The sequence below is a fragment of the Aegilops tauschii genome, chromosome 4 (assembly GCF_002575655.3).
Source record: "Aegilops tauschii subsp. strangulata cultivar AL8/78 chromosome 4, Aet v6.0, whole genome shotgun sequence".
Lineage (NCBI taxonomy): Eukaryota > Viridiplantae > Streptophyta > Magnoliopsida > Poales > Poaceae > Aegilops > Aegilops tauschii.
The window spans coordinates 123,006,376-123,078,125 of NC_053038.3; the positions used below are offsets into that span (position 1 = coordinate 123,006,376).

Consider the following 71,750-nt stretch of genomic DNA (forward strand, 5'->3'; position numbering starts at 1 on the left):
CGGCTTGGTCCTTGAGCTGGAAAGAAGCGAACTTGACATAGTCCTCAGGCCTGACATTGCTACATTCAAAATGCTTGTTGATGTCCACGAGCCAATCATCGGCATCCGTGGCCTCGGCACAGTAGCTGAAAGACTTGGGCTGATTTGCGAGAAACTGGTTGAGGGTACCGAAGTGAAACTGATTGTTGCCTTGACCTTGATTGCCTTGATTGCCTTGCCCTTGGGTGCGTTCTTGCAAGAGTTGCATAATCATCTAAGCATTGGCGTTGGTGGCTGCCATGATAGCTTGCCATGCCTCCGGAGGCGGAGGTGGTGGCGGAGGGTTCGCTTGACTCCCTTCATTGTGATCCGGATTCTGACGCGTTGGCGGAGCCATCCTGAAGAGGGTGACATCCGTTAGCATCTTGATAGACAAATAGACAAGTAGAATCAACGGATAGAAATTGCAACATATAGTCTTCACAATAAACATTCGAACGAGGATGAACGAATGAATTCCGTAGTAAATCATCACACTTCCATAAGTTGAGAAGCCACTTGAAAAAGATATGGAATCAACATATGATTTCGAAGCAACTCGAATACCACAATACAAAACAAAACAAATTATTGGCTTGCAGAGTAAGCCGGAACAAACATATGATAGATATTTCGTCCGAAGTTTTCGTGGTGGGGCCCACACGGGCTCAATCGTACAGCACCATCATGTACAAGGCTGTGCACATGACATACGAAGCGTCCCCGAGTCGGCATAGCCAAGGACTCTTTAAGACACCACGAGACCACTGTAAAACCAACCGTGTACAGGCGGACCACTAGACGTCGAACCCCAATCTCATATCATGCGTCTGTCGGAAAGATATCCTAAGGCTACTTGAATTCCCACTTATAAACTCCCGAAACTTTCTGGTTATGCTATCTGGTGTTGGGGATACAGGGGACACAAAATATATCACCCAAACTAACAATACCTAGATCCAGCTGTATCCATCCGTCAACACATAACCAAGAAACCTTCGGAAATCGTTTACCTCAACCTTCGAAAAACATCCGTTATACGAGTTATGGCAATACTCCCGAACTCCCGCCCCAGTACTGGGTGGCGTCGAGGTGATCTCACCAACAACTGCATAAAAGAGATTTCGATGTCAGCGAAACTCAGGTATTCCAGAACTGCAACGATAAAATTGTGACGACAACACCTCGGAGCTCAACTCCCCGGGACACTGCCACAACCCCTAAATGTCAGGAGGCACCAAGAACAATGTTCTCGTCACAAAACCATCGGAACGATTCCAAGATACCCGCGTGATCCTAAAAATGTTTTAGTGAAATTGAGGAGAGAATAGTCAAAACTTCTACGTCAGGAGACCTCACCAGAGCGACGAAGGGACTGAGGAGTAAAAAGAATCCTACTCTCCGATATATATAATCCTAAGACTCAAAACATTTTTGTTCTAGACTCAACAACGCCAGCGATTCGATCAAGCAGGGGCCCCTAAGTCGGGGATGGCTCTGATTACCAACTTGTAACGCCCACGATGCGGCTATATCTCCCACGTGTCGAGGCACGACTTAGAGGCATAACCGCATAGTGGTTTTGTCGCAAGAAGGGTCATCTTCACACAATCCCATGTAATGAACAAGAATGGGATAAAGAGTTGGCTTACAATCGCCACTTCACACAATACATAAATGTAATTCATACATCATCCAAAATACACACATAGACCGACTACGGTCAAGATCCAAATGAAAATAAGATAACCCCAAATGCTAGATCCCCGATCGTCCCAACTGGGCTCCACTACTGATCATCAGGAAAAGACACATAGTAACGACCACGTTCCGCATCGAACTCCCACTTGAGATCGATCCCATCATCTGCACTAGCATCGTCGGCACCTGCAACTGTTTTGGTAGAATCTGTGAGTCACGAGGACTCAGCAATCTCACACCCGCGAGATCAAGACTATTTAAGCTTATAGGTAAGGATGGTGTAATGAGGTGGAGTTGCAGCAGGCAATAAGCATATATGGTGGCTAACATACGCAAAAGAGAGTGAGAAGAGAAGCAACGGAACGGTCGTCATCTAGCAATGACCAAGAAGTGATCCTGAACTCCTACTTCCCGGACTCCGCCGAGAAGTGATCATTCATAACTCAAAGCGTGTTCACTTCCCGGACTCCGCCGAGAAGAGACCATCACGGCTACACACAGGGTTGATGTATTTTAATTGGGTCAAATGACAAGTTCTCTACAACCGGACATTAAAAATTTCCATCTGCCTCATAACCGCGGGCACCGCTTTCGAAAGATAAAACCCTGCAGGGGTGTCCCAACTTAGCCCATCATAAGCTCTCACGGTCAACGAAGGATAAACCTTCTCCCGGAAAGACCCGATCAGTCTCGGAATCCTGGTTTACAAGACATTTCGACAATGGTAAAACAAGACCAGCAAAGCCCCCGAATGTGCCGACAAATCCCGATAGGAGCTGCACATATCTCGTTCTCAGGGCACAACGGATGAGCCAGACGTCAGGTTGGCATAGACCCTGGTTGTCCAGGGGGCGCCGGATATCGCTCGGTTTGGGCCAGCACTCGAAGGAGCACTGGTCCGGGGGTTTAAAATAAAGATGACCCTCGGGCTCGCGAAAACCCGGGGGAAAAAGGCTTAGGTGGCAAATGGTAAAACCAAGGTTGGGCCTTGCTGGAGGAGTTTTATTCAAGGCGAACTGTCAAGGCGGTCCCATAAATCACCCAACCGCGTAAGGAACGCAAACTCAAGGAACATAATACCGGTAAGACAGAAACTAGGGGCGGCAAGAGTGGAACAAAACACCAGGCATAAGGCCGAGCCTTCCACCCTTTACCAAATATATATAGATGCATTAATTAAATAATAGATATTGTGATATCCCAACATATCCATGTTCCGACATGGAACAAACTTCAACTTCACCTGCAACTAGCAACGCTATAAGAAGGGCTGAGCAAAAGCGGTAACTTAGCCAAACAACGGTTTGCTAGGAAAGGATGGTTAGAGGCTGACATGGCAATATGGGAGGCATGATATATCAAGTGATAGGTAGCGCAGCATGGCAATAGAGCGAACAACTAGCAAAGCAAAGATAGAAGTGATTTCGAGGGGTGGTCATCTTGCCTGCAAGGTTCTCAGAGTTGTCGAAAGCTTGATCCTCGTAAGCGTACTCAACAGGTTCCTCGTTCACAAACTCCTCTCCCGGCTCTACCCAAGACAAGAACACAAGCAACGGAACCACAATCAATCACGAGAAATGCACAAGCAACATGATGCAAAACATGTATGATATGCGAGATATGATATGCGATGCATATGCGTGCTCCGGAAGGAAAAAGATGAACAACGCAGCAACTTGGCAAACCAAGCATGCCACTGGAAAGATGAGATGATTTCGGTCGAAATCGATATAAAGATCACCGGAAACGGATGCACGGTTTGCAAATGGCAAGCAAAACAAGAATGACACGAATCTGCGATTAACAGCATGATAGCACTTAGAATGCAACAAGAAACTATGCTACAGCACTCCAACATAGCAACAAAGCATATGGAAGTAATCTACAGGAGATGCTTGACAAAAGATGAACACTGAGCTACGGCTAGATCACAACATAACAAGCTCAAACAAGCATGGCAAGAGTGCAAAAGATAACAGGTTCACAGACTTGGTGAAATTACTGGACATGGCAGAAAACAGCATCAGGTAGCAATGTTCAGAGCACGAAATCAACATGCTATAGGAACTTAACATGGTAAAACAAGGCATGGCAGTATTCTACTAAATTCATATGACAAAAGTCCCTTACTGACCATAATCCAAAAAGGACCAGAAGATATGATGGCAACCTTGTAAACATAGCAAGTTTCGTTATCAGGTTCCAGACTTAGCAGAAAACAGAGCATGGCAGAAATAATAATATGAGGGCATCTTGGTGAGCTTGATGCACTCACCACAAAGAAATGCATGACAAAACAATCATACCTACAGCAAGATGGCAAGTTTATGAAGCTATCTATGGCAAGAACAAAAGCATAGCATGTATGGAATAACTACAACAAGCTTGGCAAAAATGAATATCATGTTAAGAATCTGCCAGAAATATTTTATAGCAAAAGTAGAGCACGATTGAGTCATTCTATGGCACTCCATAATTGCAAACAAGGGCAGGAATGGATCAATTACAGCTATATCTACAAATCATCCTTACTGAACATCTCCAAAATATGCATGGATCTCTGTGTAGCATCAAGTTTACATGGCAACAAAATAACAGCAGACAGACTTGGAGAAATTACTCTCTGAAATCAGAAACATTACGGGGCCTAGTTTGCATGCTTGTGCTAGTCACCACAGAGATCACAAAAATACATAGCATACACCCTTGGAAAGATGGCATGGCATACAGCAAAACACATGTAGAGTTCATGCCCATAAGATGCACAGATTAAATGATACAAAAATAACAATTCTCCAAGTTCTGCTAGGAACCAGCAGATAACAGCAACTAGCACTCTTGCAACAGGGATTTGGGCATCAAGATGGCCTCTAATGAACATGGTGCAATTGAACAAAATGTAGAGCATCACGAGGCGAACAATTTGACATATTACACGCGCGAAACGGAGCTATATGCAGAGAGTTATGCAATGTTGATTAGGGGCACATGCTGTAAGATGATGAAGACTTGGAGAAAAATCGGGGGTCGAGGAGAGAGTCAACGCACGCAGTTGACCCGATCCAGATCGAGGCCGGGGTTGTTGCCGGCGACGGGAGAGGAGGAGGAGACGCCGGGGGAGGACGGCGGCCGGAGGGGGCGACGGCGCTCGCCGGCGACGAGGCACGGGCGCGCGGCGGCGACGGTCCTCGGGAGGCGCGGGGCGGCGGAGGCGGGCTCGCGCGGGCACGCTGGCGACGGGCGAGGCGGCGGGGATGGCAGCGCCGGCGGCGGCGGGGCACGGCGGAGGCCGGGCGGCGGCTCGGGGCCCGGTCGCGCGCGGGCGGGCCGGCCTCGGGCCCGGCGGGCCGCGGCGGCGCGGGGCGCGGTGCCGTGCCACGTGGCACGCGCTGATAGGCTGCGGGCGGCGGCGGCGATATGTCTGGCGGGGTACGGACGCGTCCGGCGGCGCGGAGGGAAGTGGGTTAGGGTTTGCCTGCGAACGTTTTTCGGGAGGGCTCACATATAAATAGGTAGAGGGAGCTAGGAGGCTCCAAATGAGGTGCGGTTTTTGCCCACACAATCGTGATCGAACGACCTACAGCATGGAAGAGAGTTTGGTGGGTTTTGGGCTGGTTTTGAGGGGGTTTTTTCTGCAACACACAAATGGACATTGCGGATGCCCGGTTAACCGTTGGAGTACGAAACGACCTCCAAATGGAACGAAACTTGACCGGTGGCCTACCGGTGGTATACTAAGGCCACTTGACAAGCCTCGGTCCATTCCGAGAATGTTTGACACCCGCTCACGAAAGAAAACAAGAGGGGTGCGCCGGATTGCAAAACGGACAACGGGGAAAATGCTCGGATGCATGAGACGAACACGTATGCAAATGCAATGCACATGATGACATGATATGAAATGCATGACATGAACAAAATGCAAAACGAAAGACAAAACCCGACCACGAGGAGAATATCATAGCACATAGCCGAAAATGGCAAGAGTTGGAGTTACAAATATGGAAAGTTACATGCGAGGTGTTACACCAGGCATAGCAATTAAGCTCCCTGGTCATCGAAACCCTAAGTAATACCACCCCAACTGGACGTAGGCTTTTACCTTCACCGTAAGGGGCCGAACCAGTATAATCCTCATGTTCCTTGTCCCGCTTAACCCCTTTAAGCTTCCTAGCTGCGAGGGCTCCACGACTAAGTCCTTGCACGTGGGCATCTGCCGTGACAATTCCACGGTAGTTGGCGCCCACCGTGGGGCCAGCGCACGATGGATTTGAGTTCTTGAAGGACAGCTTCGAAGGGCTCAAGGGATACGCTGTGGGCCGGATGACCAAGAGTCGCCGTGGCAAGCTCTACATCGACGATGCAAACTGGGGCCCCGACGACGGCTCAATCGAGTACGGGTACCGGGTCCCCTTCGGCGGAATCCATGTCTTCATTGGCAAGATTGGTGAGCCGGGCCCTGAGCCGGACCTCTGCGCCGATCTCATCGAGACGGCTCAGCGTGCACGACCCGCCCGGGCTCTGCCTGCCTTGAAGCGTGCTTTTGTGGGATGCGTCCATGGAGGACCCTCTGAAGGATCTGGATCTGGCGATGAGACGGCCGCCCGCTCTGACGGTGAGTCGTCCACGGATGAGTCAAACTCGTTATATCAACTTCAAGATGGCAGGCTCAGGGGTTGTTCCGATGGCGACAGTATTCCGGACCCCTTTGAGCCGCCGAGCCGGGTTGGAATCTTCATGGCCGGCGCACAACCTGTTCAAAACTCCGCCACTGGGGCAGGAGGCCCTGTGCACTCGCCGGCTCAGGTGCTGATGGATCTCACAGACAAGATGACGGCCCTGTTAACCGCCACGGTCGCCCCAGCAGATCAAGCTCAGCATGATGCGGAGGTGGCACAGTTAAAGCTGGAGCTAGCAAAAGCCAAGGAGGATCTGGCGGCGGAAGGGATCAGGATGGCTGCAGAGAGGGCGGCTCTCGACGCCCAGACTCAGCTGATTCAGGCGCAGTCTTTCCGGCTCACAATGGATCAGAACGCGTACAATGAGATCATGAGGAGGAGGCATCAAAAGGCTCAATCTCGACTCCCTCCGGTTTACGATCCTCGAAACCTCTTCAACACGCCTGGTGCAGGGCCCAGTAACCCGCCAGAGATCACGGCGCCCGGGGCTGGAACGCCAATTCAGCCCCAAGTGATTGGGCCTCCCCGGGTGAACACTGCCCCGCCTCAGTACGTGCCAATACCACCGGGTCATTATGCCAACCCGTTGGAAAACATGGTCGCCGCGGCGGCGCGACTGGCGGCTCTCCCAATCGATGGCGACTCTCCAACGGCGGTCGAAACCCGCCGGGTCAGAGAACTCCTTCAGACGGCTCTGACGCAACAGGAGGCATATTCTTATAGCCGGGACATGATTCATTCAACCCCACGTCCAGGCCGGAGCCCGAGTTATAGCAGACACATGGTCTCAGCGACCGGCTCAAGCAATGTCCGACGTCGTGACTTGCCTCCTGGCCACGGCCCGGCTCATGATGGAGCCTTTCACGCGGTAGACCAAGACAGAGCACGGCAAGAGGCGGAGCAGGCGCCTCAGTTGACGGCTTACCAGCCACTCCCGGCTTATCCGACGGCTTCTGTCGATGCGGGTATACCTACGAGGACTGGAGGTGTTCCTTGTCTGGTGCCGGCTCTCCGTAATGAACGTCTGCCCAAGGATTTCAAAGGGCCTAGGAAGGTGCCTAATTACACGGCTGATTTACAACCCGGAGCATGGATCGAGAGTTACGAGATGGCTATGGAGTTGCTGGAGGTCAGTGAAGCGGCAATGGCCAAGTACTTCACCATGATGTTAGATGGGACTGCCCGCACTTGGTTGAAAGGACTGCCGCCTAACTCTATCGGGTCTTGGGCTGAGCTAAAAGCCCGGTTCATCCAAAACTTCAAAGATACATGTAGGCAATCTATGTCAATTGTGGATTTGACTAACTGCAAGCAGCAGGAGGGTGAGTCTACAACCCATTGGGTTCGCTGGGTCAAAGAGATAATACATTCATCTGATAAGATGGATGCCGGCTCTGCAGTCTTAATGTTAGAGCAGAATTGTCATTTTGCGCCCCTGAAGATGAAGCTCGGGCGGCTCAAGCGCGATTGCAATGATATGGGTACGCTGATGGCGGCTCTGGTCAAGTACGCCGACTCTGATAGTACCAAGGATCCCGCGTCGGATGATGAAAGGACAGGGAAGGGAAAATGGAATGGCAATGGCAAGGGCCCCCAGCATAACCCGGCGAACCAGGGAGGTAACAAGCGTAAGGCTGATGGCAGTATGGAGTTTGTGGCCAACGCCAATTCATAGGGTAACAACCACCGGCATAAGGGGAGACCACCTCCCCGTGCCGGCGGGTCAGGCCCGACGCTTGAGCAGTTGTTGAATGAGCCTTGTCCAAGGCATGGCTCTAGGGAAAAGCCGGCCACTCATCTATGGAAGGACTGTGCAATCATGAAGGCCTTTAAAAATTCCAATGCTTTCAATGGCAACAGTGGCCCGGGCGGCGGCTCAGGCGCCGGCGGCTTTCATGGCCCGGGCGGCGGTTCAAATTCTAATTCTCAGAATGTTCAAGGGGGCTTTAATCAGCAGTCCGGCCAGGGTCATCAGCAATAGCAGCAGGGGGATACCATACCAATCCAAAGCAGCTCAATGGCGGGCAATATCATGTGTTTACTACCAGTCTGTGCAAGCGAGAGCAGAAGCTCCATAAAAGGGCTGTGAATGCTGTTGAGCCGGCAGTTCCATGCTATTTAAGATGGTCTGAGCAGCCTATTGTGTGGAGTAGGGAAGATCATCCTCCCCGGGTTGATAATCTGGGTCACCTGGCCTTGGTGGTGGCTCCTCAGGTTGGGGGATATAAATTCACTAAAGTGCTCATGGACGGAGGCAGCAGCATCAACATCCTCTATTATGAGACCTTCCGTTGTATGGGTTTAACTGATAAAAACCTCAGCCAGTCCAATACTGTTTTCCACGGCGTGGTGCCCGGCAAGTCGGCATATCCAGTCGGTAAGATCGAGCTGGAAGTGGCCTTTGGAGATGAGTACAACTACAGGGCGGAAAAACTAACCTTTGAGGTGGTTAAGATAAGAAGTCCGTATCATGCTTTATTTGGGCGGCCGGCTTACGCCAAGTTCATGGCACGGCCGTGTTACGTGTATTTGCAGCTCAAGATGCCGGGTCACAATGGGACCATTATGGTTCATGGTAGCCGAAGGATAGCTTGGAGTGTGAGGAAGGTGACGCGGCTTACGCTGAATCTATTTGTGCAACAAAGGAGTTGAAGTTTTACAAGGACAATGTTGACCCGACAGATATGACGTCTTTGAAAAAGCCAACCACGGAGCATGAGCCGGTAATGAAATTTAAGTCAGCTGATGAGACTAAACTTGTTGACTTTGTTACAGGTGATTCATCTCAGCAGTTCAGCATCAGTGCCAATCTGGATCCGAAATAGGAAGGCGCGCTCATCGAGTTCATCCGTGAGAACAGGGACATCTTTGCATGGAAACCTTCTGACATGCCGGGTGTACCTAGAGAACTCACTGAGCATACTCTCAATATTGATCCAAAATTTAAGCCGGTCAGGCAATTCCTCCGGTGGTTTAATGAGGAGAGGCGGAAAGCCATTGGTGAGGAGGTAGCCCGGCTCTTGGCGGCCGGGTTTATTGTTGAAGTTTTTCATCCAGAATGGTTAGCTAACCCGGTGCTTGTGCTCAAGAAGAATGGCACCTGGCGGATGTGTGTGGACTACACGGATTTAAACAAAGCTTGTCCGGCTGATCCTTTTGCTCTCCCCCGTATTGATCAAATTATTGATGCTACGGCGGGTTGTGAGCGCTTAAGCTTTTTGGATGCTTATTCTGGATACCATCAGATTAAAATGGCAGTTAAGGACCAGGAGAAGACGGCGTTCATCACTCCCTTTGGAGCCTTCTGTTATGTGTCTATGCCCTTTGGGCTCAAGAGTGCACAGGCGACTTACCAGCGTTGCGTGCAGAATTGCCTTCATAACCAGATTGGGCGCAATGTTCATGCCTATGTGGATGATATCATGGTTAAATCCAGGGAGAAGGAGACCTTGATAGATGATCTAAAAGAGACCTTTGATAATCTCCGGGTCTATAAAATGATGCTTAACCCGGCCAAGTGTGTTTTTGGCGTTCCTGCAGGCAAGCTCTTGGGTTTTCTGGTTTCTCACAGAGGCATTGAAGCTAACCCGGAAAAGATCAAAGCAATCACCTCTCAGGCTAAGCCGGCGTGCATAAACGATGTCCAGCGTCTGGCGGGTCGCATCGCTGCTTTGAGCCGGTTTATAAGCCGCTTGGGTGAAAAGGCCATGCCACTGTACCAGATGATGAAGAAAACAGATGACTTTATCTAGAATGATGCTGCTAATACTGCTTTTGAGGATTTGAAAAGACAGCTAGTTGAGCCACCAGTCCTTGCTGCTCCCGTTGACAAGGAGCCTTTATTGCTGTATGTGGCCGCTAACACACGAGCCGTCAGTGTGGCTGTGGTGGTGGAGCGTAAGGAAGCGGGTAAGGAGTATCCGGTTCAACGGCCGGTTTACTATGTCAGCGAAGTACTCATTGAGTCCAAACAGCGGTATCCACATTGGCAGAAGCTTGTTTATGGTGTATTCATGGCAAGCCGGAAGCTTAAGCATTATTTCCAGGGTCACCCTATCACTGTGGTTAGTTCTGCTCCCTTAGGAGATATCATCCAAAACAGAGAAGCCACAGGAAGAGTTGCTAAGTGGGCTATAGAACTTGGGCCTCATGGTCTAAAATATGTGCCGCGCACTGCTATCAAATCTCAAGCATTGGTGGATTTCATCAACGATTGGACAGAGCTGCAGGTGCCTGAAGAGAAACCGGATAATACATACTGGACTATTCACTTCGACGGGTCTAGGCAATTGGAGGGCTCGGGGGCTGGAGTTGTATTAACTTCCCCTCGAGGTGACAAGTTTTGTTATGTGCTGCGGTTGATGTTTCCCTGTACTAACAATGCGGCTGAGTACGAGGCCTTGCTCCATGGTCTTCGGATGGCTAAGGAGATGAGCTTGAGCCGGGTAAGGTGCTTTGGCGACTCAGATTTAGTGGCCCAACAAGTGTCAGGCAAGTGGGATTCCAAGGACCCCCTCATGGCAGCTTATCGCCGCGAAGTTGATGCCATTGCTGGACATTTTCAGGGTTACCAAGTAGAGCACATCGATCGCAGGAAGAACGAGGCGGCTGATGCATTAAGCCGGCTGGGCTCTCAGCGAAAGCCGGTGCCGCCTAACACTTTCTTGGACATTCTGCATAACCCTTCTGTTAAGTTGCCTACAGAGGAAGACTTGAATGTTCCTGACCCGGAAGCGCAGTTGGTGGCGGCTCTCGACATTATCCCAGATTGGACTGTACCATACTTGGCTTACATGACCCGGGGAGAATTGCCTAAGGATGAAACTTTGGCCAGACAAATAACCCGGCGGTCTAAGTCAATGATAATTATCAATGGCGAGCTGCATCGTCGCAGTGTCACTGGAACTTTCCAGTGTTGTGTTTCCCCTGAGGAAGGTCAAGAAATTTTATGTGAGATTCACGAGGGGGATTGTGGCCATCATGCCGACTCAAAATCCCTTGTGGCCAAGGCTTTTCGTCATGGTTTTTATTGGCTGACGGCTCATGCTGATGCAGCGGACTTGGTCAGTAAATGTGACGGTTGCCAGAGGTTCTCGCGACGGGCTCATGTACCGGCTCAAGAATTGAGGATGATTCCAATCACTTGGCCATTTGCAGTCTGGGGACTTGATATGGTTGGGCCTTTTAAAAGGTCCAAGGATAAGAAGACCCACCTCTTGGTGGCAGTCGACAAGTTCATAAAGTGGGTTGAGGCAGAGCCAGTTAGTAAGTGTGACGCAGCCACAGCGGTTCAGTTCATGAAAAGGGTGATATTTCGCTTTGGTTTTCCACACAGCATTATAACTGACAATGGTACCAATCTGTCTAAAGGCGCCATGGAGGAGTTTTGTCAACGAGAGCATATTCGGCTTGATGTTTCATCAGTGGCTCACCCTCAATCCAATGGTCAAGCTGAGAGAGCCAATCAGGAAATCTTGAAGGGCATCAAGCCCCGGCTTTTGGTCCCTTTGCAACGGACGCCGGGTTGTTGGGTGGAGGAGTTACCCTCCGTGTTATGAAGCATCAATACTACTCCTAACAGGTCTACGGGTTACACGCCTTTCTTCATGGTTTATGGAGCGGAGGCGGTCCTCCCTAGCGACATCCGTCATGACTCGCCTCGAGTGGCGGCTTATGTTGAGGCGGATAATGAGCGGGCGCGCCAAGATGCTCTTGACTTGTTGGACGAACAGGGTGATGTGGCAGCAGCTCGCTCGGCGATTTATCAACAAGACCTGCGCCGCTATCACAACCGCCGGGTTAAGTCCAGGGTCTTCCAGGAAGGTGATCTGGTGCTCCGGCTCATCCAAGATCAAACAGATGCACACAAGTTATCCCCGCCTTGGGAAGGGCCCTTTGTGGTCAGCAAGAACTTGCACAACGGGTCATACTACCTTATCGATGTTCGGGAGCACAAAGATTCACGTAAGTCGGAGGAAGAGACCCGTCGGCCGTGGAACATAGCTCAGCTTCGGCCTTATTACACTTGAGCCACCAGCTCCCATAATGTACATATTTCTATAGCCATGTATATATTATGATAAATAATAAAGCAGGACCTCTGTCCTTTTCTCCTCCAAAGGTAAATGTGTTATTGTTATTTCCATTACAACATTACATGGTCACTTGGAGGTTGATCCGGCTTATGATCGTATTCGAATCTAGCCGTTAACAATATGATCACTTGGGGGCTTCCTGTTCAAACATAGGTCGTATTCGAACCAAAGAGAACATACCTGTCGATACCCACTTGATTGGCAAATTGCCGAGCTCATTGGGGAGTTTTTCTTGATCATATTTGAATCATAGCTCAACCCCCTTTGGGAACCGACGTGGATCGTATTCGAATCAGCGTCGTTAAACAACTCTCAAGGTCATTTGGGGGCTTCCTGTTCAAACATAGGTCGTATTCGAACCAAAGAGAACATAGCTGTCGGTACCCTCTTGATCGGCAACGCCAAAGCCACTGGGGGATATATGATCGCATTCGAATCTTAGCTTAACCCCTTTGGGACGGTGCTCTGGTCGTATTCGAATCAGAAGCCCCTAAGTTTTTGATCTTTTGGTTTGCAACAAGTTCTTCTGGTCATATCAAAAGTGTGCACGGGTGGTTCTTACTCCACCGGCTTAACTTTGATTAATAATGTTGATAGCACACAATAAGCATTATAGGTGCTGGTGAACCGGAGTTGAGTTTTCAACCTCATTATTTGGGTTACATAACCTGGAAGTGTACTTGAAGGCTTGCAGGTATGCTATTATGGTTATCGCGAAGATATAATTGAGAGCCGGTCTTTTATGACCTTGGTTCATATTCCGGGTTATGTGTAAAATATATGACTCTCCATGCAGTAAACCGCCTAGAGACTTGTGATTTGTTTTTCTATGTAGGACAATTAAGGAAAGTAAATGATCAAACATAACCCGGAGGAATATAAAAGAGCAGCTTCAACAGAGTTAAGCGCTGCACACGTGCACGATGGCACGACAACATTAAGTGTTTGTCCTACTCTATTACAGGACTCCCCGAGTCCAAAAGGTGAGGCATTGTTTTTAAGGCGTAACCATGAGCCGCCTAAGAAGTCAAGGTGCTTGTTGGGTTCAAGCTCCCGGCTCATCCCTCTCCGCTCCTCCGGCTGTTTTCATGACCTGGAAGGTTGTTGATTTCTAGTCAATGCCACTCAAAGCTTCGAATTGAGCCTCATCATCAATTAACCCGGCCGGGTCAACTTCTGGGGCAAAGGTATGCTTACGAGTCGGAGGGATCAGGCTGACTGCTTCATAGCGTGGAGTTGGGATCCTCTGATTCTCCGCGTCATAGCCCGGTTGATACTTGGTAAGGTCTGTGTCATTCCCAATCAAGGTGGCCACCGGGCGCACGCTCTTCACACAGGCGGCGAAGTCTTTCTGGTCAAAGGGGGTGCCGTCTTCTTTCAGGCTGGGGTATCCAAGAGCGATGTCGGCCGGGTCTAGCTCCGGTAGAAACGCCTTGGCCCGGCTCAGAGCAGCTATAGCTCCGGTTCTTGCAGAAGCCCATCTCAGCTCTTGGAAGCGTTGAGGAAGTACGGCAAGCCGCCTGAGTACGTCTGCCAGGTGAGTGGGAACCTCATTGGACAGAGCCACAACGGCTAAAGCACGCTGTGACCCGGTGTAGAGTTGCTCCACCAAGGTGTAAATAGCCTTCAGCTTGGTCAGCATGTTCTGATTGAGATTGGAGCTTCTGGGACCTGTATAACAAAGTCAGGTGAGCTGATGGCAATGGTGGGGCTTATGAGACATGAATGATGTAAACTTATTTAAAGCTTACAGAGTAACTTACCGAAGATTGCGGAGACCATCTGCGATACATGGCGTTTTAAGCCGGAGAGTTCGGCGGTTCTTTCAGTAAGAGCAGCCTCCGCTTGTTCGGCCCGGCTGAGCAAGGCAGTCTTCTCATCGGCCCAGGCTTTTCTTTCTGTTTCAAATTTTTTCTTCAGTTTTTCTTGTGCAGAGACACTAAACTCAAATTTGGCATTGGCCTTCTGGGTCTCATTTTCTTGAGTCTTCAGGCGGTTCTTCAGATCAGAGATTTCCGATTCAAGTTTCTTGCAGGCAGCCTGTACAAATTCCGGGTTACAGTTTGAGTGATTATCATGCAACATTAAAGTCCCAAGCACTTTGCAAGCAAAGACACTTGGCACTTGGGGGCTAATGTAGGCTGAGAAGCTTTATTTACAGTGCCGGTTCATGAAAATAAGTCCCAAGCACTTTGCAGGCAAAGGTACTTGGCACTTGGGGGCTAATGTGTCAAGTTGCTCAACTACTTGGTTAAAGTAAGGAAAGAATCAGGTGAACTATGCGGTTTAAGCCGGCCCTTGAGTGTTACCAGGTAAGCCGGTATTAAGTCTACAACATATTCTATCATAAGTAATAGACTTGGGGGCTAGCATGGTAAGGATGACTATGGAGTAAGCAAGAGAGTTGTACCTCAGATTTTTGCTGTATCTGCTTCACCATGTCAATTTCCAGGTCCCGGCTGTTGTGCACTTGACCAATATAACCAGCGACAATATCTCCGATGCTCAGATTGGCATAGTTAGTAATGTCCAGCCTGGCTCTGCGGCGTTCCAGAAGTTCCTCCTTAGCAGAGCACTTAGCCAGCACGGTGGGTCTTCCCGGTTCAACAAATTCGGTCCGGGTAATCACCACATCCGGGTCATCGGCCGGTTGAGCTGGGCTGGGAATCTCCGGGTTGTCAGAACCCTCCATGGCTTGTTCTTCAGTTGGAGCGGTGGTTTCTGGAGCTGGTGTAGACGGCGGCTCAGAGGCAGAGGCGTTGGGTTCAGTCAAGACCGGCTCTTCGACCGGGTTACTTTTCTTTGCCCTCTTGCTGAGTTTTGCTTGTGCACTGAAAGTCAAAAGGTTAGTGCAAAAACATGAGTAAGATAAGCACAAAATAAGCTGATCATCATTACCCGGGTACGGTCTTGAAAGCCGGCAAGTTAGATTGCATGGAGTCCCCGGAGGAAGGTGAAGTTTCCTGATAGTTTGAATCATAAGAATTGAGTGGTTGACGAGTGACGCCCGCCAAAGGATGAAAAGGATATAAGTTGGAGATAACCTCGGTCCGGCGCTTCCTTGATGCTTCAGGTAAGCCGGAGGAGAGGTCTACATCCTTGTTGGTCCGGGTTTGCCTCCGGCTCTCATGAATCTGTCGCTTCAAAAGAAATTGAGGATCTTGATAAGCTAAAGGATGTGAAAATCTTACTTTCCGGGTTACTCTTAGGACTTTCAGCCTTGGCAAGGGCTCCGAGTCGGAGGAAAGTATAGTTACCTCTTCAATCACCGGGTTACTCGCTCCAGTATCATCCTGCTGATAATCAGTGTCAATAAGGTGGTTAAAAACAGACAAAAAAAGAAGAGCCTAAAGAATCAAGGGCTACCTCTAACTCGGAGGTATCATCCAGCTGAAGCAGGTCTGAGGCGCTAGGCTTACTCCCCTTCTTGCGGGGAGCGGCTCTCCTGGCGGCTTTTTTAACCTTCCTGGCTTTTTAGCAGCCTCATGGTCATACCTGACCTTCTAGAACTTATCATTAGCCTGAAAAATACAACAAAGGTTTCTTGAAGTTAAGACAAAATTGTTAAAATGGAAAGTAAGGTGCTCAGATCAGTAGCTTACCGCCGGAGCCGGGTTAGCTTTGCAGAAGGGACTTAAGCCTGTCCTCCCGCAATCTACTAAGCTCTCGTTTAGAAGGGACTTGGTCATGTCATCAACGACGTCCTCAGGTAAGTCGTTGGGGCTGTGCCGAAGAGGATCATCCTTCCGGCCCGTGTAATCACACATTAAGCCGGGGCGGCGGCTGAGAGGAATCACCCGCCAAGCAATCCAGACCCGGACCAGATCAACGCCGTTAAGGCCGTTTCCCAGAAGAGCTTTGATCTTGTTGACGGTGGGGATAAGTGGTTGACGCTCAGCTTGAGATAATTTGTCTGGCAGGGGGTGATTTGACTCCAGACGCAGGGCGCGAAAGCCGGGCAGAGGGTTCTCGTTAGCCGGAGAGGTGTCCTGGCAGTAGAACCATGTCTGGTTCCAATCCTTTGGGTGGCTTGGCGGCTCAGCATAAGGAAAAAGACAATCTCTCCGTCGTTGGATTGAAATTCCGCCAAGTTCCAAGCTAGGCCCGTTGGCACACTCGTTCTGGCGGTTCAGATAAAATAGCTCCCTAAAGAGCAGTAGGCTGGGCTCTTCTCCAAGGTACACCTCACAGAACACTTGGAAGTTACAAATGTTCGACACGGAATTGGGTCCAATGTCTTGAGGTCGCAGATCGAAAAAGTGCAGAACATCTCTGAAGAACTTTGAGCCGGGAGGTGCAAAACCCCGGCTCATGTGATCAGCAAATATAACAACCTCTCCATCTCTTGGTTGAGGTCTTTCTTCGGACGGGTCAAGGGCACGATAGGACATGACCTCCTTCTTAGGCAGGTAACCCTTCTTCACGAAGTCATCTAAGGTATTATCAGTAACGTTGGATCTCACCCAGTTGCACGTAATGGGTGCCTTGGGAGCCTTGGGCGGCATTGTGAAAGACGGAAGCCTATGACAAAAGAAAATTTCTGGTTCAAATTTAAGCCGGAGGAAGATTTCAGTTCAGTATTCAAGATGGCGGCTTATGAAGGGGCCTAATGATATATGACTAATTGTGTCAGATTGCAGGGATTATTTTGGATCAAACGGTCGTCCAGAAGGGAAAAATTTCTAGACCTAAAAACTGATACAGAGAAGTTCATAAGCTCTAAATGAGGTCTTTTTGCGGACAAAAGGGATCTACTAGCATAAAAATGAGTGAGAAACTGCTACCGCAGGGAGTCTGTACCGTTTTTGGATCAAAAGGAACCTCGGTGGCAGAACTGTGAAGAAATCACGATGAACTACGAAGAACACAGAGAACTCGCGAGCCCTAATGCGGATCTAAGGTACGGGACTGCGAGGACTTACTGGTGCTGATGAGCAGCAGAAGGTGCGCCGCAGTTTTCTGGTCAAGACAGGTTGATGCAGCGGCCTTGGTCGATGAAGACGAGGTGCGCGGCGGCGGCGGCGGGGCTCGGGCTCTGGAGCGTCAGAGAAGGAAGACGATGGAGGAGAAGAGTGACGAAGGCTTATGGGCCGGGCCTACTTATAAGGGACGGCTGGTAAATGGGCGCGAGAAACGAGGAGGCTGAAGACGTGATTATCTTGCCGCAGAAACGCCTCGATTTTCAGGATGGTCATTAAAAGATAAGATCCGTTGGGATATGACAGAGTAAAAAATGAATTTAATGGAAGATGACATCATGGCGGGTTACCAGGAATCCAGAAGATGACGTCACGGCGGGTTATAACCTTCGCACAAGCAGAAGCCGGAAGATTTTCTCTTAAAGGGATTGAAGATTGACATGAACCGGTTCAAATCAATCTGGGACCTAATGTTGAGGATATAACCATTAGAGTCACCCGCCCAGGAGGGGCCGGGTTATGTCATAATGATCATCACGTGAAGCCCAGTACCAAGCTTGAGGATGGCGGATCAATAATGGGCTTAAGACCCGGAGGCGGCTTAAGGCCCGTAGTGATAAACCGCCGTTATGGCAAGACTTGTAATGTAAGGCAAGAGTAGTTAAGAGTCCGAGCCGGATACTGTTATAAGCCGGCCGGGACTCTGAGAGCCGCTGGGCGTCAACCTCTCTATATAAAGGGACGACCCGGCGGCGGTTCAGGAAGAGGGAGAACAGATCGATAGCTAGGCATAGCAATTAAGCTCCCTGGTCATCGAAACCCTAAGTAATACCACCCCCACTGGACGTAGGCTTTTACCTTCACCGTAAGGGGCCGAACCAGTATAATCCTCGTGTTCCTTGTCCCTCTTAACCCCTTTAAGCTTCCTAGCTGCGATGGCTCCACGACTAAGTCCTTGCACGAGGACATCTGCCGTGACAATTCCACGACACACATATCTTTAACAATGCACTATGTTCTGACATCAAGCAGGTCTAGTGGCTTATTTTAGTGACTCAGAAAAAATGGAGGATCTTGCACAAGGATGTGAACCTTCCACAAGTGGATGCTCTAGCTCAGGGACACTCTACATGGATAAGCTCAGAGGTGGAGCTATGTGTACTCCAGCCCCCCGAACTTTGACCATGTTTTGAAGGTAAAAATCTGGATGGCTTAGGTTCAAAAAGTTTGGATATAGATGGGTTGTGGGAGATGGTACCAAAATTAGGTTCTGGGAGGCCATTTCGTTTAGGACATCTCCTCCTTCTATCCAATTCTGGCCCTTGTATTGCATTTGTCACCAGCAATGCTCTCACATTTGGGACTCACCTTTATGAGGAACTCTTCTTGTGCTATGATGGAATCCTTGTATATCCTTGAACAAATTGTGACTCTCATTTGGCAACATGAATCTAAAGGTGAATATTCAACCAGTTCTTTGTATAGCATTATCAACTTTAGGGGTGTTCAACCCATATACATACCGTTTGTCTGGTATATTTTGGTGCCCCCCTAAAGTTCAAGTTTTCCTCTGGCTATTATCTCAGAACAAGCTTATGACTAGCAGATGGGTCTTTGTAGTCGATCTCTTCCGGCGTGTTTGAGGGGTCGTCGTGCCTCACTTTGTCTTTCTGAAGTCGGAGCTGCTGAGGAGGGTCCCTTGCGGTGATGATGACTAATACCTCCTTTTAGTGATTCGATAATGCAATAGAAAAGTGTATCCCACACCTATTTCCCCAGAGGAGACCCTGGGTTATTGAACCACGAAAGGAAGATCCCCTTGAAGCAATGGTCTCTAGCAAGCTTTTGTCAAAGGATCAATTCCAGCTTTTGACCGGATCAATTAAGCAAACAGTGATTCAAACACTTATAATAAAAAGAGGTACGTGTATGAGGTTTTAATGCTTACAACCATGTATTTGTGTTGGTACTAGATATGATCTTAATTTGTGCGCCGGAAGTTGCTCACTGAGATGTGCTTGTTACGAACCGAAGTGGGAGATGTGTCTGAATAACATCTTGACCGACATGAGTCATGCATCAAGAATCAATTGCCCTACCACAGGCCCTATCGGTCGCGCAGAGTTGCCTTGATAATTAAGATAATGAAATCAGACAAGAGCTTTGGGCATTTAATGACTACACCTCATGTATCCCCAAGGATAGGATCCATGTTACCCTACTAAACCTTAATGTCACTGGTGTTCTGTACAACTCTTCACGGTCTCCTTGCTCCTAGCCTCACTGTGACTCGATCTCCATGATCCTGGGTACCTGCAGGGATGAAGATCGCAGACAAGACAAGAGACATCTATGGAACAATTTTATTGCACACATACGGGGTGTTAACTCAAAGCCCTTCCATTGATCCCCACAATAAATATAGAGGGTTGCAAGACCTATGCCTCAACCCATACCTTACCAAACTACTCACGTATGGAGATCAGATCGCGAGAAGAAAACATTGAAGAATACATATTGAAGATTGATTGATTGCAAATATGTCTTACAATGGATGCCTTGTGCGATGCACGATTACAAGTATGAACTAGACGAGGAAGCACTATGGTGGGGATGGTGGCTATGGAGATGGAAATGGCGACTACTAGGGTTTGTGGATGAAGATGATGATGATAATGTTCTGGCTTCTGTCGATGCTCACCTGTTGACATGTCTATGGGGTCCTCTTTATAAAAGTTGTTCAAGTGGACAATCTGCCTCAGTTTCCATGCCATACGGGCGCTTTCGTCCGTATGGAATGTCGTCTTTTGTGCTATCTTTGCAGACACGCCTCTTGTTGTTTCCTTCTTTCTTCATTTCCCTTCCTTTCCATTTCCACGCATGATTTCTTCCCTTTTTAGCCCATTTTGTGTGGAAAGACATCAAAGAGAGGATTTGTGGAATCCTTTGCATTCATTAGTCATTAGTGGTAATATCAGAGCGAATATCACTTTTTAAATGAAATATATCGGTTTAAACTAAGGTAGATGAGTGTAAAAATATCACTCATCAATGACACGAGACAGGTGGTCGTTTCCGGCGCTGGCTCAGCGCAAGCCCAATGCTTTTCTCCCGCAATGCTCGTCAAGAGAGCCGGAACTGCCTGGTCACCGGCGCGTGCGGTTGACTGTTTGGCATTTATAGGTGCGGACCTCCATGCTTGTTTGCGGTGAGGGCTACATCAAGGTCGTCAATGGTGGAGTCGAGTCACCCTTGCGGAGGAGTGAGCACGATGACACCGGACTGCAATCTCGATGACGCTTTTCTCCTCGACGGCCTGTGTTCATTCTTGTGTGGGTTGCCAGGTCGCCATGTGTGCCTTGTTTTTCAGACGTGGTGTGATGGTTTTTGCCGGTTTTCCATTAGTTAACCGGGCAACTCTCTTCGATCTTTTTTGAATGAATCAGATACTAAGGGGAGGGCCGCGTTTCAAAGAAAAAACTGCAGAAAAGGAGTATCATCAAACCACTAGACTGTGTTTTCTGTTCATAGCATGACACCATCTCACTTCTTTTCTTTGATTGTGTGGTTGGTAAAGAACTTTGGAAGCATCCCTCTAGTGTTGTCAAAATTAATGTGGGTGCTGGTTACTTTTCTATTGCTAGATTTTGGCCCGCGGATAACAAAACATAGTTGGCCTGAGAATAACATCAATCATGTCTAGTAGCTTATTCTAGGATGTGTTTGGTTAGAGGGACATGCTAGTGTGGTTATGGGTATCCCCAACCGCCCATTTAGGGATAGACATTTTTTTGTTTGGTTGGTGTGTGAGGTTAGCCATGTTTTGTTTGGTTTGGACTTTGGATGATGAATCATGGTTGGGGATAACCATTCCTGGAAGAAAATCAAGGATATCAAAGAGATGTCCCCTCGCTCCCCGGCCCCTTTGTCCATTGAGCTGCTGTTGCACAACAAACTAAGGATTAACACTTTGGAGAGCTACCCCTACCCCGCGTCCGACCCCGCGTCGTCCTCAACCGGGCGACACGGGGGACACAACTACCAGCCGCCGCCGGCCTCTCCCTCACCTCCCTCCCTACCCCCGCCGCTGCCGGAGGAGGCCGGCCGACGGCGGACGGCGGCGGCGGGGCGTCCTTAGAGTTTCCTTCCTTTTTCCCCTCGCCCTAGCTCATTCTCCCATCCCCACATCCATGTCGATCTGATCTGATCTGATTGCTAAGACAACCCTGGCCAAGATAGTGGCGCCAATCTCGCCGTGGACAGCGGCGTTCAGTCACAACGGCGAGGCGCGCGCCCCTCCAGCCGCGGTCGTCCATAGTGACGGAGGCGAGGGGCATGATGCCATCCGCGGCTGCCCACAGATGTTTCTTGTCTGGTACAGTTGTGTGGCCTTTTCCCGGGATCTTCGGCGCTAAGCACGGATCACAGTGACGAGGTACAAGCGGCGGCACCACCACATCGTATTATCCACCTCGTCGGCCAAAAATTAACGGAGGTGGATATGTCTAGATGGATTGAAGGCCAGATGTTCTACACACGTATACTGTGTGAACTTGGTAATGGCGGTGATGTAGAAGAAGACTGGATGGGACAGATCGAAAGAAGTTTGCGTGTTGGACAATTGGAATTTTGCAGCAGTAATCTCGACGAGTGGGGCAGCAACACTGGCAGACTTCGTTCTTGGTGGTCTCAGTTTCCGGGGTGAAAACCCTAGGTCTTGTACCTGACAATGGCGGCTTCCTAGTCGTTTCCTTGTTGAAGGCATTGTTTGGAGATTGGACCTTCTCCAGGGTGAAAATCCAGGATCTGACTGTGATAGTTGGACCGGACGACGATAGTATTTGTGCACTATAACCTTTCTGAAGGCGTCGTTTTTGGAGAATCCTTTTCGGAGTCTACGTGTTGCCATCACTAGTGGTGCTCTTGCAGCTGTGAGCCTTTCTTTGTTTCGACGGGGCCTTTGTTTTTTTCTCTTCTTTTATTTTTTGGTCGTGTGCATCCGTGATGTCTAGAGACTAGAGTTGCTCTAGATATTATGCTGTTGCAGAGGCTGGGTGTAATTGGTAGCATCTTGATATTAATATATTCCCTTTGTCGAAAAAAAACACTTTGGAGAGAAAAATCAAGGGGAGGTAGCACGCACCAGTACACCACGCACACGCAACATAGCATGCGCAGACCACACACACCACGCCTAGTGAGTACATCCTGCATGCGCATACGACACATACCACGGCCGGTGAGTACATCACGCATGCCCAGCCGGAGAGAAACCGCCTCCATCCCTAGGGCTCCAACGGCCGCGCGCGACACTCACTGGTGTCTGCCGCCTCCATGACCTATGCCGGGTTAACGTTGCAACCCCGATGCACATAGATGGTCGATAGAGGAAGAAGAGATGGCACGACAAGTAAAGAACGCAAGGAGAGACCCATGCCGTCGCCTCTCACCTCTCAATTACCGTGCTCCGATCTATTGGTGCCGCTGTAGAGAAAAGAGAGATGAAAAGGGGAGAGATAGGGTTGGCCTTTTGTGTGAGAGGTGAACGAAATAAGACCGAGAAAACGTTTCGCGGCCTGCCTTTGCATCGTGCGTGCGCTCAGGATGCCCAGATCTGCGAGATTTTCGCGGACAGGTAGAGCCTCGTTTTGCGGGAATATTCCGAGCATCCGGCCATCCCTATTCCTACTCACCCACCAACCAAATACTAACAAGTATCCATGCAAAAGTACGATTATCCCTATCCCGAACAGTGATAACCCATCATCTAAACACATCCCTGTAGTCATCGCCATGGATGTGGTTGCAGCAAAAAAAACTCGATCTACTTCCCCAACAACTCGCAATGCCCTAAACACCTCGGTTGAAAAACACCCCGCACCGCCGCTACACCTCGCCGTTGTTCTTGGTTGCAACTCTTATTTGCACGAGCGTGAAAGCAAAAAATGTTGACACCGGTGGTAGCAAAAATTGACAATAATCGCAGCAAAAACCACATAGTTGTGGGTCTCGGTAACATCATGAGAAAATGAATGTAACAAATCAACAAGGCGGTAGTAGCAAAAGAAAATGGTTGTAGCAAAATCGATACAATGGTTCCAGCAAAAAAGTACATGGAAGCAAAAAATTGATTAGTTCCAGCAAAAATCGAAGACATTTGTAGCAAAAAAACACTGATTCCAGCAGGGAAACAAGCATGGTAGCAATTTTTTTGGTTTGTTCTAATAAAAACCCAAATACTTGGTAGCAAAATTTGAAACTAGTTCCAGCAAAAAAAACACACTTGGTTGCAGCAAAAAGAAACTGGCCGAGATCTCCAGCACTTTATCGACGTACCTCCAACATCTTGAACGCCGGCCGCTGCGGGGTCTCCGGCACTTGTATCCGTGGTCTCCAGCACCGGTGGGTGCTGCTTGCAGCACTTGTCGCGTCGCTAATCTCGTGGGGAGGAGCACGCCGCTGCTGATGGACCCAAAAAAAAAAGGAATGCACGCGCCGAGCTATGGGGTTCTTCTCTCATAGCGAAGGGGAGGAGGTAGAAAGAAAGAGATGAGAACACGTTGGGTGGTGAGGAGATGAGCGAAGAGGAAGGCCACAGGAATGAGGGGTGGACAGCGCAGTAAAAACGATAAGATTGACCCTATAGCGATGCATGGGGCCCTAGCATGCATCGTGACATGTCTTGATCCAACATGCAGTGCACGTCCGGCGTAACGCTTCGCCCGGCGGGCCAGCAGCAAACGTTTTTTTTAATTAGCAGCAAACGTTTAAAAAAAAGGCGTGGCCTCCTCAGTTTTTTTTGTTGAGAATCCTCAGTTTTTTTCTTGAGACACACCTACCCAGCTTTAGGGAAAAACAAGTCGATATCTAGGCCCAGCACTCACCGCGACTCAGGAATGGATGCAGCCCATGGCCCAGGAGCTCACGCCTCAGTCCGCACACACCACGCAGCAACGCAGCACTCGACGACTCAGCGGGGCGGCGGTTGCGTGACAGCGGGGCGGCGACTGCTGAGTCGTCGAGTGCTGCGTTGCTGCGTGGTGTGTGCGGACTGAGGCGTGAGCTCCTGGGCCATGGGCTGCATCCATTCCTGAGTCGCAGTGAGTGCTGGGCCTAGATATCGACTTGTTTTTCCCTAAAGCTGGGTAGGTGTGTTTCAAGAAAAAAACTAAGGATTCTCAAAAAAAAAATTGAGGAGGCCACGCCTTTTTTTTTAACGTTTGCTGCTAATTAAAAAAAAACGTTTGCTGCTGGCCCGCCGGGCGAAGCGTTACGCCGGACGCGCACTGCACGATTGGATCAAGACATGTCACGATGCATGCTAGGGCCCCATGCATCGCTATAGGGTCAATCTTATCGTTTCTACTGCGCTGTCCACCCCTCATTCCCGTGGCCTTCCTCTTCGCTCATCTCCTCACCACCCAACGTGTTCTCATCTCTTTCTTTCTACCTCCTCCCCTTCGCTATGAGAGAAGAACCCCATAGCTCGGCGCGTGCATTCCTTTTTTTTTTGGGTCCATCAGCAGCGGCGTGCTCCTCCCGCGGCGCCACCCACCGGCCACGGGGACTGCGGCACACATCAGCCGCCGCCCACGGCCGGACGGCCCACCGGCACACCGCACACAGCAGCAGGGCGAGTCGGAGTCGGCCAGCCCACGACTCCACGCGGCCACAAGTACACGTAGCTACCACCGGCAACTCAGGCAACACCCAAAAATGAGCTCCTTCTTGAATTTGATCCTATCGTACCCTCAATCTCTCCAATTCTCCTGAATCACTGCAATATTCACATATAATTTCTTTGAATCATTCCCAATTTTGGTCCCCTAAATTTTTTTGACGCGTTCTTCTTCCCCTAAATTTCACTCAGGTCATCATCTATTCATCTCGTTACCAATATGCTAGCATAAACAATTCACTTAATTGTTGTTTACAGATTACAAATTGTAGTATATGTAGCTATGTGCAAGGCCAGTCAAAATTGTAGTGCCTGGCAAATTATCACACACTCCCACGCATCCTCTGTACAATGTAAGGGAGTAGTAAATTTTTTGGCATAACTTCTTTTAATCTGCTCACTTGATCTTGTAACAAACAAGAAGATTTAGTTTGTAATGCAAATGATTTAGTTTGAATATTTTGTGTGTTCTTTAGCATGGCCCACCAAGCAATTTGTGTGAAGCTCCGCTACTGTCTGTGGGGTAACGGGGCTAGACAATGGCACTGAGGGTGCTATGTTTAGAGGCCTTGTACAATGGGAGATGCTTAGAGGGGTGCTTAGAAAAATAAACCGAGATTTTCTGAAGCACCGGTGCCTATTTCTACAGGAGAGACGCTTAGTTAAGCGTCTACCCTGTACAAATAAGCACCGGTGCTTAAGGAAAGTCTGGTTTATTTCTCTAAGCACCTCCCCTAAGCACCTCCCATTGTACAGGGCTTAAAAGCATTTCCATTACTGGAGCCCTGTCTAGATATTCCTGTGGGTACTGCTCCTTCGCGTCCATTCTCCCCAACTGTGCTAACCAGGGTGCCGAAGACCTCCCCACTCAGCCCAGCTTCCCCTCTGGAGCTGGCCGGCTCTCCAACCCAGTCGCCGATGAGGAAGACCAGGACTTCCTCGACATTGGTGGTGCCGCTGGAAATGCAAGCCATATGACGGAGAGCTGCCTAACTACTAGAAGATGTCTTTCCGCCTAGCACTGGGTTTCATATGCTTTAATTTGGGTGATAGGCTTTGGATGTGTCTAGTTATCTGCTACTTCTAGCTACTTTAGCCTTTCTAGACGTTCTTGCTGTAGCTTCCGAATCCTCGACCTTTGTTTGGAATTTGTGGTTTCATATATACCGGAAGGGCCTTTTGAGCCTTCCGGATGATCTAAAAATTATAAAGTAAAACGAGACTGGAAGGAAGTGAATGGCCAAGCATCATCGATTTCAGTGATACAAAGGATATATATGCATGTCTGCGGGAATGCATCCAAAGGATGACATTTACATGTAAAGAGAGAGAAGGGATGCGACTTCTTGGGGTCGGACTTCGCTAGCGACGTTTTACAATAGATATGTGCTAATTTATCCCTAACAATTAGATCATTGTGGCGGAAGCTTTCCTTCTAGGAAGGATGAGAATAGCGCTAGGGCCCTGCGGGGCTGATAGTAAGGGACCATGTGCCCCGCTCCTTTGACTGTTGCAAACACCAGGCCCTTGTACCCAACCACATAGCCGGCAACCTGCCATTTCAGGAAGGAACCAGTAAACAATTTTTAGCTTCATTCGCATGTAGCTATAGGAATTAGGAAATAATAATGTAATCTGAAGTTCTCTACTGTTCAGTTCAGCGTTAGTCAGGTGATCAGCCGTGGATTCTTTACCTCATTGTTGACGCGCCATGGGCGCCAAGATGTTTCTGTGGGCAGGTCAAGAATGTCCAGTGCGTATTGGGTCGAGGTCACAGAACATACTGCATCCATATCACCACTGGTACACAAGGGTGCAGTTGATCAGGGATTAATAAGACATTAACAATTGATTGCTTCGGTACTTGAGAACCAGAATCCCGGGGCTATATATATAGGAGTACCTGTACAGCCATACCCTTGTGCCACTTGAAATGAGTTTCCTGATCGATGGCAGCACGGTCTCCGGTGAATCTTTCCAGTTATCGAATACAAGTTGACTGCTTGAGTGAGACATTGAAATCGATTAGGAACATATTCTAAGTCTAATACAAGTTGATTGCTTTCCAGTTATCGAATTTTCCTTGATATTCCTTTAGTACGAGGTTGCTTGATACCGAAGACTGAGAAAATTCCCAGCAGTAAAAAAGGTTTATGCATAATTTCAGATTGATGCCCCTGCACAAGCAAAAGTATAGTCTGTATAGGGTGAAGAATCTTATGCCATTATGCCCTCTTTATTGTCCACTTTTTAATACCTACCGTGGTCTGTGGTTCACAGAGTCTTAATCTTTGATGGCTGGCTTATATAGATTATAGGTACCTTTTTGGCAGTAAAGCAAATCGGAAGTGAGTGATGGGAGGCTTACAAGTACTTCTCTAGTGATGAAGTTCTTAGGGTCAGTCATATAAATAATTTGTAATTTGTACTTAAATGTATGGATTACCTTTTCAGATAGCCCTAAGAAAACAAAAGAATGGAATTATTGCTGGGAAATAATTGTGCCTAAAATTGGCTGCAAAAATTTGAAACCTACTTGGGTATTCCAATCTTTATACCTGCAATCCGTCCATGGGTAGTTCAACCCTGTTGTGTTTGCGTGTAGGGCTCTTTGGACCTCAGGACGATTTAGATAAGATGAGACATAGTGATTTGTGCATGGATCACCGAACACCACCTTACATTACATTGGTCAGCCACAAATTCAGTATCCCAAGAGGCATATATGTAAGAAACGGGATTTGACAAATATGTGGATTAATGTGTTTAATTGTGTATACCGGGTCACTTGATCTGAGAGGACTGGAGGCATCACGGCATATTGGTGCATAGATGTTGTAGTCATCAACATTACCCTTCTCCTTTATGGCCAAGTTCATGGCATTATCACAATCTTTAGTATATGTCCCGTTGAAGCCACAGTTGGCCTGTACAGTTCTGTAGGTTTTTCCAGAAATCATAGCATGCATCCAGAAGTAGTCAAACGTCGCTCTTAGAGTCAAATTGTATTGCAAGTCTGCGTTGCCGATCTGACCAAATTTCAGAGTGGTATCATTGATTAGAATCTTACTGGCATTAGAAGTTTCAAAACAGTTATTGTTAAACACTTACAGCAACACCTTTAAGCTTGACATTAGTCGCGCCTCTGGCTCTGTTGTTAGAAATAATCAAATTAGCTAGCTCTGGTACATAGTGGCCAGCATAACTCTCGCCGGTTATGAAGAAATCACGGTCTCGGTACTTGGGAAATCTCTCCAGCCAATTGACAAGGAAGGTGTACGCATCATCTGTGCTTCTTTTGTCACCAGTGTTGTGATAGTCTGATGTCGTGTTGGAGTATGAGTACCCAACACCGGCTGGGATCTCAACAAACAGCATATTTGCTACTGCATTTGTGGATGAAGACTGGTAAATTCATCTGGGTATAAATGCGACCTCTTTGTTAACAATTAAATATGGGCAGGCTGGAATGAATTTACCTGTGTTCCATGCATGTTTTTTCTTGTACAGTGTCTTGTTATCACTATGGACAGAGAAGGGTCCAAGTTCTAGCATGGCTCCAGCTCCAAAGGATGAACAACCAGGGCCTGCAAACCTCATTAGCAATAGTCCTCAAAGAAGGTTTGTAACAGGATTCAATCTCAAGTGCACATCTGCATCGTTGCTGGTCTCACTCACATAGTTTTATGGTTAAATTATACTGCAAGTTTATGGATAAGCAGAGCACATATAACATACCTCCATTCATCCATAGGACTAGTGGTTTGTTGGAAGGATCTTGAGGAGCCTCAGCAAAATAGTAGAACAAAGCCCTTCCAGCATTTGCATCCACCGTGACATATCCTGCATATTGTGTGAATTCCGCTTCCTCCATCTGGCCTGGCATTGCTATGATCTTATCCCTCTTTCGCTGATAATCTTGTGAGCCACCATGGACTGAAGAACTAGAAGGGCTCTTGCTCGCAGATGCATGCTGTTTTGCTGGAACATATTTCCTGGATATTTCCAATTGATCAAACTCAATAGGGTGTTTGGGCTTGTTGCCGGTAGCTGTGTCTGCCACACAGAGGCAGAACAAGGACCAAAGTACTACTAGTAGGCCTCTTTTCATCTTGATAGGAAGCGTGTGCATGTGTGTTCGGGGTCCTGTGCTGTGTTGCCATTGGCCAATCTTCATTTATAGCGGGACATTCTATTTGCAGCACAATTATGGGAGTCCTCCAAGGAAACCATAATCTTGTTGATTCTTTGACCTTTGCCCCCTCCAAGTTGGCACTCAAAGGCACTTAATATTCCATCTTTGTCATGGCATCTATGTTTGTGTTGTCATTTGTCAATGGTGTTCTTGTTCAATTAAACTGATGGTTCCTTTTCGTCGACTGTGATATAACAAAATCAGCATGATTCCCGGAGGACCTATTCCCAGCTCAGGCCAGATTGGGGGTGTTTCATCTATCACAATATGTATTAAGTGCATTGTCCACATCATGGTGGCAATGCCACCCTCTTTTTTTAACAACAATAGCACGAGTACGTCTGACCTTCACTGAAGGAGATCTCTCATACACCGTCGTAAGCTTCTTGTACACTCAACTGTATCCTCAAGATTCCCGGGGAACCTTTACCTTTAGTTTACTTTTCTGATGGGTTGTGTATTCCGGCCCAACTAAAATCGAGTTTAAAAAGAAGGCTGTTTCATTGCATAATTGCCCCATAAAGCTGGAATACATAAATTTCTCATGTCCTTTATCCAATTCTGGTTTAGTGCAACTGGTCATCGTCATACATACATTGTATTGTTAGAATTAATGGGCTAGGCCCATAGCAATTTCTGAAATCGCAAAGCCCATGTGTAAAATGGCAAGTGGTGGTGCTAAGTTTAGTCCCACCTTGGAAGTTGAAAAAGAGTTGGACCTCTTTATATAGTGGGTTCTCTCCACCACTCTAAGTGGTGTGTGAGAAGAGAAAGGGAAAACCACACGCACGCGCTCGAGGCGAGGCGAATGGTCCGCCGAAATCCGGTCCGTCTCCTTGCAGGAGCGCAGCTTCCTTTTGCCGTTTTATTTTTATGTCTTGGCAGACAAGTTTTTGATTTCTTGTCCGGTAAGTATACGAATTAGAAACCGAGTCGGTTTGGGATTGTGGTCGCGACACAATACCGCCTCTGGTCCTAATATATATACAGCTACCGGCTGCGGCCAGAGACACACCGAAAAACACCTAGGGTTTTGCCTCATCTCACAACTTGCGCCGCCATCGTAGTCTACTCCATCCCAAACGCCGGCGTGCATCGGCGCGTGGGAGAGCAGGTCTCCGGAACCGTTCGTCTTTGCGATCCTGCACCGGGAGAGGACGAATTAGGTTTTTGGGAAGCGCTGTGCACGACTGCTCAAATTCGTCATCACGGGTCGTCTTCCGTCCAAGTCGGGCGGTGCTACTCATCGTCGTATTCATCGCCGTCAGCAGCAGATCGTCGCCAACATCATCATCAACACTGTCGCACCCATAATAGCTAACGATCAGTACGTCCAACATCCTCTGTTCATGTCTGTTTCTACAGCTATTGTTACGTGTTTGCTGCTGTTATGCATGTCTTGCTGTTCTTCTAGTTTGCTAGATTATTGCATGCTAGGATCTCTTCTAGTCATGAATTATTTACTGGAATTAATCATGAACTTGCCTAATATTCCAACAATCCAAAAACCTAATTCTAGGCAATTTCCTGAGTTAACTATGGCTGGATTCGCTGATGCACTGAGGCCGGATAAGTTTACCGGTGTGCACTTTAAGAGGTGGCAGGTGAAGACCACGCTCTGGCTTACTGCTCTGAAAGTTTTCCACGCTAGTGTTGGTGCTCCAGAGGGAATGACCGACGAAGATCGGAGAAAATTCCAGGAAGCCAATACTATGTTTGTGGGATGCATTCTGAGTGTTCTTGCTGACCGTCTGTGTAATGTGTACATGCACATAAACGACGGAAAAATTCTGTGGGATGCACTGAATGCAAAATTCGGTGCAACAGATGCAGGCAGTGAACTGTACATCATGGAGAGTTTTCATGACTACAAGATGGTGAATAACCGTTCTGTGGTTGAACAAGCTCATGAGATACAGTGCATTGTGAAGGAACATGAACTCCTTAAATGTGTTCTACCCGACAAATTCGTGGCTGGGTGCATGATTGCAAAATTGCCTCCTTCATGGAGGAATTTCGCCACAACTCTGAAGCATAAGAGACAGGAGATATCAGTTGAAAATCTGATTGCATCTCTTGATGTTGAAGAAAAAGCTCGGGCTAAAGATACCACTGAAAAAGGAGGTGAGGTTCAGCCTACTGCTAACATGGTGCAGAGGTACCCACAGAACAAGAACAAAGGGAAGAACAAACATGTTTTCAACAAGCCTACCAAGACTACTATCTTCAAGAAGAAGAAGTTCAACAAGGCTGAGCTAGAGTGCTACGCCTGTGGGAAGCCTGGACACTTTTCCAAGGAATGCCCTGAACGTGCAGACCGCAGAGGGAAAACAAGCTCCAAGACTGTCAACATGGTGACCGCTAGCAATACTGATGGGTATGGTAATTTACCTATTGTGCTTTCAGTATTTCAATCATCTTCGTGGTGGATTGATTCGGGTGCTAACGTTCATGTATGTGCTGACATCTCCCTGTTTACTTCTTATCAGGTCGCAAGGGATTCTTCCGTCCTAATGGGGAATGGGTCACATGCTTCTGTTCGTGGCATTGGCACGGTGGATCTGAAGTTTACTTCGGGAAAGATCGTGCAACTAAGGAACGTGCAGCATGTCCCTACTATGAACAAGAATCTAGTTAGCGGCTCCCTTCTATGTCGAGATGGATTTAAGGTAGTTTTAGAGTCCAATAAAGTAATCGTGTCAAGATTTGGACAATTTATAGGAAAAGGCTATGAGTGCGGAGGCTTGTTCCGCTTTTCTCTTTCAGATTTTTGCAATAAGTCAATAAACCAAATTTGTGCTAATGTTAATGATGATGCGAGTATTTGGCACTCTCGTTTATGTCATATTAATTTTGGTTTAATGTCTCGGCTATCCAGCATGAGTTTAATTCCGAACTTCACAGTTGCCAAAGGTTCTAAGTGCCATAGTTGTGTGCAATCTAGGCAACCTCGAAAGCCTCATAAGGCTGCCGAGGAGAGAAACTTGGCACCTCTAGAACTCATACATTCTGATCTTTGTGAGATGAATGGTGTGTTGACAAAAGGTGGAAAGAGATATTTCATGACTTTGATTGATGATGCGACTAGATTTTGCTATGTTTATTTGTTGCAAACTAAAGATGAAGCATTAGACTACTTTAAAATCTATAAAGCTGAAGTTGAAAATCAACTAGAGAGAAAGATCAAGCGTCTTAGGTCCGATCGTGGTGGAGAGTATTTTCCAAAAGTTTTTGATGAATTTTGTGAGGAACATGGTATTATTCATGAGAGGACGCCTCCCTATTCACCTCAATCAAATGGAGTGGCCGAGAGGAAAAACCGCACATTGACTGACTTGGTGAATGCCATGTTAGACACTGCTGGTTTATCTAAGGCATGGTGGGGGGAGGCTCTATTGACTTCATGTCATGTCCTGAATAGAGTTCCCAACAATAATAAAGAGAAAACCCCTTATGAGGAGTGGGTTGGGAGAAAACCATCACTTTCTTATTTGCGCACTTGGGGATGTTTGGCAAAGGTCAATATTCCTATTCCTAAGAAACGCAAACTTGGACCAAAGACAGTGGATTGTGTCTTTCTATGGTATGCTCAACGGAGCATTGCTTATAGGTTTTTAGTGGTAAAATCTGAAGTACCTGATATGCATGTTGATACTATAATGGAATCTCGTGATGCAACATTTTTTGAGAACATATTTCCTATGAAAGATATGCATAGCATTGCTAGATTTTTTTCTGAGATAATTCCTGAATCTAGTACAACTGATGAATATTTCGAACAATCACATGAGGAAGTCCTTGAGAAGGATAACAATGAAGTTCCTAGAAGGAACAAGAGACAAAGGATTGCAAAATCCTTTGGTGATGATTTCATTGTATACCTTGTGGACGACACACCCAAGACGATTGCAGAAGCATATGCATCTCCGGATGTAGATGATTGGAAAGAAGCTGTTCATAATGAGATGGACTCAATTCTTTCTAATGGAACTTGGGAACTAACTGATAGACCATATGGTTGTAAACCTGTGGGCTGTAAGTGGGTGTTCAAAAAGAAGCTAAAGCCTGATGGTACTATTGATAAGTACAAGGCGCGGCTAGTGGCCAAGGGCTACACTCAGAAAGAAGGCGAAGATTACTTTGACACCTATTCACCCGTTGCTAGAATGACCACCATTCGAGTGTTACTTTCCTTGGCTGCCTCTTATGGTCTTATCATTCATCAAATGGATGTAAAGACAGCTTTTCTCAATGGAGAGTTGGAAGAGGAGATCTATATGGATCAGCCTGACGGGTTTGTGGTAAAGGGTGAAGAGAGAAAGGTGTGCAAGTTGTTAAAATCTTTGTATGGTCTGAAACAGGCACCTAAGCAATGGCATGAGAAGTTTGAAAGAATTCTGACTTCTGCAGGATTTGTCATTAACGAGGCTGATAGGTGTGTTTACTATCGCCATGGTGGGGGCAATAGTGTCATATTATGTTTGTATGTGGACGAGATACTGATCTTTGGTACAAACATTAATGCAATTAATGAGGTCAAGTCTTTTCTATCAAAAAGTTTTGACATGAAAGATCTGGGAGAAGCCGATGTAATTCTAAACATCAAACTTATTAAGGATGAGAGTGGGATTACATTAACGCAATCCCACGAAGAGACCAGGGAGTATGACGTATAAGCTCCAAACCGCGGGGTAGCCTACTGGCGGTCAGGTACTGGTTAAGACTTTGAGTGAAACCTGTTCACACAAAACTAGCAATTCAAGGCATAGTCCATTGTCAAGTTGTGAATGGATGTAGCTTAAAGTTCTAGGCAGAAATTCAACTTAACAGTCTCTGCTGAAACACTGGTATATTAAACAAGTGGTGAGAGAAGGCAAATCTCTAAATGGGTATTTGAGATCTGGTGGGGGATTGTTAGAATTAATGGGCTAGGCCCATAGCAATTTCTGAAATCTCAAAGCCCATGTGTAAAATGGCAAGTGGTGGTGCTAAGTTTAGTCCCACCTTGGAAGTTAAAGAAGAGTTGGACCTCTTTATATAGTGGGTTCTCTCCACCACTCTAAGTGGTGTGTGAGAAGAGAAAGGGAAAACCACACGCGCGCGCTCGCTCGCCTCGCCTGGCCTGGCCTGGCCGGGCCGGGCCGTGGCGTGGCGTGGCGAGGCCAGGCGAGGCGTACATGCGACATGCGCGTGAATGGTCCGCCGAAATCCGGTCCGTCTCCTTCCAGAGCGCAGCTTCCTTTTGCCGTTTTATTTTTATGTCTTGGCAGACAAGTTTTTGATTTCTTGTCCGGAAAGTATACGAAGTAGAAACCGAGTCGGTTTGGGATTGTGGTCGCGACACAATACCGCCTCTGGTCCTAATATATATACAGCTACCGGCTGCGGCCAGAGACACACCGAAAAACACCTAGGGTTTTGCCTCATCTCACAACTTGCGCCGCCATCGTAGTCTACTCCATCCCAAACGCCGGCGTGCATCGGCGCGTGGGAGAGCAGGTCTCCAGAACCGTTCGTCTTTGCGATCCTGCACCGGGAGAGGACGAATTAGGTTTTTGGGAAGCGCTGTGCGCGACTGCTCAAATTCGTCATCACGGGTCGTCTTCCGTCCAAGTCGGGCGGTGCTACTCATCGTCGTATTCATCGCCGTCAGCAGCAGATCGTCGCCAACATCGTCATCAACACTGTCGCACCCATAATAGCTAACGATCAGTACGTCCAACATCCTCTGTTCATATCTGTTTCTACAGCTATTGTTACGTGTTTGCTGCTGTTATGCATGTCTTGCTGTTCTTCTAGTTTGCTAGATTATTGCATGCTAGGATCTCTTCTAGTCATGAATTATTTACTGGAATTAATCATGAACTTGCCTAATATTCCAACAATCCAAAAACCTAATTCTAGGCAATTTCCTGAGTTAACTATGGCTGGATTCGCTGATGCACTGAGGCCGGATAAGTTTACCGGTGTGCACTTTAAGAGGTGGCAGGTGAAGACCATGCTCTGCCTTACTGCTCTGAAAGTTTTCCACGCTAGTGTTGGTGCTCCAGAGGGAATGACCGACGAAGATCGGAGAAAATTCCAGGAAGCCAATACTATGTTTGTGGGATGCATTCTGAGTGTTCTTGCTGACCGTCTGTGTGATGTATACATGCACATAAACGACGGAAAAATTCTGTGGGATGCACTGAATGCAAAATTCGGTGCAACAGATGCAGGCAGTGAACTGTACATCATGGAGAGTTTTCATGACTACAAGATGGTGAATAACCGTTCTGTGGTTGAACAAGCTCATGAGATACAGTGCATTGTGAAGGAACTTGAACTCCTTAAATGTGTTCTACCCGACAAATTCGTGGCTGGGTGCATGATTGCAAAATTGCCTCCTTCATGGAGGAATTTCGCCACAACTCTGAAGCATAAGAGACAGGAGATATCAGTTGAAAATCTGATTGCATCTCTTGATGTTGAAGAAAAAGCTCGGGCTAAAGATACCACTGAAAAAGGAGGTGAGGTTCAGCCTACTGCTAACATGGTGCAGAGGTACCCACAGAACAAGAACAAAGGGAAGAACAAACCTGTTTTCAACAAGCCTACCAAGACTACTACCTTCAAGAAGAAGAAGTTCAACAAGGCTGAGCTAGAGTGCTACGCCTGTGGGAAGCCTGGACACTTTTTCAAGGAATGCCCTGAACGTGCAGACCGCAAAGGGAAAACAAGCTCCAAGACTGTCAACATGGTGACCGCTAGCAATACTGATGGGTATGGTAATTTACCTATTGTGCTTTCAGTATTTCAATCATCTTCGTGGTGGATTGATTCGGGTGCTAACGTTCATGTGTGTGCTGACATCTCCCTATTTACTTTTTATCAGGTCGCAAGGGATTCTTCCGTCCTAATGGGGAATGGGTCACATGCTTCTGTTCGTGGCATTGGCACGGTGGATCTGAAGTTTACTTCGGGAAAGATCATGCAACTAAGGAACGTGCAGCATGTCCCTACTATGAACAAGAATCTAGTTAGCGGCTCCCTTCTATGTCGAGATGGATTTAAGGTAGTTTTAGAGTCCAATAAAGTAATCGTGTCAAGATTTGGACAATTTATAGGAAAAGGCTATGAGTGCGGAGGCTTGTTCCGCTTTTCTCTTTCAGATTTTTGCAATAAGTCAATAAACCAAATTTGTGCTAATGTTAATGATGATGCGAGTATTTGGCACTCTCGTTTATGTCATATTAATTTTGGTTTAATGTCTCGGCTATCCAGCATGAGTTTAATTCCGAACTTCACAGTTGCCAAAGCTTCTAAGTGCCATAGTTGTGGCGAGGCGAGGCGAGGCGAGGCGTACATGCGACATGCGCGTGAATGGTCCGCCGAAATCCGGTCCGTCTCCTTGCAGGAGCGCAGCTTCCTTTTGCCGTTTTATTTTTATGTCTTGGCAGACAAGTTTTTGATTTCTTGTCCGGTAAGTATACGAATTAGAAACCGAGTCGGTTTGGGATTGTGGTCGCGACACAATACCGCCTCTGGTCCTAATATATATACAGCTACCGGCTGCGGCCAGAGACACACCGAAAAACACCTAGGGTTTTGCCTCATCTCACAACTTGCGCCGCCATCGTAGTCTACTCCATCCCAAACGCCGGCGTGCATCGGCGCGTGGGAGAGCAGGTCTCCGGAACCGTTCGTCTTTGCGATCCTGCACCGGGAGAGGACGAATTAGGTTTTTGGGAAGCGCTGTGCGCGACTGCTCAAATTCGTCATCACGGGTCGTCTTCCGTCCAAGTCGGGCGGTGCTACTCATCGTCGTATTCATCGCCGTCAGCAGCAGATCGTCGCCAACATCGTCATCAACACTGTCGCACCCATAATAGCTAACGATCAGTACGTCCAACATCCTCTGTTTATGTCTGTTTCTACAGCTATTGTTACGTGTTTGCTGCTGTTATGCATGTCTTTCTGTTCTTCGAGTTTGCTAGATTATTGCATGCTAGTATCTCTTCTAGTCATGAATTATTTACTGGAATTAATCATGAACTTGCCTATTATTCCAACATGTATTGCATATCATATTTATGTGTGGCAAGGCTTACCGGTCACTTTCCTTAGTGCGGATTACGAGTTCACTGGTTTGAAATCCGTTTGCGCTGGGTTTGGTTTGCCAACGATGACGATGGCGAGCAGCGTTGCGTCGCGGCATGGCTAGGTAGTCAGCTTGCTTGTCTGTGGGTTCTACTTCTATATGCTCTGTTTCACGTTGTTACCGTGAACTCGGAACTTCCCTGTCATGAGGTGGACCAAGTGGTGACGATGACACATGAAGGGTGGTCCAGTTGCAGCTGATCTGGTCAGCGCAGGCCTCGTGCATTTCTCCTGTGAGGCTCGCCCTCGAAATCAGAGTTGTCTTCTCGCTGGCGTGTTGGTTGTGGCTTTTTCGTGCTGATTTGTGCAGCTTTTGTGGTCGCCTATGGTGAAGTCGGAGTTGCCCAACAGTGCTTGTTGAGTTTGTGCAAGTGTGGCCATGTCTGTCGGTGGTGTCCTGGGTAGAGGGTTGTAATCTGCTTTGTGCTTCTTTTTTTAATTAACTGGGCAACTCTCTTCGACATAATTAGTAGATTGACGGAATCTGGAGAGTAAGAGTGACTGGACGACTAGTGATGAACTGGCACCTTATGAATTATGTTACCATGAACTGGAATGTCGATTCCTTTGCATGCATGTTTCTTAAGAACTACTGTTTTCAGTTTGACATGACTAATGGATACACCATGGAATTATGTGGGCATATTCCATTTAGTTCTTTAGGTATGACTTTCAAGCAAGTTACCCTTTCAGTCTGGAACTTTTCCGTGATAAAGTAGATGCTAAACTTAAGCAGTGAGTATAGCACAATACTTTCACCGATGGTTACTGATAACATTGGCTGTTCACAACAGCCCTGTCTGGCCTGAGATATTTCTTTTGGGGAAATACACTCTTTTAGGTAATATAAGAAAAAACCTGCTTGGTCATATGGTTACTTTTTCTTTCCAAATATTTTTTAATTTTCTTTCAATTGTTGTCTTTGAATTGGGGTATCATACTACCTCCGTAAAGAAATATAAAGTAGTGATCTAAATGCTCTATGTTTCTTTACGGAGGGAGTACCATTTTGTTAGTGTGTTTCATCTCTTTTTCCCTTCTTTTTGTTTTGTTTTTCTAGAGAGGTCGTTATGCACTCAGGGATGCCACTTTGGGGCTAGAGTTGAAAGACGAGTTCTTGGGCAGGAAGCATAAACTTTGGCAGAGAATCCCACCTTTTACTAGTGTACATATATGAAGAATTTCCCCAAAGACAACTCATACTGACAAAGAAGCTAGTGAGAGCAAGGAAGATGTGCATGCCACAAGGACTACAAAGGGAGCAAAGAATATTTCTTTCTGCTGGTGCTCTGGTTCCTTGCAAAATCATTTTATTAGCATTTTGAATAAAGAACAACTCTTATGCTCAAGTCAAGTTTTACTTGGTACAGAAAGCTTTCACGATCATGAACGGTGGTCATGCAAAAAAGGATTATCCAATTCTCAGTGGGGCATTTCAGCATCCGTGTATGTTTGTTTGACTTCTGTGGGATGCAAATTGGGCAGGAACAATCCTACGCTTGTTGCGCAAAATAAGGCGCCTTCTAGTGTTGGATGGCCTGGGCGAATAATTGAGATGGCGATGGGCAGAGAACGTCAGACAATTGTCGTCTTGTGGTCAATTGAAAGGCACAACAGCTAGGGAGGGCCTTCATACACAACGAAGTATGTAAATCTAGTCAACAAATGTTCAGCACGGTGGTTTAGGGAGATAATTGTACATTCTGCAAAGAGAGCTTACTTTTCAACTTGTTTTTATGAGATAATTTTGCATTTCATCCAACTGAATATTTTGCAATTACACATGGTGAACTGTTGTATGTTCCTGTTGTTCCCCAATTTTTAGAAGTACCACTCTTTTGAGAGCAGCGATTCGGTGTGTAGACTCATGTGCACCTGCGATGAAGATTTTTTTTAAAACAAATAGTAGAAAAATTCTAAATATTTTTTGCATGGTAGATAATTTGGTGCCTGAGGTGCGCCCTAAATTCCACGACATTTGGACATTTGAATAGCTTTCGACAAAAAAAACAAATTTTGGGTCTGTAAAAAACTTTACTGTTCATGTATTGTTCTGACCCAATTTGTCGTTTTTGTTGAGAGCTACTCATATGTCCAAATGATCTGAAATTTGGGATGCATCTCACGGACCAAATTATCTATCATGTAAAAAAGGATTTTTTTTTTAAATTGTATTTTTTGTGAATTCTTTCTTAACCGGGTGCAGATGAGTCTAGACTCAGAAATGAATATTCACACTCTTTTGCATTAATGCGGAACTTAGAAAGATCTTAGCATCCTAATCGGATGCACATTTTGTACAAAAGTAGCACAATTTGGAATAAGCAGATTTGCTTTAGTTTAAAGATATTGGTAGGAATAGGCGACTACAGCCTGCAAAGTCATATTTGGACCTTTCTTACATGTTTCAGTCTGTTACAATTTCATGTGTTTCGGGTCGTTCTCGGCCAGATCCGGCCGTCCTGCCTCTGGTGCCTGCTCTCCACTGTCACCTTGTACGCTTCGAGCTGGCCGAGAATTGCTGTTTGGGTCATCCTTCACACGCACCTTCGGTCCCTGTCACCTACCTTCATGTCGTCGGGGTTGATCCTTGGATCTTCCCCTTCTCCGGTCGGCTAGCCGGTGGTCTCGGCAGTGCGGGTTGCTTGTTGTGTGGCATCACGGAAAGTTAAGTGAATACCCAAAATTGTAGTCATTTTATTCATCTTTTATAACCATGTCGGCTTTTCCTTGCTTCGCTCGTCCACGACTTTGGTTCAGTATGAAGGTGTTTGGTAGCTTGCATATACCTCGAACAGGCTTGCTAGATGCAATTTGGGCCGTTTGGATGCCCGGTCTGCATGGAAATCTTGGCCCGCCCGGAACTTAAAGTACCCCTGGGCCTGGCTCTGGAGGAACACTCCAATAAGTTGTTTCCAGCGAGTCAGGACCGAGCGATGCAAGCCAGCGCACGTGGGTGGAGGCGACTGCACGCTCGGGGACACACGGGAGATACCACGTTGTTTTCTGAAGCGGCGCCATAAATCCCCTTCTCTTCTCTCAGCGCCCACTCTCCCCTCTCCCCACTCTCTCACCAGTGCCACAGACCACAAGATCTGGACAGGTAGCACCGGCGTTGAGCATTGGAGGCCAGATCTGGATGGGGAGCATCGATAGCTTCATCAACCCTCCTCCACACTTCCAGCAATGGCAGTAAGCCCTCTACGGATTTGACATGCTTGTAGCTGTAGGCTTCGGTTTGGGCATCGATTGTAGTTGTAGCCTTCGATTTAGGCATCAACTATAGTTGCAGGCTCTGATTTGGGACCGAACAAAGCGTATTGGATTAGTTTTTTTTGCTTCGATCCGATTCGATCCTATTTGGTTTGAATGCAATCGATTCGATTTTGCTTTAAATCAGGTTGATCCATGCTACGTGCTTATGATCTGTTCTTGCTATGTGCTTACATTGCTAGCTTAGTGTCGTGTTCATGCTTTGTAAGATTGGTAGGAATTCGTATATGGTATCGATAGAACATGTAGGACATTACTAGGTTTGCATAATTACTAGGAATGGCCATTAGTACGATGCTATGTGCTTTGTACGATTACTACAAATATGCTTGCTATATGCTATCGGTGGAGTAGTGTAAATGCGCATCCATAAATTGATAGGACTAATTATGCATGCATGATCTTAGAGTGGTACATTTTGAGCATAGATCAAGGCACCTCCATTGACTCTTTTTCATATGTTCATTGCAGAACAACAATCTCGTCCTCGGCAATGCTGCTTTGGGAAACTCCACGAAGAGCAAAGAGGTTCTGTCCGACAAGAAGGGGAAGATAGGGGTGGATCTCGGCAGCGCCTCGAAGAGGCGTAAGAACCACGACCATTTCCATGAGGACGCCGACCCAAGTCACTACTACAAGATCATCCTTGCACCCATAAGTTGGAGTGCTTGCCGATGCCCCCAGACTTCACCAAGTACTTGACAACTGTCCCACTAGAATTCATGCTGAGGACGAACACCGCTTGCATCTGGAGGGTCACGGCTCGTACAATGAATGTTTCTGTTTTTTAATTGTTCATGGAATTAACTGTATTGTAGTGCCGACAAATGGGCATATCCTGGGAAAGTTGAGACTAATCATGTACTTGTTGTTCATGACTAGCTTTGACCTTTCTTTGATCTCATCTATTTCTGGTTGGCATAGTATGAACTGTGAATGTTGTGACAACATGTCATTATCTTATGGTTGTTGCTTTATGGGTTGTAGTACGGTCAGATGAACAATGCTGAAACTTGCAAAGCCTTGAAGCTATGCTTGGTGTTGTTTCACTTTTGCAAACATAAGGTGTGTAAACATAAGGTGCTGGTTGGGCCCCTCCAACAATACATGGATTGCCATTTGGTCCATGTGTTTACATGAGGGTCATTGTCTTAAATATACATCTACATATTAGCATTTATCATACAAATTTTCCATTTACGTTTTCAAGATTTGTGATTTGATGTATCTGAAGATAAGTTGTGCTTTTTATCGGTTGCAGTAACTAGATGATGCAAGTTGTGGCAACTATTTCTGAAAATTGTTTTTGTAATCATTCAGTCAGAGTGATAATTTTTTATCATGCGGTTGCAGAAGTGAAGGTAGAAAAGGTATTGCTACTTCTGGCTTAAGTGAACTAAAGGTAGAAAGGGTATTTCTTCTGTTTAGTGATTATTTTTGTGTCGTCTTAGCAGTAACAATTCGACATGGATCAATCACACAAATGTGACAGTTTAATAGAACAAAATGCTTATTCTTGCTAGACTTTTAGCCATAATTATTTTCTCCCTGTTAAAAAATAGTTAGCGTGATAATGTGCAGCTCTTTTTTCACCATTTAGAAGCCACTTTGACCATTCTAACATGCAAAACATCACATAGGCATGTTATAGGCTGAAATAGGGTGTTTGACATATTTACCAAGCTGAGGAGGCTTTACTGTTGGGTATGAAGATTAACTAATCCAAGAGTGAGGTTGTAACCCTGGCAGTGCAACACGCTGATGTCGTTTGGGTCACGATCTTGCTCAATTGTTGGCTCATCTACTCCCCTATCACATACCCGGGCCTCCCAGCCTCCGACAAATATCTCATCAGCTCTGACTAGGACCCAACTGTATGTAAGTTATCAAGTCTGGCAAACCCTGGCAAGGCAAGATTATGTCCTCTGGGCGAGACTTACGCTTGCCAATGCTTATGTATAAGCTAATCCCTCTTTCTCCATGGGGCTATTTCTGTTGGGAGATAGGACCCACCGTCAGCTTGCCAAAGTTCTTGTGCACTTATTTTGGGAAGCGAGACGCCTCCAAACAGAAGTATCGCATGGTCAAATGGTAGACTTATGTAAACCTAAATGCAAGGGCGGCTTGAGGATTACAAATTAGAAGAAGATGAACCTATCATTGCTTAAGAAATGGATATGGAAGACTTTGAAAAACAAAGATAGTCTATGGACTCAGATCCTCAAGGCGAAGTATTTCCCCAACTCATTTGTCTGTGCAGCGAAAAAGAGCGGTTCTCAATTATGGAAAGGAATCCAAATATTCCTATACATTTTCCTTGTGGGTGCTAAATTTGAAGTGGGTAACGGCGCCAACACCAAATTTTGGTTATCCAAGTGAGTGGGCACTTAACCTTCACCTGTTTTCCAAATACGAAGATCTCTTTTCTCATTGGCTCAGATCCCAACATCATGGTTCAAAATGTGTTCCTAAATGGTAACCCCAACATTACTTTCAAATGAAATCTTGCCTCCACAGAGAGATCATCGCGGGAGACGCTTCTTTGGGATTTGGGGCCCTGTCAGTTGTCTAACAACAGGGACATCATTACTTGGAATCTTGAAGCTTTGGGTAACTTCTCAGTCAAATCGACTACATGAAACTATTTCCCAGGTCTCGAATCTGCTTGCTAAAGCATTGTGGGCTACTACAGTTCCTCTCAAGATTTGGGCCTTCCTCTAGTAGGATGTCAGAGACCGTCGCCTCACCGTTATCAACCTTCAAAAGTGCCACACCCTTGGGAACAACGTGTGCGCCCTGTGTGATGATCTTGAAGAGGCCACCACATCTTCCATTGTGCTCCAGCTAGATTCTTACAGAGTTGCGTTCGACAGTGCTTCAGATAACGACATTCTATTGTTACTAGCTAGTACTCACGGGCAACATTGTAGCCTAGCCTAGCGTGCTTTTGTGGCTTTAACCTGAGCCTTGTGGACTTGCCGTAACAAAATTGCGATGGGAGGAAAAATTCCAAGCCAACCTATTGACTATATCTTCAAATAGTCTATTTTTTTAACAGTGCAGCCCGTTGGGCAAAAAGAAGGATACTGCGTAAGCCAGGACAGACATGTCAAAGATCAAGGGCTTCCACGTGATCAGTAGAAACAATGCCACCTGAGTTGTTCTGAAGGAAATATGCCCTAGAGGCAATAATAAAGTTATTATTTATTTCCTTATATCATGATAAATGTTTATTATTCATGCTAGAATTGTATTAACCGGAAACATAATACATGTGTGAATACATAGACAAACAGAGTGTCACTAGTATGCCTCTACTTGACTAGCTTGTTAATAAAAGATGGTTATGTTTCCTAACCATAGACATGAGTTGTCATTTGATTAACGAGATCACATCATTAGGAGAATGATGTGATTGACTTGACCCATTTCGTTAGCTTAGCACTCAATCGTTTAGTATGTTGCTATTGCTTTCTTCATGACTTATACATGTTCCTATGACTATGAGATTATGCAACACCCGTTTACCGGAGGAACACTTTGTGTGCTACCAAACGTCACAACATAACTGGGTGATTATAAAGATGCTCTACAGGTGTCTCCGAAGGTACTTGTTGGGTTGGCGTATTTCGAGATTAGGATTTGTCACTCCGATTGTCGGAGAGGTATCTCTGGGCCCTCTCGGTAATGCACATCACTTAAGCCTTGCAAGCATTGCAACTAATGAGTTTGTTGCGAGATGATGTATTACGGAACGAGTAAAGAGACTTGCCGGTAACGAGATTGAACTAGGTATTGAGATACTAACGATCGAATCTCGAGCAAGTAAAATACCGATGACAAAGGGAACAACGTATGTTGTTATGCGGTCTGACCGATAAAGATCTTCGTAGAATATGTGGGAGCCAATATGAGCATCCAGGTTCCGCTATTGGTTATTGACCGGAGACGTGTCTCGGTCATGTCTACATAGTTCTCGAACCCGTAGGGTCCGCACGCTTAACGTTTTGATGACAGTTATATTATGAGTTTATATGTTTTGATGTACCGAAGGTTGTTCGGAGTCCCGGATGTGATCACGGACATGACGAGGAGTCTCTAAATGGCGAGACATAAAGATTGATATATTGGAAGCCTATGTTTGGATATTGGAAGTGTTCCGGGTGAAATCGGGATTTTACCGGAGTACCGGGAGGTTACCGGAACCCCCCGGCAACATAATGGGCCTTAGTGGGCCTAGGTGGAAGAGAGGAGAGGCGGCTAGGGCTGGGCCGCGCGCCCCTCCCCCCTAGTCCGAATAGGACAAGGAGAAGGGGGCGGCGCCCCCCTTCCTTCTTCTCCCTCTCCTCTTTCCCCCCTCCCAAGTCCTAATCCAACTAGAAAAAGGGGGGAGTCCTACTCCCGGTGGGAGTAGGACTCCTCCTGGCGCGCCCCAAGGCTGGCCGCACCTCCCCCCTTTGATCCTTTATATACGGGGGCAGGGGGCACCCCAGAGACACAACAATTGATCATTGATCTCTTAGCCGTGTGCGGTGCCCCCCTCCACCATATTACACCTCGATAATATCGTAGCGGTGCTTAGGCGAAGCCCTGCGTCGGTAGAACATCATCATCGTCACCACGCCGTCGTGCTGACGAAACTCTCCCTCAACACTCAGCTGGATCAGAGTTCGAGGGACGTCATCGAGCTGAACGTGTGCTGAACTCGGAGGTGTCGTACGTTCGGTACTTGATTGGTCGGATCGTGAAGACGTACGACTACATCAACCGCGTTGTGTTAACGCTTCCGCTTTCGGTCTACGAGGGTACGTGGACTACACTCTCCCCTCTCGTTGCTATGCATCACCATGATCTTGCGTGTGCGTAGGATTTTTTTTGAAATTACTACGTTCCCCAACAGTGGCATCCGAGCCTGGTTTTATGCGTAGATGTCATATGCACGAGTAGAACACAAGTGAGTTGTGTGCGATATAAGTCATACTGCTTACCAGCATGTCATACTTTGGTTCGGCGGTATTGTTGGATGAAGCGGCCCGGACCGACATTACGCGTACGCTTACGCGAGACTGGTTCTTCCGACGTGCTTTGCACAGAGGTGGCTGGCGGGTGTCAGTTTCTCCAACTTTAGTTGAACCGATTGTGGCTACGCCCGGTCCTTGCGAAGGTTAAAACAGCACCAACTTGACAAACTATCGTTGTGGTTTTGATGCGTAGGTAAGAACGGTTCTTGCTAAGCCCGTAGCAGCCACGTAAAACTTGCAACAACAAAGTAGATGACGTCTAACTTGTTTTTGCAGGGCATGTTGTGATGTGATATGGTCAAGGCATGATGCTAAATTTTATTGTATGAGATGATCATGTTTTGTAACCGAGTTATCGGCAACTGGCAGGAGCCATATGGTTGTCGCTTTATTGTATGCAATGCAATCGCCCTGTAATGCTTTACTTTATCACTAAGCGGTAGCGATAGTCGTAGAAGCATAAGATTGGCGAGACGACAACGATGCTACGATGCCGGTGACGATGATGATCATGACGGTGCTTCGGAGATGGAGATCACAAGCACAAGATGATGATGGCCATATCATATCACTTATATTGATTGCATGTGATGTTTATCTTTTTATGCATCTTATCTTGCTTTGATTGGCGGTAGCATTATAAGATGATCCCTCACTAAATTATCAAAGTATAAGTGTTCTCCCTGAGTATGCACCGTTGCGAAAGTTCTTCGTGCTGAGACACCACGTGATGATCGGGTGTGATAGGCTCTACGTTCAAATACAACGGGTGCAAAACAGTTGCACACGCGGAATACTCAGGTTAAACTTGACGAGCCTAGCATATAACAGATATGGCCTCGGAACACGGAGACCGAAAGGTCGAGCATGAATCATATAGTAGATATGATCAACATAGTGATGTTCACCGTTGAAACTACTCCATCTCACGTGATGATCGGACATGGTTTAGTTGATATGGATCACGTGATCACTTAGAGGATTAGAGGGATGTCTATCTAAGTGGGAGTTCTTAAGTAATATGATTAATTGACCTTGAATTTATCATGAACTTAGTACCTGATAGTATCTTGCTTGTCTATGTTGATTGTAGATAGATGGCCCGTGCTGTTGTTCCGTTGAATTTTAATGCGTTCCTTGAGAAAGCAAAGTTGAAAGATGATGGTAGCAATTACACGGACTGGGTCCGTAACTTGAGGATTATCCTCATTGCTGCACAGAAGAATTATGTCCTGAAAGCACCGCTGGGTGCCAGGCCTGCTGCAGGGCAACATCAGATGTTATGAACGTCTGGCAGAGCAAAGCTGATGACTACTCGATAGTTCAGTGTGCCATGCTTTACGGCTTAGAACCGGGTCTTCAACGACGTTTTGAACGTCATGGAGCATATGAGATGTTCCAGGAGTTGAAGTTAATATTTCAAGCAAATGCCCGGATTGAGAGATATGAAGTCTCCAATAAATTCTACAGCTGTAAGATGGAAGAGAATAGTTCTGTCAGTGAGCATATATTCAAAATGTCTGGGTATAACAATCACTTGATTCAACTGGGAGTTAATCTTCCGGATGATAGCGTCATTGACAGAATTCTTCAATCACTGCCACCAAGCTACAAGAGCTTCGTGATGAACTATAACATGCAAGGGATGGATAAGACGATTCCCGAGCTCTTCGCAATGCTAAAGGCTGCGGAGGTAGAAATCAAAAAGGAGCATCAAGTGTTGATGGTCAATAAGACCACTAGTTTCAAGAAAAAGGGCAAAGGGAAGAAGAAGGGGACTTCAAGAAGAACAGCAAGCAAGTTGCTATTCAGGAGAAGAAACCCAAGTCTGGACCTAAGACTGAGACAGAGTGCTTCTACTGCAAGCAGACTCGTCACTGGAAGCGGAACTGCCCCAAGTATTTGGCGGATAAGAAGGATGGCAAGGTGAACAAAGGTATATGTGATATACATGATGTGTACCTTACTAATGCTCGCAGTAGCACCTGGGTATTTGATACTGGTTCTGTTGCTAATATTTGCAACTCGAAACAGGGGCTACAGATTAAGCGAAGATTGGCTAAGGACGAGGTGACGATGCGCGTGGGAAATGGTTCCAAAGTCGATGTGATCGCGGTCGGCACGCTACCTCTACATCTACCTTCGGGATTAGTTTTAGACCTAAATAATTGTTATTTGGTGCCAGCGTTAAGCATGAACATTATATCTGGATCTTGTGTAATGCGAGACGGTTATTCATTTAAATCAGAGAATAATGGTTGTTCTATTTATATGAGTAATATCTTTTATGGTCATGCACCCTTGAAGAGTGGTCTATTTTTGTTGAATATCGATAGTAGTGATACACATATTCATAATATTGAAGCCAAAAGATGCAGAGTTGATAATGATAGTGCAACTTACTTGTGGCACTGCCGTTTAGGTCATATCGGTGTAAAGCGCATGAAGAAACTCCATACTGATGGACTTTTGGAACCACTTGATTATGAATCACTTGGTACTTGCGAACCGTGCCTCATGGGCAAGATGACTAAAACACCGTTCTCCGGAACTATGGAGAGAGCAACAGATTTGTTGGAAATCATACATACAGATGTATGTGGTCCGATGAATATTGAGGCTCGTGGCGGATATCGTTATTTTCTCACCTTCACAGATAATTTGAGCAGATATGGGTATATCTACTTAATGAAACATAAGTCTGAAACATTTGAAAAGTTCAAAGAATTTCAGAGTGAAGTTGAAAATCATCGTAACAAGAAAATAAAATTTCTACGATCTGATCGTGGAGGAGAATATTTGAGTTATGAGTTTGGTCTTCATTTGAAACAATGCGGAATAGTTTCGCAACTCACGCCACCCGGAACATCACAGCGTAATGGTGTGTCCGAACGTCGTAATCGTACTCTACTAGATATGGTGCGATCTATGATGTCTCTTACTGATTTACCGCTATCGTTTTGGGGTTATGCTTTAGAGACGGCTGCATTCACGTTAAATAGGGCACCATCAAAATCCGTTGAGACAACGCCTTATGAACTGTGGTTTGGCAAGAAACCAAAGTTGTCGTTTCTTAAAGTTTGGGGCTGCGATGCTTATGTGAAAAAACTTCAACCTGATAAGCTCGAACCCAAATCGGAGAAATGTGTCTTCATAGGATACCCAAAGGAGACTGTTGGGTACACCTTCTATCACAGATCCGAAGGCAAAACTTTTGTTGCTAAATTCAGAATTTTTCTGGAGAAGGAGTTTCTCTCGAAAGAAGTGAGTGGGAGGAAAATAGAACTTGATGAGGTAACTATACCTGCTCCCTTATTGGAAAGTAGTTCATCACAGAAATTTGTTCCTGTGATTCCTACACCAATTAGTGAGGAAGCTAATGATGATGATCATGTAACTTCAGATCAAGTTACTACCGAACCTCGTAGGTCAACCAGAATGAAATCCGCACCAGAGTGGTACGGTAATCCTGTTCTGGAGGTCATGTTACTTGACCATGACGAACCTACGAACTATGAGGAAGCGATGATGAGCCCAGATTCCGCAAAAAGGCTTGAGGCCATGAAATCTGAGATAGGATCCATGTATGAGAACAAAGTACGGACTTTGATTGACTTGCCCAATGATCGGCGAGCCATTGAAAATAAATGGATCTTCAAGAAGAAGACTGACGGTGACGGTAATGTTACTGTCTATAAAGCTTGACTTGTCGCAAAAGGTTTTCGACAAGTTCAAGTTGTTGACTACGATGAGAGTTACTCACTCGTATCTATGCTTAAGTCTGTCCGAATCATGTTAGCAACTGCCGCATTTTATGAAATCTGGCAAATGGATAAACAAAACTGCATTCCTTAATGGATTTATTAAAGAAGAGTTGTATATGATGCAACCAGAAGGTTTTGTCAATCCTAAAGGTGCTAACAAAATATGCAAGCTCCAGCGATCCATCTATGGACTGGTGCAAGCATCTCGGAGTTGGAATATACGCTTTGATAAGTTGATCAAAGGATATAGTTTTATACAGACTTGCGGTGAAGCCTGTATTTACAAGAAAGTGAGTGGGAGCACTACAGCATTTCTGATAAGTATATGTTAATGACATATTGTTGATCAGAAATAATGTAGAATTATTCTACAAAGCATAAAGGATTGTTTGAAAGGAGTTTTTTAAAGAAAGACCTCGGTGAAGCTGCTTACATATTGAGCATCAAGATCTATAGAGATAGATCAAGACGCTTGATAAGTTTTTCAATTAGTACATACCTTGACAAGATTTTGAAGTAGTTCAAAATGGAACAGTCAAAGAAAGAGTTCTTGCCTGTGTTACAAGGTGTGAAATTGAGTAAGACTCAAAGCCCGACCACGGCAGAAGATAGAAAAGAGAATGAAAGTCATTTCCTATGCCTCAGTCATAGGTTCTATAAAGTATGCTATGCTGTGTACCAGACCTATTGTGTACCTCACCATGATTTTGGCAAGAGGGTACAATAGTGATCTAGGAGTAGATCACTAGACAACGGTCAAAATTATCCTTAGTGGAATAAGGAAATATTTCTCGGTTATGGAGGTGACAAAAGGTTCGTCGTAAAGAGTTACGTCGATGCAAGTTTTGACACAGATCTGGATGACTCTAAGTCTCAATCTGGATACATATTGAAAGTGGGAGTAATTAGCTAGAGTAGCTCCATGCAGAGCATTGTTGACATAGAAATTTGCAAAATACATACGGATCTGAATGTGACAGACCCGTTGACTAAACTTCTCTCACAAGCAAAACATGACCACACCTTAGTACTCTTTGGGTGTTAATCACATAGCGATGTGAACTAGATTATTGACTCTAGTAAACCCTTTGGGTGTTGGTCACATGACGATGTGAACTATGGGTGTTAATCACATGGTGATGTGAACTATTGGTATTAAATCACATGGTGATGTGAACTAGATTATTGACTCTAGTGCAAGTAGGAGACTGAAGGAAATATGCCCTAGAGGCAATAATAAAGTTATTATTTATTTCCTTATATCATGATAAATGTTTATTATTCATGCTAGAATTGTATTAACCGGAAACATAATACATGTGTGAATACATAGACAAACAGAGTGTCACTAGTATGCCTCTACTTGACTAGCTCGTTAATAAAAGATGGTTATGTTTCCTAACCATAGACATGAGTTGTCATTTGATTAACGAGATCACATCATTAGGAGAATGATGTGATTGACTTGACCCATTCTGTTAACTTAGCACTCGATCGTTTAGTATGTTGCTATTGCTTTCTTCATGACTTATACATGTTCCTATGACTATGAGATTATGCAACTCCCGTTTATCGGAGGAACACTTTGTGCGCTACCAAACGTCACAACGTAACTGGGTGATTATAAAGGTGCTCTACAGGTGTCTCCGAAGGTACTTGTTGGGTTGGCGTATTTCGAGATTAGGATTTGTCACTCCGATTGTCGGAGAGGTATCTCTGGGCCCTCTCGGTAATGCACATCACTTAAGCCTTGCAAGCATTGCAACTAATGAGTTTGTTGCGAGATGATGTATTACGGAACAAGTAAAGAGACTTGCCGGTAACGAGATTGAACTAGGTATTGAGATACCGACGATCGAATCTCGAGCAAGTAAAATACCGATGACAAAGGGAACAACGTATGTTGTTATGCGGTCTGACCGATAAAGATCTTCGTAGAATATGTGGGAGCCAATATGAGCATCCAGGTTCCGCTATTGGTTATTGACCGGAGACGTGTCTTGGTCATGTCTACATAGTTCTCGAACCCGTAGGGTCCGCACGCTTAACGTTTTGATGACAGTTATATTATGAGTTTATATGTTTTGATGTACCGAAGGTTGTTCGGACTCCCGGATGTGATCACGAACATGAAGATGAGTCTCAAAATGGTCGAGACATAAAGATTGATATATTGGAAGCCTATGTTTGGATATCGGAAGTGTTCCGGGTGAAATCGGGATTTTACCGGAGTACCGGGAGGTTACCGGAACCCCCCGGCAACATAATGGGCCTTAGTGGGCCTAGGTGGAAGAGAGGAGAGGCGGCTAGGGCTGGGCCGCGCGCCCCTCCCCCCTAGTCCGAATAGGACAAGGAGAAGGGGGCGGCGCCCCCCTTCCTTCTTCTCCCTCTCCTCTTTCCCCCCTCCCAAGTCCTAATCCAACTAGAAAAAGGGGGGAGTCCTACTCCCGGTGGGAGTAGGACTCCTCCTGGCGCGCCCCAAGGCTGGCCGCACCTCCCCCCTTTGATCCTTTATATACGGGGGCAGGGGGCACCCCAGAGACACAACAATTGATCATTGATCTCTTAGCCGTGTGCGGTGCCCCCCTCCACCATATTACACCTCGATAATATCGTAGCGGTGCTTAGGCGAAGCCCTGCGTCGGTAGAACATCATCATCGTCACCACGCCGTCGTGCTGACGAAACTCTCCCTCTACACTCCGCTGGATCGGAGTTCGAGGGACGTCATCGAGCTGAACGTGTGCTGATCTCGGAGGTGCCATACGTTCGGTACTTGATCGGTCGGATCGTGAAGACGTACGACTACATCAACCGCGTTGTGTCAACGCTTCCGCTTTCGGTCTACGAGGGTACGTGGACAACACTCTCCCCTCTCGTTGCTATGCATCACCATGATCTTGCGTGTGCGTAGGAAATTTTTTGAAATTACTACGTTCCCCAACATGTTCTCCTCTAGATTTCTATTTGATGCTTGCTTGTTTTGAGCTGTCATGTTTACCTTTGGTTGTTCTGCAATATGAACCTTACTTGTATGACATTGGCCTTATTGCTTTTATTAGTTTAAAGACGGGCACATCTTGTGTCTTTTATCTAAAAGATTTTTGAGTGGACGAAAAAAATTCTGCAGAACTCAGTGCAAAGGAACCTACAAAAAAGTTCGTAAAGATCCAATGTTGTGAATACAATGACCCCCGGTAGGAAAAAAATACAAGGATTCGAACACTTAAAAACCCTTTGAAACTCATTTTGAGTTAGAGGATCCCTTAGTTTAGAAGAGTAGGGTCATCATCAAGATGAAATACCAAGGACACATATAATGGCAGATATACATGGACTCTCTCTTTCTCTGCCCTCCTCTCGCGTCCCTTGTGTAGCCTCCTCCAGGGTGACCGGGGGCGCAAAACCTTACCCCCTCTTCTGCCAACCCCTCCGCCCTCCCCTCTCCCCTCGTCATCCCCACAGGTGTCTATCGAGAAAGCCCGTGCGCCGCCGGTGAAGGGGATGGCAGGGATCTAGTGTCCCACGACCGTGGCTGTCTAGAGGCGTAGTGCACGACCTCTGCTCCTCCCGGTGGCGCTCCGGTTGAATCGCGGGGATGGCGGACCTGGTAGGGGGTGTGACCGATCTACAGCGGAAGGTCCCCAGCTCTGTACACGGCGATGGCGACAACCCTTCTTCGTCAGGGATGGTGGGTCGGGCTAGGAGACAGCTTCATGTGGCGGTGCTTGTCGGTGGCAGATCAAGGGATCCCGTACCTAGGTACGTCATAGGAGACACATGGCGGTCGGAGCTTTCTCCGGTGTCTATGGCACTTGATGCAGGCGATCCATAGTCCTCCGGGGTTTACGGATCGAAACCGCCTGCTGGTTCGGAGGGGTGTGGCTGCCGTTGAAAACCACGCTAACTTCGGTCATGGCAGATGATGGTGGCGTATTTGCGTCGTTTTTTTGTTGAAGGCATCATTGTTGCAGATGTCGTCTTCCCGCCCAGGCTACTGGGGAAACCCTAGATTTGGGTCTCCCGGATCAGACGATGGCAGCACGCAACATCGTTTTTCCTCCTGGTGGCATCACTTTTTTGGAGCAGGTGTTGTCTGGAGGGGTCCTGTGGTGGAACCGCATGGTTTCTTCTGAGTAGAAGATGACAAGTCTCGACGACGTGGTGTAGCCGGGTCTCGACGGTGGACTCGTGATGATTGATGAGCGTAGGACGGTGGCACTGTCTGGTGTTGTGGTGGCAGACGACAGGCCTGACAAGATCATTTCATTGATCCATGCCCCGAAGATGGGTTCGTGGAAGACAACATCAACGACTTATGGAGCATGTGCATGCGGTGTGCGCCAATAGTCTGCCGGACCGGTGCTCTGATTTTAGATAATGTGCCTAGGGGTGAGGTCAGGGCAAGCGACCCTGATCAAGACCACCATTATCAAGTTTGAAGGTGGTGCGACTTTTATTGCCTAGAGGGTGGAAGAAGGATTGTTGTTTTTTATTCATAAGGCATTGTTGAATAATATACTCCCTCCGACCCAAATTAATTGACGCAACCTCTATACAAGGCTGACTCAATTAATTCGAATTGGAGGGAGTAGTAAAAATGACTGTGTGCATCACTCGATGCAGAGGCGGGGGGTGTTAAAAGGTAGGTTGTAGCGTGTCAACTTGTGTATGTGAGTGTATATGCGGTATTTGTATTCGTATGTGTGAGTTGTATCCGAGGAGGTTGTTAGCAAGTCTTCCTTATCTTGTATAGCTTGGATTAGGGGTCAAGACTTCAACAACCTCCTCAAACCACCGCATGTATCCTGTCCTATATATTAACATGGATTCGTCCCTGATGAGATCATCAAACGCTTAACTCCTTTTCTTTCATGGTATCAGAGCCTACCTCGGATTCATCCATGGAGAGCTCCTCCACAAATTCATTCCCATCATTTCCTTTTGCACACTTCGTCACAGAGAAACTTACGAGAGGGAGCGAAGCACTCTGGCGCGCCACCGTCCTCTCGGCCATCCGGGGGGTGCAGATGGCGGCCTTCCTCGACGTCGAGCAGGTGGTGCCACCCATGCACATTGAGGTCACCTCTGACGACGGCAAAACCAAGTCCAAGGCTCTGAACCCGGAGTTTGACATGTGGTATGCGCGAGATCAGCAGGTTTTCTCTTACCTGCTGACGACGCTGCCGCGCGAGATAGCCATCCAAGTTGCAACATGCCATACTGCAGCTGAGCTGTGGGACACTGTGCAAGGGATGCTGGCGTCGCATACCCGCGCACAAAACGTCAACGTCAGGATTGCACTGGCGAACCTCCAGAAGGGCAACCTCTCCGTCGCTGAGTACGTCGGTAAGGTCGGAACACTTTGTGATCAGTTAGTTAATTCAGGAAAGAAGGTGGACAAGGAAGATGTCGTCTCCCACATCCTCGCTGGACTCGATGAGGAGTTTGATCCCGTGGTTTCTGCCATGTGCTCACGGGTCAAGCCTGTCGGGGTGCCGGAGCTGTAGTCGCAGCTCCTAAGCCTCGAGACTTTTATGAACTTGCGTGGCGGGTCTTCTCAGCCGTCTGCAAATGCAGCGGCACGTGGGCGCTTCAACAAGACAAATGGCGGCGGCGGAGATCACGACCGTGGCTTCCCCAACAAGCAAGGCGGCGGTGGCAGCGGTGATCGCAACCGCAACTTCTCCAAGACGCCCAACCGTGGAAACGGGGGGGGGGGGGGGCGGTGGCAACGGAGGCGGCAGCGGCGGGAACTACAACAACAATCCTCTGATAAGCCTACGTGCCAGATCTGCGGCAAGCTTGGACACCCAGCATGGAAGTGTTGGAAGAGATATGACTCTTCCTACCATGGAGGAGAAGAACAGCAGCACCAGCGCTCGGCAAACATGGCGGCTCCCCAGTATGGAGTTGATACCAACTGGTATCTTGACAGCAGTGCAACAGATCACATCACGGGAGACTTAGAGAAGTTGACGGTTCGCGATCGCTACACGGGGAACGAGAAAATCCACACAACTAGTGGATCAGGCATGACTATTGCCCACATTGGTCAATCACACATATATACCCCCGAACGAGATCTTGTTCTTAAAAATATCCTTCATGTCCCTGAAGCTGATAAAAGCCTAATCTCTGCTAGTCGCCTTTCTGTTGACAACAACTCTTTCGTTGAGATTCACCCCTATTCTTTTTTTGTTAAGGATCGGGCAACGAAGAGAACCCTTCTTCGCGGCAGGGGTAGGCGAGGCTTATACCCTGTGAAACACATGGAACAAGGCGCCAAGAAGCATGCGCTCAGTGTCACTTCTCCATCTTTGTACAAATGGCACCGGCGTCTAGGACACCCTTCATCAGTTATTGTTAGCAAAATAATTAGCAAGAATAAGCTTCCATGTGTTCGTTTATCAAATAATGAACTTGTTTGTGATGCTTGTCAGAAGGGCAAGAGCCACCAGTTACCATATCCAAAATCTATAATTGAATCCAAGTTTCCTTTGGAACTTATTTTTTCTGATGTGTGGGGACCAGCTGTTGAATCAGTAGGTAGAAAAAAATACTATGTGAGCTTCATAGATGATTTCAATAAGTTCACATGGATCTACCTAATCAAACATAAGTCGGAAGTTTTTCAAAAATTTCATGACTTCCAAAATCTTGTTGAAAGACAATTCAGCCGAAAAATCCTTGCTCTCCAAACAGATTGGGGGGAGAGAATATGAGAAACTAAATTCCTTTTTTACTAAAATAAGAATATCCCATCAAGTTTCATGTCCCCATGCTCATCAGCAGAATGGGTCCGCCGAACGCAAGCATTGCCATATTGTTGAAGTAGGCCTCTCCCTCCTTGCTCAAGCTTGTATGCCCTTGAAATTTTGGGATGAGGCTTTTATTGCTGTCACCTATCTTATCAATAGGTTGCCTAGCAAGGTGATCAAGTTTGAAACTCCTCTTGAAAAACTGTTCAATGATAAACCCAATAATTCATCTCTTAGAATTTTTGGGTGCGCTTGCTGGCCCAACTTGCGCCCATACAATGCACACAAACTTCAGTTTCGCTCCAAAAGGTGTGACTCCTTAGTTACAGTAACCTACATAAAGGCTTCAAGTGTCTAGATATTTCTACCGGACGCGTATACATCTCAAGAGACGTTGTCTTTGATGAAACAATTTTTCCTTTCTCTGAATTGCACCCAAATGCCGACGCCCGCCTACGGGCAGAGATCCTTCTCTTATCTCCGGAGCTTCTAAATCCAATAGATCATGGGGTAATGCATGTGTTGATCAATTGGCAACTAGTCATAACACTGATTTACAGAGGAAAAAAATGTTGTTTGTGGTCATGATTTTATGCAGAATCAGCCCTCCCTACCTGGCTTCACAGGCGCAGGACACGAGACGGGGACAAACACTAATCCCGAGAGATCTGGCACAAACGCAGCAGGCGAAGCAGGCGCAAATCCCAGGGAGGATTCGCCTGGCGGCGCGGGCAGTGCCTCCGCGCCCGACACGCGGGTGGAGTCAGGTGCATGGGCCGCGAGCAGCCTCTCCGCGCGTGACACACGGACGGAATCAGGCGCACGAGCGGGTGGGTCCAGGCCACACTTGTCTTCATGTGATGACAGCCGGCCCGGGTCGGCTGGGCGCGCGACAACTCCCGCGCGCCATGATGAGGCTGGCAGCCCATCACGTCGTGAGTTGTCACCGCCTGTGCCTAATCCGAGGCGGATCGACCGCTCGGGCGAAGAGGCGGATCCTCCTGGCCGGTCAGTACGAGGAGACGAATCTTCTGTGGCCACTGCCGAACCTGATGCCGTTAGGGGAGGAGGATTTTCTGCGGCTGGTTCGACAGGTGCCGCTGGATCTACACGAGTAACTCGGTCACAACAAGGTATTTTCAAACCAACAGTTCCCAAAGATGGGACAGTCAGGTATAAGAAAAACTTTAAGTTTGCAAATTTTGCTGCCACCGGTGAACCACGGAATTTGATAGAAGCATTGAGTAACAAGAATTGGAAAAATGCCATGAATGTTGAGTATGATGCTCTTATGAGAAATCAAACATGGCATCTAGTATCACCTAAGCAAGGGAGAAATATTATAGATTGTAAGTGGGTATATAAAATTAAAAGGAAAGCTGATGGTACAATAGACAGATACAAGGCTGATGACCCACAAGTATAGGAGATCAATTGTAGCTCTTTTCGATAAGTAAGAGTGTTGAACCCAACGAGGAGCAGAAGGAAATGACAAGTAGTTTTCAGTAAGGTAATGTCTGCAAGTGCTGAAATTGTAAGTAGCGAGTAGTTTGATAGCAAGATAATTTGTAATGAGCAAGTAACAATAATAGTAACAAGTATGCAGCAAGGTAGCCCAATCCTTTTGAGGCAAAGGACAGGCCAAAACGGTCTCTTATAATAAGCAAAGCGTTCTTGAGGGTACACGGGAATTTCATCTAGTCACTTTCATCATGTTGGTTTGATTTGTGTTCGCTACTTTGATAGTTTGATATGTGGGTGGACCAGTGCTTAGGTGTTGTTCTTACTTGAACAAACCTCCTACTTATGACTAAACCTCCCGCAAGCATCCGCAACTACGAGAAAAGTATTAAGAATAAATTCTAAGCATAGCATTAAACTTTAGGACCCAATCGGTCCCTTACGGAATAGTGCATCAACTGGGGTTTAAGTTTCTGTCACTCTCGCAACCCACTATCTATTTACTACTCCACAATGCATTCCCTTAGGCCCAATAATGGTGAAGTGTCATGTAGTCGAGGGTGGAGGGCGCGCCCACTGCCTCGTGGACTCCCTGTGGGGCCCCCTGACTTGTTCTCGACGCCATCCTCTCCTATAAATACAGAAACCTCCAGAAAATAACCTGGATCAGAAGATCCGCCGCCGCAAGCCTCTGTAGCCATGAGAAATCGATCTAGGCCCTCTCTGGCACCCTGCCGGAGGGGGCCATCATCACTGGAGGCCATGGAGGAGGATCCCGGAGGGGCCATCATCGCCATGAAGGCGAAGATCCAGAGGGAGAACCTCTCCCCATCCAGGGGGGAGGCCATGGAGGAGGAAGGATAAGGGGGAGAACCTCTCCTCCTCTCTCTCGGTGGCGCCGGAGTGCCATCGGGAGGGGAATCATCGCCGCGGTGATCGTCTTCATCAACATCACCATCATCATCACCATCCTCATCTCTTTTACGCGGTCCACTCTCCCGCACCCCGCTGTAATCCCTACTTGAACATGGCGCTTTATGCCACATATTATGATCCAATGATGTGTTGCCATCCTATGATGTTTTGAGTAGATATCCTTTGTCTTTGGGTTGATTGATGATCTAGATTGGTATGAGTTGTATGTTTTATTTTGGTGCTGTCCTATGGTGCCCTCCGTGTCGCGCAAGCGTGAGGGATTCCCGCTGTATGGTGTTGCAATACGTTCATGATTCACTTATAGTGGGTTGCTTGAGTGACAGAAGCATAAACCCGAGTAAGGGGGTTGTTGCGTATGGGATAAAGGGGACTTGATGCTTTAATGCTATGGTTGGGTTTTACCTTAATGATCTTTAGTAGTTTCGGATGCTTGCTAGAGTTCCAATCATAAGTGCATATGATCCAATAAGGGAAAGTATGTTAGCTTATGCCTCTCCCTCATATGAAATTGCAATGACGACTACCGGTCTTGTTAACAATTGCCTAGGACAATTCCGCACACCGATCCATCATTATTCCACACTCGCTATTTATAATATTTAGTAATATATTATAACTTTATGATAACAGCACCTACTTTTATATTTTAGCTCTCCGATACCATGCAAAGGTATCCTCTTCATACCCACAACGTAGTTTTATTTCTCGTTTCTAGTTGGAAGCAAACGTTCGGTGTACGTAGAGTCGTATCAGTGGAAGATAGGACTTGAGAGAATATTGATCTTACCTTTAGCTCCTTTTGGGTTAGACACTCCATACTTATCACTTCCACCATTGGGAATTGCTACGATGATTCCCTGCACTTGGGGATTATCAAGCTCTTTTCTGGCGCCGTTGCCGGGGAGCAATAGCGTGGGGTTGATATTCTCGTGTGTGCTTGTTTGCTTTCTTCACTAAGTATATTTTGTTTTTACTTTTTGTTTCTGTTTAGTTGTGGGTGAAACATACAATTTTTTTTTTAAGAATGAAAATACCAAAAAAAATACTTGCCTCTCATGCCTAAAAAGTTTTTTTCAATAAGAGAAGTGATTGGAAGATTATGCATTGAAGAAGTGAGGGTCGACCTTGAGCACTTGTGTTCATGCTCATGGAAAAAATGTAAAAAAATTCATGGAAGCTTATCTGGAAATAATTATCCCCTTGTATATATCCATTGTATTATAAGAATATTGTGCCAAGCTTTGGTTTTAGGATGATTAGATTGCTTGTTTACTATGTGCAGTACAAAAACAGAAACTTTGGTTGTAGTGCGTGATTTTACATTTTTTACTGGAATGTCAAATGGGTCTAAAACTTTTTTCACATTAATTATGTACAAATGTTTTAAATTTCATATTTGTTTAGAATTTTTTGGAGTTACATAAGTTTACTAAACTTCCAGATTACTGCAGACTGTCCTGTTTTTGCCAGATTCAGTTTTCTATGTGTTGTTCGCTTATTTTGATGAATCTATGGGTAGTATCGGGTGGTATGAACCATGGTGAAGTTCGAATACAGTAGATATAGTTCTAATATGAAATTGGAACCATATGTGAGCACTCATAAAAATATGACATGCTAAAAGGTTGATGTTGGACAAGGAAGACAACGTAATGGGTTATGTTTTCCTATATCCGAAATAAAGTATATTGTCATGGATCATCCAACATGCTGAGCTTGCCTTTCCCCCTCATGCTAGCAAAATTCTTTGCACCAAGTAGAGATACTACTTGTGCTTCCAAATATCCTTAAACCCGGTTTTGCCATGAGAGTCCACCATATCTACCTATGGATTGAGTAAGATCCTTCAAGTAAGTTGTCATTGTTGCATGCAATAAAAAATTGCTCTCTGAATATGTATGATCTATTAGTGTCGAGAAAATAAGCTTTATACGATCTTGTGATATGGAAGCAACAAAAGCGACGGACTGCATAATAAAGGTCCCTATCACAAGTGGCAATATAAAGTGACGTTCTTTCGCATTAAGATTTTGTGCATCCAACTATAAAATCACATGACAACCTCTGCTTCCCTCTGCGAAGGGCCTATCTTTTATTCTTGTCTTATACCTTATACAAGAGTCATGGTGATCTTCACCTTTCCTTTTTATATTTTATCCTTTGGCAAGCACATTGTGTTGGAAAGATCCTGATATATATATCCAATTGGATGTAAGTTATCATGAACTATTATTGTTGACATTACCCTTGAGGTAAAAGGTTGGGAGGCAAAACTATAAGCCCCTATCTTTCTTTGTGTCCGATTAAAGCTTTGAACCCACAAATATCACGTGAGTGTTAGCAATTGTGAAAGATTAAATGATAGTTGAGTATGTGGAGTTTGCTGAATCAAAGCTCTTACATAGACCCTTCCCGGAAATATGAATTGCAATTGTTTGATGACTAAGAGCACGGTTTGTTGGTTTTCAAGGAAGTTTATGATCTATACTTTAACATGTGAATAGCTTGTTACTTGATCATGAGAAGTTTCATGAGTTGAGCTACTGTTATGATATATAATGATGCTAGAAAAAGTGATTGAAACTATCATTGATCAAACTTATGCACTGGCTAGCATTCACACTTCATAAATTATTTCTTTTATCATTTACCTGCTCAAGGACGAGCAGGAATTAAGCTTGGGGATGCTGATACGTCTCCAACGTATCTATAATTTATGAAGTATGCATGCCATGTTTACAATAGTTTTATATGATTTTGGTATGATTTGATTAGAACTAACCCGGACTGACGCTGTTTTCAGCAGAACTACCGTGGTGTTGTTTTTGTGCAGAAATAAAAGTTCTTGGAATGCGATGAAAATCAATGGAGAATTTTTCTGGAAAATATAAAAAATACTAGAACGAAGAGTTACCGGAGGGGAGTCCCGTGGGCCCCATGAGGGTGGAGGGCGCGTCCACCCCCCTAGGGCGCGCCCCCTACCTCGTGGACTCCCTGTGGAGCCCCCTGACTTGTTCTCGACGCCATCCTCTCCTATAAATACAGAAACCTCCAGAAAATAACCTAGATCGGAAGTTCCGCCGCCGCAAGCCTCTGTAGCCATGAGAAATCAATCTAGGCCCTCTCTGGAACCCTGCCGGAGGGGGCCATCATCACCGGAGGCCATGGAGGAGGATCCCGGAGGGGCCATCATCGCCATGAAGGCCAAGATCCAGAGGGAGAACCTCTCCCCATCCAGGGGGGAGGCCATGGAGGAGGAAGCACAAGGGGGAGAACCTCTCCTCCTCTCTCTTGGTGGCGCCGGAGTGCCACCGGGAGGGGAATCATCGCCGTGGTGATCGTCTTCATCAACATCACCATCCTCATCTCTTTTACGCGCTCCACTCTCCCGCACCCCGCTGTAATCCCTACTTGAATATGGTGCTTTATGCCACATATTATGATCCAATGATGTGTTGCCATCCGATGATGTTTTGAGTAGATATCCTTTGTCTTTGGGTTGATTGATGATCTAGATTGGTATGAGTTGTATGTTTTATTTTGGTGCTGTCCTATGGTGCCCTCCGTGTCGCGCAAGCGTGAGGGATTCCCGTTGTAGGGTGTTGCAATACGTTCATGATTCTCTTATAGAGGGTTGCTTGAGAGACAGAAGCATAAACCCGAGTAAGGGGGTTGTTGCGTATGGGATAAAGGGGACTTGATGCTTTAATGCTATGGTTGGGTTTTACCTTAATGATCTTTAGTAGTTGCGTATGCTTTCTAGAGTTCCAATCATAAGTGCATATGATCCAAGAAGAGAAAGTATGTTAGCTTATGCCTCTCCCTCATATGAAATTGCAATGACGACTACCGGTCTTGTTAACAATTGCCTAGGACAATTCCGCACACCGATCCATCATTATGCCACACTCGCTATTTATAATATTTAGTAATATATTATAACTTTATGATAACATCACCTACTTCTATATTTTAGCTCTCCGATACCATGCAAAGTTATCCTCTTCATACCCACAACGTAGTTTTATTTCTCGTTTCTAGTTGGAAGCAAACGTTCGGTGTACGTAGAGTCGTATCAGTGGCAGATAGGACTTGAGAGAATATTGATCTTACCTTTAGCTCCTTGTGGGTTCGACACTCCATACTTATCACTTCCACCATTGGGAATTTCTACGATGGTTCCCTGCACTTGGGGATTATCACGCTTCGTCCCGAAAGCCTCCTCCTTATTTTTTCTAGGTTAAAATGACTTATATACCAAAAGATGGTCACCGGAGGTGGGCCGAGGAGGCCACAACCCACCAGAGCGCGTCTGGGGGGCCTGGCGCGCCCAGGTGGGTTGTGCCTACCTGGTGGCCCCCTCTGGTGTTTATTGGCTCCAATATTTCTTAAATAATCCATAAAAAATCTCCGTAAAGTTTCAGCTCATTTGGAGTTGTGCAGAATAGGTGGCCTGGCGTAGCTTTTCCAGGTCCAGATTTCCAGCTGCGAGAATTCTCTCTCTTGGTGTGTTCCTTGTAAATTATGAGATAAAAGGCATTAGAGTTACTCCAAAAAGCATTATTATGGATAAAAACGTTATAAATAACATCAAGGAAACATGATGCAAAATGGACGTATCAACTCCCCCAAGCTTAGACCTCACTTGTCCTCAAGCGAAAACCAAAATCGAAAAACATGTCCACATGCTTTGAGAGAGAGGTGTCGATAAAAACAAAATACGGACATAGAAGCATCATGTTGATTATTATAACAGCAACAAAATGTAACATAGGACTTTTATCATAGAACTTGCATCATATACTTCCTATAAGTAAGTAACAGTTCATCACACAATCGAAGTATAAAGCAAAAACTCTATTAGAAACCAACAAACTATTTTCTCAGTCAACTTTGCAACTACAATTCATCGTCTTTTCAGGAAGAGTCACGTGTCGGAGCCTTTTAAGCAAGTCCACATACTCAACCATCATATAGTCTTCTATGATTGCTAACATTCACCTCGTACCCATGAGCAAAACGTTTCAACCGGACACATAGAAAGATAGGGGCTTATAATTCGCCTCCCAACATACTCACCTCAAAGGTGATGTCAACAATAATAACTCATGCTATCTTTCCTCACCACATGATGCTTGCCCAAAGTGAAAAATAAAAGGAATAGAAGGAAAACTTTGACTCTTTTCATAAAAGTAAATACATAAAAGTAAAAGATAGGCCCTTCGCAGAGGGAAGCAGAGGTTGCCATGCGCTTATTTGTTTGCATGCTCAATCCCTTAGTGCAAGAGAATGTCACGTTGTATTGCCCCTTAAGATGACAACCTTTATTATGCAGTCTGTCGCTTTTATTCTTTGTCATCCAAGTTCGTACAACGCTTAATTTTCTCTTACACTAAATGATCTTACATATTTAGAAGCAATTTTTATTGCCTTTTTGCACCGATGACAACTTACTTGAGGGATCTTGTTCAACCCCTAGGTAGGTATGGTGGACACTTGAAAAAGATTTGGGTTTTAGGGTTTTTGGATGCACATGTAGTATCTCTACTTAGTGCGGAATTTTTGGCTAGCAAGGATAGGGGGCAAGCACCACATGTTAAAGGATCTATGACAATATGACTTCTATGTGAATATAAACAAACATAAACCATTACGTTGTCTTCCTTGTCCAACGTCAACAATTTTGGCATATAATATTTTCATGAGGATTCACAATCACAAAAGATTTCTAGGATGGTATATTTATATGTGAATCTTCCCTTCCCTTATTGATTCTTTCATGAGTTGCATAATTGACTAATGCTATGTTTGTCAATCTCTAATAAAATTTCTTACTTATACTTTTCCTCATGTGGTGCTATCACCTACCATAGGATTAGTATATGATCATATTGACTTATTTCCTTTCTTTTATTTATTTCCTTTCTCTTTTTCTTTCTTTATTTGCAACATGAAAGCAAAGAAAGCAAAAACTCACACTAAACTTTATTGTATAACTTGCACACGATAACAATGATAGATCAGTAAGCAAACTCTAAAAGAAGAAAAGATCGAACTAAACTTTATTCATCTAGGCAAAAGATTGAACTAATATAAGTAAAAGCAAAAAAGATAGTGGGATGATACGATACCGGGGCACCTGCCCCAAGCTTGGCGGAAGCCAAGGGGAGTGCCCATACCCGATACTCGGTTCTCCTTTGGTGGTGAAGAAGGTGATGGTGGTGATGTAGTGTTCTCCAATATAACCATGAGTAGATCCTTCAAACCTTGAATCTCCCGAAGAGCTTGATGAGGATTAGGGTGAGTAGAGATGCCAGCTAGTGTACCCCTCTCGGAGGCCGGAGGGTGAATCCCAAAGGGACCTTCCTCTTCTTCCTCCATAGCAACCTCTTCAGCTTCATCCCTCCTTAGATCTTCCTGAACCAAAGTTATGTCTCCTTCTCCATGGTTGAAGGGTGAGGGAGACATGGCGTTGGTTTAGTTGAATCTGCCAGAAAATAGCAAGAAAAGAGAACAAAGGATTTTCTCCACGACACGGTGGTTAACAGGTTCGGGAAGTATATATAGATTTTTTATTTTGGAGGACAAGTACATGGAAGAAAAACGGAGTACGGAAGGTGTCCCAGGTGGGCACAACCCACCTGGGCGCGCCAGACAAGCCTCGCGCGCCCTGGTGTCTTCTCCCCACTAGGGGATGCTTCCTGGCAGTTTCTTTATTCCTAAAATTCTTAATTATTCCAAAACTGACAAAAAATATTTTTGCATATTTTTCTGAGTCTGTTTACTTACCGTACTACGTACCTCCTTATTTTGATGATTCTGGAGTGTTCCGGAAGGACTCTCTTATGTGCTCTTCCGGTGTCAAAGTTTGGACAATATTGCTTTCAACATTAATAGGCGTACCTGAGATATAATGCTTTATTCGTTGCCCATTGACAACCTTCGGGTTAGTGCCTTCGAAATTATTTATTTTGATGGCTCCAGACCGGTAAACCTCCTCGATGACATAGGGGCCTTCCCATTTTGAGAGGAGTTTGCCTGCAAAGAATCTGAAACGAGAGTTGTACAAAAGAACATACTCTCCGACTTTAAACTCACGTTTTTGGATTCTTTTGTCATGCCATCTTTTAACTTTTTCTTTAAATAACTTTGCATTTTCATATGATTGGGTTCTCCATTCATCTAATGAGCTTATATCAAATAACCTCTTTTCACCAGCAAGTTTGAAGTCATAGTTGAGTTCTTTAACTGCCCAATATGCTTTATGTTCTAACTCAAGAGGCAAATGACAAGCTTTTACATAAACCATTTTATAAGGAGACATACCCATAGGATTTTTATATGTTGTCCTATAAGCCCAAAGTGCATCATCTAATTTCTTAGACCAATTCTTCCTGGACCTATTGATAGTCTTTTGCAAAATTAATTTTATTTCTCTATTGCTAAGCTCAACTTGACCACTAGACTAAGGATGATAAGGTGATGCAATTCTATGGTTAACATCATACTTGGCAAGCATTTTGCGGAAAGCACCATGAATAAAGTGTGAACCACCATCATTCGTTAAATATCTAGGGACTCCAAACCTTGGGAAAATAACTTCCTTAAGCATTTTAATAGAGGTGTTGTGATCAGCACTACTAGTTGGAATAGCTTCTACCCATTTAGTGACATAATCGACAGCAACCAGAATATGTGTATACCCATTAGAGGAAGGAAAAGGTCCCATGTAATCAAATCCCCAAACATCAAATGGTTCAACAGCAAGTGAATAATTCATAGGCATTTCTTGACGCTTACCGATATTACCTATTCTTTGGCATTCATCACAAGATGAGACAAACTTACAGGCATCCTTGAAGAGAGTAGGCCAATAAAATCCAGATTGCAATACCTTGTGAGCAGTTCTATCTCCAGCATGATGCCCTCCATAAGCTTCGGAGTGACATTTCCATAGATTTGTCCCTGTTCATGCTCAGGTACACAACGTCTAATAATACCATATAGTCCTTCTTTATAAAGATGTGGGTGATCCCAAAAGTAATGTCTTAAATCATAGAAGAATTTTTTTTCTTTTGTTGGTAAGTAAAGCTAGGTGGTAAATATTTAGCAACAATGTAATTAGCATAGTCAGCATACCAAGGAGTACCATTAGCAACACTTATTGCAGCTAACTGCTCATCAGGAAAACTCTCATCAATAGGTAGTGGGTCATCAAGCACATTTTCAAGCCTAGACAAATTATCAGCTACGGGGTTCTCAGCTCCTTTTCTATCAATGATATGCAAATCAAATTCTTGTAACAAGAGAATCCAATGAATAAGTCTAGGTTTAGCATCTTTCTTTTCCATAAGATATTTAATAGCAGCATGGCCTGTGTGAACAGCTACTTTGGAATCAACAATATAAGGTCTAAACTTATCACAATCAAACACCGCTGCAAAGAATTCTTTTTCAGTAGTAGCATAATTTCTTTGAGCACTGTCTAGAGTTTTACTAGCATAATGAATAACATTCAGTTTCTTATCAACTCTTTGCCCTAGAACAACACCAATAGCATAATCACTAGCATCACACATAATGTCAAAAGGCAAATTCCAATCAGGTGGTTGAACAATAGGTGCAGAAATTAAGGCTTTCTTGAGTGTTTCAAAGGCTTCTAAACAATCATCATCAAAAACAAAAGGAACATCCTTTTGCAAAAGACTAGTGAGAGGCCTGGAAATTTTAGAGAAATCTTTAATAAACCACCTATAGAAACTAGCATGACCTAGGAAACTACGAATATCTTTGATGTCCTTAGAACATGGCATTTTCTTAATTGCATCAACCTTAGCTTGGTCCACTTCAATACCCTTTTCAGAAATTTTATGACCCAAGACAATGCCTTCATTAACCATAAAGTGGCACTTCTCCCAATTCAATACAATATTTGTTTGTTCACATCTCTGCGAAACTCGATCAAGATTGCTTAAACAATCATCAAAAGAATTCCCATAAACAAAAAAATCATCCATGAGAACCTCAACAATCTTTTCACAAAAGTCAGAGAATATAGCCATCATACATCTTTGAAAGGTAGCGGGTGCATTACATAAACCAAAAGGCATACGTCTATAAGCATAGGTTCCAAAAGGACAAGTAAAAGTGGTCTTTTCTTGATTAGGTTGAGAAACAGGTATTTGTGAAAAGCCAAAATATCCATCAAGGAAGCAAAAGTGTGTGCTTAGATAATCTTTCAAGCATTTGATCAATAAAAGGCAAAGGGTAATGATCTTTTCTAGTAGCTTTATTTAATTTTCTGAAATCAATTACCATTTTATAGCATGTAAGAATTCTTTGTGGAATAAGTTCATTCTTATCATTAGGGACAAAAATAATACCTCCTTTCTTAGGGACACAATGAACAGGACTTACCCATCTACTATCAGCTATAGGATAAATTATACCTGCTTCCAGAAGTTTTAATATTTCCGTTCTTACCACCTCTTTCATCTTCGGATTTAGTCGACGTTGATGATCAACAACTGGTTTAGCATCATGTTCCATATTAATTTCGTGCTGACATAGAGTGCGAATAATGCCCTTTAAATCATCAAGAGTATATCCAGTAGCAGCTTGGTGCTTCCTTAGAACTTTCAATAATCTTTCTTCTTCATGTTCTGAAAGGTTAGCACTGATAATAACAGGATATATTTTCTTTTCATCAAGATAAGCATATTTCAAAGTGTCTGGCAATTATTTTAATTCAAACACAGGATCACCCTTAGGTGGAGGAGGACCTCCTAGAGTTTCAATAGGCAAATTGTGTTTAAGTAGAGGACGTTGTTCAAAGAAAGTATTATTTATTTCATTTCTTTCATGCATATGTAATTCATTTTCATGGTCTAGAAAGTATTGCTCTAAAGGATCAGTAGGTGGCACAACAATAGAAGCAAGACCAATTAATTCATCCTTACTAGGCAATTCTTTTTCATGATGGTTTCTACTAAACTTGGAAAAATTAAACTCACGAGACTCATCACCAAAGCTAACACCCACAATTTGTTACTGGCTATCTATCTTAGCATTAACTGTGTTCAAGAAAGGTCTACCAAAGATAATGGGACAAAAGTCATCTTGTGGGGAACCAAGAACAAGAAAATCAGTAGGGTATTTTATTTTTCCCGCACAAGACTTCAACATCTCTAATAATCCCACAAGGTGATATGGTGTCTCTATTTGCAAGTTTAATAGTAACATCTATGTCTTCTAACTCTGTAGGTGCTATGTCTTCCCTAATTTCTTGATATAGCTTGTAAGGAATAGCACTCACACTAGCACCCATGTCACATAAACCATGATAACATTGGTCTCCTATTTTAACTGAAATGACAGGCAGGCCAACAACAGGTCTATTTTTATCCCTTTTTCGGGTTTGGCAATTCTAGCAGCTTCTGCACATAAGTAGATAACAAGCCCATCCACATCTTCTTCTAAGAGATCTTTAACCATAGAAATATTAGGTTCAACTCTAATTTGTTCATCTGGTTTAGGTGTTCTAACAGAGCTTTTGTTAACCACAGTTGAAACTTTAGCATGTTCCTTTATCCTTACAGGAAAAGGATGTTTCTCAATGTAAGCAGTAGGAACAACTGGATCAACATTATAAAGTATAGTTTCTTCTTTAACTGGTGTTGGTTTTTCAATTTCTTCTTTAATAGATGGGTGATATTTAAACCACTTCTCTTTAGGGAGTTCAACATGACTAGCAAATGATTCACATAAGGAGGCTACTATCTCGGAGTCAAGTCCGTATTTAGTGCTAAACTTTTGAAAAGCATCGGTATCCATAAAAGATTTAACACAATCATACTTAAGCTTAATACCTGACTCATTAAATTCGTCGAGTTCCCAATCTTCAGAGTTGCGTTTAATTCTTTCCAAAAGATCCCACCAGAATTCAATAGTCTTCTTCATAAAGGAACTAGCACAAGAAGTATCCAGCATGGTTTGATCATTGCGAGAAAGCCGAGCATAAAAGTTCTGAATAATAATTTCTCCTGGGAGCTCATGATTGGGGCACGAGTACAACATTCACTTAAGCCTCCCCCAAGCTAGAGCGATACTTTCTCCTTCACGAGGCCAAAAATTATATATATAATTCCGATCACGATGAACTAGATGCATAGGATATTTTTTTTGGTGGAACTCCAATTTCAAACAATTCCAAATGATCCAATATCATCGCATAGCCTATACCATGCCAATGCTTTTCCCTTCAAAGATAAAGGGAAAACCTTTCTCATCTCCGGGTAAACCTGCAAGCTTAAACAATCCACAAATTTGTTCCACATATATCAAGTGCATATCAGGATGTTCGGTTCCATCCCCTGCATAAGGATTAGCTAGCAGTTGTTCTATCATACCCGAAGGAATTTCATATTCAATATTTTTAGTAGGTGCAGTAGGTTGAGGGGTAGCTAATTGTGGTTCCGGACGAGGTGAAGATACCCCGAACAAACCCCTCAATGGACTGTTTTCCATAGTAACAAGTGACAATAAATTTCAGCACACTATATAAATGTTTCCTTACCGAATTCCACTTACCAAAGGCGCTTCACTCCCCGGCAACGGCGCCAGAAAATAGCCTTGATGACCCACAAGTATAGGGGATCAATTGTAGCTCTTTTCGACAAGTAAGAGTGTCGAACCCAACGAGGAGCAGAAGGAAATGACAAGTAGTTTTCAGTAAGGTAATGTCTGCAAGTGCTGAAATTGTAAGTAGCGAGTAGTTTGATAGCAAGATAATTTGTAATGAGCAAGTAACGATAATAGTAACAAGTATGCAGCAAGGTAGCCCAATCCTTTTGAGGCAAAGGACAGGCCAAAACTGTTGTGGAATTGTCACGTTAGATGTCCTAGTGTGAGGACTTAGTCGTGGAGCCATCGCGATGAAGTTAGCTTAAAGGGGTTAAACAGGACAAAGGACACGGGGAGTTTATACTGGTTCGGCCCCTTGCGGTGAAGGTAAAGGCCTAATCCAGTTTGAGGCGGTATTGCTAGGGTTTCGATGACCAGGGAGCGAATACGCTTGCCTAGCTCTCGATCTCTTCTTTCTTGCCCTAAGCCGCCGTCGGGTCGTCCCCTTATATACACGGGTTGACGCCCTGCGGTCTACAGAGTCCCGGCCGGCTCATATACGTGTCCGGCTCGGAGACCAATTACATATGCCTTACAATACAAGTCATAGATACATGGCGGTTTATAACCGTGGGCCTTAAGCCGCCTTTGGGCTTGGGCCCTCTACTCAGCCTATCTATGAACTGTTATCACTCTCTTGGGCTTCATGGAGGTGAATCGTCATAAGGATGACCCGGCCCCTCCTGGCGGGTCATGCTTGATAGTCATATCCCCAACATTAGGCCCCGGGTTGATTTGAACTTGTTCATGTCAATCTTTAATATTTAGAAAAATCCTTCCTCATCTTGACTGTGAAATATTGTAACCCGCCGTGACATCATCTTCTGAATTTTCGGTAACCCGCCGTGACGTCATCTGTCATTAATGCTTCACAGAACCCAAATCTTAATAAATATCTTACTTTACTATCTTTTCAGAAATCGAGGCGCCCGCGTCGTCACTTATCCATTTTTTGTCTCCTCGATTTTCGTGCCTATCGTTTGTCCTTTCAGGCTTATAAATAAAGCCTCGAGCTCTCCTCTCCTTCCCCCTTCTTTCCTTCTCATCTCTTCTTCCTCCTTGCGATGCGCCAACCTGCACTAGCTCCGCCGCCGTCGACCTCCGCCTCCGTCTTCAACTCCGGCCGCTGCATCATCCTGAACGGACCGGAGAACCGCGGCACCTCCCCGCCATCTCATCAGCATCGGTAAGCCCTTCTTCCTCCGTCGTAGATCTGGCATTAGGATTTCAATGTTCTCCAGTGTTCGTCGGTGCTCGTCAGTGTTCGTCGTCGCCGTCTTTATTCTTTGGCTACATCCATGGATTAGATCCACAAACCACACAGATCTCGCGCGGTGGTAGTTTAGCATCTATTTTAAATATTAGAACATATCCTGATCGCTGCAGATCCCATTTAGAACACCTATGCACTTGCACTGTCGCCTCTGTA

General features: G+C 45.5%; 3 protein-coding genes, 1 long non-coding RNA gene and 1 other non-coding gene across 5 annotated transcripts in view; 1 reads left to right on the plus strand and 4 right to left on the minus strand.

Moving 5' to 3' along the window:
• Window positions 1–374, minus strand: part of LOC141021225 (uncharacterized) — a 7,467-nt gene extending 7,093 nt beyond the window's left edge. The window contains exon 1 of the mRNA XM_073496394.1: window positions 1–374. This exon is cut by the window's left edge and continues 750 nt beyond it. Coding sequence (XP_073352495.1) covers window positions 1–253 — 253 coding nt within the window. The 5' untranslated portion in view covers window positions 254–374.
• A 12,996-nt stretch (window positions 375–13,370) lies between these two features.
• On the minus strand, window positions 13,371–15,966 carry LOC109736463 (uncharacterized). Its single transcript, XM_020295685.4, has 6 exons — window positions 15,860–15,966; window positions 15,751–15,786; window positions 15,392–15,627; window positions 14,904–15,324; window positions 14,257–14,533; window positions 13,371–14,164 (listed from the first exon to the last, which is right to left on the minus strand). The coding sequence occupies exons 3-6, from the start codon at window positions 15,427–15,429 to the stop codon at window positions 13,605–13,607; spliced, it is 1,296 nt and encodes a 431-aa protein (XP_020151274.3). The 5' UTR covers window positions 15,430–15,627; window positions 15,751–15,786; window positions 15,860–15,966; the 3' UTR covers window positions 13,371–13,604.
• A 3,295-nt stretch (window positions 15,967–19,261) lies between these two features.
• LOC141021226 (uncharacterized) lies at window positions 19,262–23,939 on the minus strand. Its single transcript, XR_012181528.1, has 2 exons — window positions 23,749–23,939; window positions 19,262–19,725 (listed from the first exon to the last, which is right to left on the minus strand). It is a non-coding gene; the product is annotated as an uncharacterized lncRNA (long non-coding RNA).
• Window positions 23,940–26,321: 2,382 nt separating this feature from the next.
• Window positions 26,322–29,267, minus strand: LOC109736461 (serine carboxypeptidase 1). The gene is made up of 8 exons (XM_020295684.4): window positions 28,829–29,267; window positions 28,570–28,677; window positions 28,202–28,476; window positions 27,871–28,119; window positions 27,649–27,767; window positions 26,994–27,089; window positions 26,785–26,890; window positions 26,322–26,643 (listed from the first exon to the last, which is right to left on the minus strand). Exons 1-8 carry the CDS (start codon window positions 29,265–29,267, stop codon window positions 26,503–26,505), a joined length of 1,533 nt encoding a protein of 510 aa, XP_020151273.1. The 3' UTR covers window positions 26,322–26,502.
• Window positions 29,268–54,874: 25,607 nt separating this feature from the next.
• Window positions 54,875–55,013, plus strand: LOC120963670 (small nucleolar RNA Z247). Its single transcript, XR_005755420.1, has one exon. It is a non-coding gene; the product is annotated as a small nucleolar RNA Z247 (small nucleolar RNA).
• The last annotated feature ends 16,737 nt before the right edge of the window (window positions 55,014–71,750 follow it).

Bases quoted from the DNA above. Each gene is read 5' to 3' on its own strand.
- LOC109736461 (XM_020295684.4), bottom strand. From the start codon at position 29,267: ATGAAGATTGGCCAATGGCAACACAGCACAGGACCCCGAACACACATG. The intron at 28,678-28,828 runs GTATGTTATATG...TGAGGTTTGCAG, and splicing joins AGTCCTATGGATGAATGGAG to GCCCTGGTTGTTCATCCTTT. The intron at 26,644-26,784 runs GTAAAGAATCCA...CTGAAATGGCAG, and splicing joins CATGGCGCGTCAACAATGAG to GTTGCCGGCTATGTGGTTGG.
- LOC109736463 (XM_020295685.4), bottom strand. From the start codon at position 15,429: ATGCAATCTAACTTGCCGGCTTTCAAGACCGTACCCGG. The intron at 14,534-14,903 runs GTACAACTCTCT...GAATTTGTACAG, and splicing joins AGATACAGCAAAAATCTGAG to GCTGCCTGCAAGAAACTTGA. The intron at 14,165-14,256 runs GTAAGTTACTCT...TTTGTTATACAG, and splicing joins GATGGTCTCCGCAATCTTCG to GTCCCAGAAGCTCCAATCTC.